The sequence below is a fragment of the Arachis ipaensis genome, chromosome B1 (assembly GCF_059453495.1).
Source record: "Arachis ipaensis isolate K30076 ecotype BB chromosome B1, ASM5945349v1, whole genome shotgun sequence".
NCBI classification, from domain to species: domain Eukaryota; kingdom Viridiplantae; phylum Streptophyta; class Magnoliopsida; order Fabales; family Fabaceae; genus Arachis; species Arachis ipaensis.
The window spans coordinates 27,575,720-27,647,808 of record NC_142436.1 but is presented as its reverse complement, the minus strand read 5'-3'; the positions used below and the strand labels follow the sequence as shown (position 1 = coordinate 27,647,808).

Sequence of the window (72,089 nt, the reverse complement as noted above, 5' to 3'; positions counted from 1 at the left end):
ATGGTTTCGGTTTCCCGTATCTAATATGTAATGTGGTAGGAAATACTTAGGCTAGAGGCCCTAAGATAGGCATTGAATTGTTGATATTGTTGAATGGTTGAGATATATGATGTGATTATATATGTGATTATGAATATTGATGCCGTGATTGTGTGATATATGAGAAATGCATGTTGTGATATATGCTTGATGGATGATTGAGGTTGAATTGATGGGTGATACCATGTTGATGGTGAGTATGATGTTGATTATGTATAATGATGGTTGATTGAAAATGGTATTATTGGAAATTGGGGGTGAGGGAGGATGTATGACATGATATTGTGTTTGTCCTTTAGCTATTTGATTGAGAAGTGTTAAAAGGGTTGGAGGGTGATTTTGGAAAATTTGGTAAAATATCAATGTGTGAGTTGAGGATGGCTTGACGTTGATTTTGGTACATTTTGATTGATTTCAAAGAAAAGGGATGAAATTGGCATGTTTTGATTGATTTTGAAAAGAGTGGAAAATGGCTTGTTTTGAAAATGGCACTTTATGGTTTTGTATGAAAATACGGTTTTTGGGCATACTTTGACGGGACATAACTTGGACTACGGATCTCTGATTTGTGCCAAATCTATTTAGAAATGAAATTGGATCTGGGATGTCCATGCCATTCGAAGAACGGGTGAAAAACGATTTAAAATGAGAAAGTTATGTCCGTCGGAAGATTGGGGGTTGAATCTGTGAATTCTGCAGCTTTTAACTTAGAAAATTTTTAGCAGAATGACCCCCCGCGCGTAGGCGCACTTGGCGCGTACGCGCCGTTCTTCGAGAAAGCACCATCCACGCGTGCGCGTGGTGTGCACGAGCGCGTCGATGCGCTGCACCATATGCCCAGCCTTTTTCCAGAGAGTTGTGTCAGAGTTGTGCCAGTTTTGTGCCTGGGGCGCAAGAGCACCCACGCGTATGCGTGGCTGACGCTTGCGCGTTATTTGGCTAATTTTCAATCCGCGCATTTGCGCGTCGATGAGTTTTGTGGCCATCCACGCGTGCGCGCGTAGTGCGCGTACGCGTGGCACTGTTTTCATCCCAAAGTTGATTTTTGAGTTTTATAAGCCAAATTTCATACTTCTAAGCCTCCGATCTCACCACTTATGTCTTGAATCATTATGATATGCCTAGCATGAGAAAAAGGGCTAGGAAATGTGGTAACTTGCGAGTAAAGTAAGGGGAAAAATGAATGATCATTGAGGATCAAAGATGATTATGTGAGATGCGGAGGATGGCGGTGGAAGTGCTTGTTGTGCCATGGGCCGAAGGGCCGTAATTGTTAATGAATTGGCTGGTTATTTATTTAACCGTGAGCCGGATGGCTAGATTATTGCTGTGTTACGGCGGAGCCATGATTATGGCTAAGTATAAATGCATATATGCTGTTGAATGAATTGTGAATGTTTGCACTTCCACCATCGGAGATGAGGGTTTCCCTGGAAGGAAGCAGTGGCTAGCCACCACGTGCTCTAGGTTGAGACTCGAAGCTCTTTTGACCCTATGTCGTAAGTGTGGCCGGGCACTGTGAAAGGCCCGGATGAGCTCGCCCCCGTAAATATTCCCCAGTGAGGGTGATGGATATGGATCATGATTATGATCAAGTTTATGATGAGTATAACTCGAGTTGGGGATGCGCGACAGAGGGACAGTCCAATGGTTAGCTACCAGGACTTGTCGGGTTGGCTCTATAACCGACAGATGATATCGTCAGCCACTAGGGACAGGCATGCATCATAAGCATACTACATGAATTGTTTGAGATTGCCTATTTGACTGCATATTACTTGCTAATTGTCTAAATGCCTTATTCGTTCCTATTTGTAAATCTCTTGTCTGATATAACTGTGTTTGCTATATTATACTCCTGCTGGTGGTTGGGAGGTTTGAAGGAATTGGAAAGGGAAGTATTAGTTAGACTGAAGGATCTTTAGTCAGTTGCCACTTACGGTTTAGTTTGTTTATAAGCTTTGATATTATCTGGAGGAAGTTCTAGGATTGCCTTCGACTTTCCTCTATTATTATGTATTATATATGTGGAAGCTGTTACCGTGCTGGGGACCTCTGGTTCTCACTCATGCGGATTTTGTAGTTTTCAGATGCAGGACACGAGACTTCTCGTTAAGGCATGCTGGAGACTTCCGGATTAGCGAAGATATTTGTTCTCGGGGATCCGTTTTGGTTTATATGTTTTGCATAGATACTTTTATCTCCATTAAATAATACAAACTATGATGACTCCTTCTAGATGAGATTTTTGGAGAATAGGGTTCTGTATTTGTGTCCCTTTGGGTTTCCTTTGGGGTTTCCATATTTTATCATATGTATATATTACTATGCTCGGACCAGTTATCTTCGCAACCGGACTTTGAGTCTTGATATTCCCGTTTTTGACACTCTTTGTATATATATGATCTCGCGTTAGCTTATCCCTGTTAGTTACGTTATCGATCGGAGTGTTGCGCGTTCGAGTTACGGTTTTTATTTACCCCTCTTTCTACAAAGGCTCCTAGTTATAATCAATTATTCATACTACTATACGTTCTAAATTTTTGTTTTAGAGGTCGTAATATCTTGCCATCTCTGAATTATGACTTAAGCATAAGACTCTGTATGGTAGGGTGTTACATTATGGTATCAGAGCAGTTCATTCCTGTACAGCCTGAGGGACGGACTGACTATGCTTCTGTGCATTCTCTGTATGTGTGTTATGTGCTGTTAGTATATCTACTTGATATAATTGGCATAAACGTTCATGAGCATATATTTGGGACTTTGAAGCACTAGACTTCCGATATTGAGACTGATCAACTTAATATCAATTGTTTGGTGTGTATAGGAACCAGATGGTGCCTCGTGGATGCGGTAGAGGTTGTGGAAGGAGTCGTAATAATACTCGTGCACCGGAGAATAACCCTAATGACCCGGTGAACTTTATGACTGCGTTGGAGAACATGGCTGCTGCTATGCAAGCCACTGCTGAGGCTCTTGGTCAACAGATGAACAACCATGGTAATGACGGAGGTGGAGTTCAGGGCCCGATGACACTGGCGAACTTTTTGAAGGTTAATCCCCCGAAGTTCAAGGGAACTACTAGCCCGACTGAAGCCGATACATGGTTTCAGGTTATGGAACGAGCACTACAAGCGCAGGTGGTACCTGAAGGGCAGCGTGTGGAGTTCGCTACCTATTTGCTCACTGGTGAAGCGTCGTATTGGTGGCAAGGAATCCGACGCCTCCTGCATCAGGGTGATGATTATATCACCTGGGATGTCTTCCAAGAGGAGTTCTATAAGAAGTACTTTCCGACTTCTGCTAGAACGGCCAAAGAGCTTGAATTGTTGCAGCTGAAGCAGGGTACTATGTCTGTATCTGAGTATACTGACAAGTTTGAGGAGCTGTTCAGATTCTCTCGTATGTGTTAAGGGACTCCGATGGAATATGAGGAATGGAAGTGTGTTAAGTACGAAGGAGGACTCCAGAGCGATATTTTTAGTTCGGTGGGGCCAATGGAGATTAGGACTTTCTCTGAGTTGGTGAACAAGTGTAGGGTTACTGAAGAGTGTGTGAAGAGGGCAGCCACTGAGAAAGGAAGTCACAAAGGATCATTTCCACAGAACTGAGGGAAGAGTTTTGCACCTAGAGGTCCATCTTTCAAGAGGGGAGGTTCCTTTAGGAGGCCCAATAACAACTACTCCCAAGGGAAAAGGTTTGGGAAGCAGCCTCAGAATGATCAAGCTTGTACTAGGTGTGGGGGTCACCATCTGGGAGTACCATGCAAGGCCGGATGGGGTTTGTGCTACAATTGTGGAAAGGCGGGGCATAGAGCCGCAAGTTGTCCGGAGCAGCGAAGCAAGGTGATGGGAAAGCACAACAGACCGGTCGGGTGTTCACCACCTCAGCTAGGGGTGCAGAGGGATCCGAGACACTCATTCGAGGTAACTGTGAAATGGCTGGTCAAACTTTAAATGCTTTATTTGATTCGGGAGCATCGCATTCATTCATTGCATTTGAGAAAGCCCATGAGTTAGGGTTGAAGATCGTAACCTTAGGTTATGACCTAAAAGTATATAATGCTACCCATGAAGCCATGGTAACTAGGTTAGGATGCCCGAAAGTTTCGTTTAGGTTCAAGCAGCGTGATTTTGTCCATAGTTTAATCTGCTTACCGATGATCGGTCTTGATCTTATCTTGTGATTGGACTGGTTATCTGAGAACCATGTCCTGTTTGATTGTTCTACAAAGTCGGTGTACTTTATGCCGGAGGATACGGAAGGGCCGATCGTGGTGAATAATTATTACTTGAATTCGATGATGGTTAACTGTTCTGGAATCAAATGTCAGAGTATCCTGTTGTTAACCGCGGGTGTTTCGGGTGATGACCAAAGGTTGGATCAGATTCCGGTAGTGTGTGAGTTTCCGGAAGTGTTTCCCGATGATATTGAGAAATTTTCACCTAACCGAGAGGTCGAGTTTGCTATTGAATTGGTGCCTGCGGCAGGACCAATCTCAAGTGCTCCTTATAGAATGTCACCGTTAGAGATGGCTGAGCTAAAGTCTCGGTTAGAGGAATTGTTGGGTAAAAACTTTATCCGAACAAGTGTTTTCCCGTGGGGTGCTCCAGTGTTACTGGTAAAGAAGAAAGATGGAAGTATGCGACTCTGTGTGGATTACAGGCAGCTGAACAAGGTCACCATAAAGAATAAGTACCCATTGCCGAGAATTGATGACCTCATGGATCAGTTACAAGGAGTTGGGGTTTTTTCCAAGATCGATTTGCGATCCAGTTATCACCAGATAAGGGTGAGGGGTGAGGATATCCCTAAGACCGCTTTCAGGACTCGTTATGGTCCTTACGAGTATACTGTAATGTCTTTTGGGTTGACGAACGCTCCTGCAGTGTTTATGGATTACATGAATAGAGTGTTCCGTCCGTTTCTGGATAAATTCGTTGTTGTCTTCATTGACGAATATACTAATTTACTCCAAGACTGAAGAGGAGCATGCGGAACACTTGCGGACCGTGTTGCAGATTTTGAAGGAGAAGAAACTCTATGCGAAACTGTCTAAGCGTGAGTTCTGGAAGAGTGAGGTGAAGTTTTTGGGTCACGTGGTGAGTAAGAAGGAAATAGCCATAGATCTAACTAAGGTGGAGGCTGTGATGGATTGGAAGCAACCAACCACAGTAACTGAGATAAGGAGTTTTCTGGGTTTAGCTAGCTATTACCGAAGGTTCATCAAAGGCTTTTCGCAATTAGCCTTGTCGTTGACAAAGTTAACCCGCAAAGACACTCCGTTTGTTTGGACTCCTGAGTGTGAGGAGAGCTTTCAGACATTGAAGAAAAAATTGACCACTGCACCTGTGTTAGTGTTACCTGAGCCGAACGAGCCTTTTGAGGTGTACTGTGATGCCTCACTAAAGGGTTTAGGATGCGTGCTGATGCAGCATCGTAGTGTGGTGGCGTATGCCTCACGACAGTTGAGACCTCATGAAGTTAGTTACCCTACGCACGATTTGGAACTCGCTGCGGTCGTGTTTGCCTTGAAGGTGTGGAGGCATTATCTCTATGGGGTTAAGTTCCAAGTCTTCTCCGATCACAAGAGCTTGAAATATCTCTTTGATCAGAAAGAGCTTAATATGAGGCAAAGGAGGTGGATGGAATTATTGAAGGACTACGACTTTGAGTTGAATTACCATCCGGGAAAGGCAAATGTAGTGGCAGATGCGTTAAGTCAGAAGTCGTTATATGCGGCTTGGATGATGCTTCAAAAAGAGAAGTTGCTCAAGGGATTCGAGAGTCTAAAAATTGGTGTTCGAGAAGTATTTGGAACCTTGTGTTTGAGCCGATTAGAAATCTTGAGTGACTTTAAGTCCGAACTCCTAAAGGCTCATGAAAATGATGAAGCGTTATGGAAGGTGTTACCGGCTATTGAGCAAGGAAAACAGTGGAGAGTGTCAGAAGAAAAAGATGGGTTATGGAAATTCAAGGGTAGGATCATTGTGCCGGATGTTGGCACTTTGAGGCAAGATATCTTAAAGGAGGCACACAAAAGCGGATTCTCCATTCACCCGGGAAGCACTAAGATGTACCATGATTTAAAGGCGATGTTTTGGTGGCCGAGTATGAAGAATGATGTGGCGGAATATGTTTCAAAGTGCTTAACTTGCCAAAAGGTAAAGATTGAACATCAAAGACCTTCTGGGATGTTGCAACCTTTAGAGGTTCCACAATGGAAATGGGAAAGTATTGCAATGGACTTTGTGTCAGGATTGCCAAGGACTAGGACTGGTTTTGATGCTATCTGGGTGATAGCTGAGACCACTGAATAAGTTAAGAAAATCCGAGATAGGATGCTTACGGCACAGAGTCGCCAAAAGAGTTACGCCGATCAGAGGCGGAAGCCCTTGGAATTTGAAGAATGAGATCATGTTTTCCTGAAGGTTACTCCAACCACAGGAGTAGGTAGGGCGATTAAAGTAAAGAAGTTGAATCCTCGATACATTGGTCCATTTCAGATCCTGGAGAGGATTGGACCGGTGGCATATCGAATGGCTCTACCACCTTATCTTTCGAACCTGCACGACGTATTTCACGTGTCGCAGCTTCGGAAGTACACTCCTGATGCTAGCCATCTATTAGAACCTGAATCGGTTCAGTTAAGAGAAGATTTGACGCTTCCAGTGGCTCCAGTCAGAATCGAAGATACTAGTATCAAACGGTTGCGTGGAAAAGAGGTTTCATTGGTCAAAGTGGCTTGGAGTCGAGGCGGTGTTGAGGATCACACTTGGAAACTTGAGTCGGAGATGCGAACGGATTATCCGCACTTATTCTCAGGTAATTGAATTCGAATTTTGTGGGCAAAATTTCCAATTAGGTGGGTAGGATGTAAGACCTGGTTAATTAATGGCTAATTAACCCATAAACAAGAATTTATTCTAGAAAGCCAAAAATGTTATTTTTATGGCTTAATATGATAGAGGAGATTGGGACGAGAATTTCGGTACCAATTTTATAGAAAACGGACCAAGATTGGACCGAACGGGCCAAACCGGTCCAACCGGACCCAAAGTAGGCCCTTGGTCCAACTAAACTAAACCAAAACCCTAGTTTTCAGCACTCTCTCTCCTCATTTGTTACACACACACGCTGAAATGGAGGCCATGGAAGGAAGAACACTCTCTCAAGTTCTCTCCCTTGGTTGATCTTCAAACCACCATAACTTTTGATCTAGAGCTCCGATTGCCGCACCGGTTGTGGCCACGCGTTCATCGCAAAGAGCTCTACAAAACCCATACAATCAATCTTGAGATAAGCCACGTTTTGCTCTTCGAAATTCCAGCCCTTGTTTTCGAGTTTCATGGGTAAAATGTTGAGATTTTGGGTTCTTTGATGTTATAGGACTCAACTCTCTTGAAGGAGAAGGTTAATCTTGTCTCCCTGGACCTTGGGTGTGGTAAGATTCTCAACCCTAGTGTAATTTGTTATTCTATGATGTTTGGGTATTGAGATGTTGTGTATGGGTATGATGATTGTGGCTTAGGTTGTGTATATGTGAATATTGGAGCTTGATTGGTGATTTTGGAAAGCTTGGAAAAGGGTTTTGTGTGATAAAATCTGTTCTTGGAGGTGTTGATACCTTGAGAGCTTGTGGACAAGTGGTTTGGAAGTGCTCCGGTTGAGCGTGGGAAATCGGCTAAGGTATGGTTTCGGTTTCCCGTATCTAATATGTAATGTGGTAGGAAATACTTAGGCTAGAGGCCCTAAGATAGGCATTGAATTGTTGATATTGTTGAATGGTTGAGATATATGATGTGATCATATATGTGATTATGAATATTGATGTCTTGATTGTGTGATATATGAGAAATGCATGTTGTGATGTATGCTTGATGGATGATTGAGGTTGAATTGATGGGTGATACCATGTTGATGGTGAGTATGATGTTGATTATGTATAATGATGGTTGATTGGAAATGGTATTATTGGAAATTGGGGTGAGGGAGGATGTATGACATGATATTGTGTTTGTCCTTTAGCCATTTGATTGAGAAGTGTTAAAAGGGTTGGATGGTGATTTTGGAAAATTTGGTAAAATGTCAATGTGTGAGTTGAGGATGGCTTGATGTTGGTTTTGGTACATTTTGATTGATTTCAAAGAAAAGGGATGAAATTGGCATGTTTTGATTGATTTTGAAAAGAGTGGAAAGTGGCTTGTTTTGAAAATGGCACTTTATGGTTTTGTATGAAAACACAGTTTTTGGGCATACTTTGACGGGACATAACTTGGACTACAGATCTCTGATTTGTGCCAAATCTATTTAGAAATGAAATTGGATCTGGGATGTCCATGCCGTTCGAAGAACGGGTGAAAAACGATTTAAAATGAAAAAGTTATGTCCGTCGGAAGATTGGGGGTTGAATCTGTGAATTCTGCAGCTTTTAACTTAGAAAATTTTTAGCAGAATGACCCCCCGCGCGTAGGCGCACTTGGCGCGTACGCGCCGTTCTTTGAGAAAGCACCATCCACACGTGCGCATGGTGTGCGCGAGCGTGTCGATGCGCTGCACCAGATGCCCAGCCTTTTTCCAGAGAGTTGTGCCAGAGTTGTGCCAGTTTTGTGCCTGGGGCGCAAGAGCACCCACGCGTACGCGTGGCTGACGCTTGCGCGTCGTTTGGCTAATTTTCAATCCGCGTGTTCGCGCGTATGACGCTTGCGCGTCGATGAGTTTTGTGGCCATCCACGCGTGCGCGTGGAGTGCGCGTACGCGTGGCCCTGTTTTCATCCCAAAGTTGATTTTTGAGTTTTAAAAGCCAAATTTCATACTTCTAAGCCTCCAATCTCACCACTTATGTCTTGAATCATTATGATATGCCTAGCATGAGAAAAAGGGCTAGGGAATGTGGTAACTTGCGAGTGAAGCAAGGGGAAAAATGAATGTTCATTGAGGATCAAAGATGATTATGTGAGATGCGGAGGATGGCGGTGGAAGTGCTTGTTGTGCCATGGGCCGAAGGGCCGTAATTGTTAATGAATTGGCTGGTTATGGATTTAACCGTGAGCCGGATGGCTAGATTATTGCCGTGTTACCGCGGAGCCATGATTATGGCTAAGTATAAATGCATATATGCTGTTGAATGAATTGTGAATGTTTGCACTTCCACCATCGGAAATGAGGGTTTCCCTGGGAGGAAGCAGTGGCTAGCCACCACGTGCTCCAGGTTGAGACTCGAAGCTCTTTTGACCCTATGTCGTAAGTGTGGCCGGGCACTGTGAAAGGCCCGGATGAGCTCGCCCCCGTAAATATTCACCAGTGAGGGTGATGGATATGGATCATGATTATGATCAAGTTTATGATGAGTATAACTCGAGTTGGGGATGTGCGACAGAGGGACAGTCCAATGGTTAGCTACCAAGACTTGTCGGGTTGGCTCTATAACCGACAGATGATATCATCAGCCACTAGGGACAGGCATGCATCATAAGCATACTACATGAATTGTTTGAGATTGCCTATTTGACTGCATATTACTTGCTAATTGTCTAAATGCCTTATTCGTTCCTATTTGTAAATCTCTTGTCTGATATAACTGTGTTTGCTATATTATACTCCTGCTGGTGGTTGGGAGGTCTGAAGGAGAAAGGGAAGTATTAGTTAGACTGAAGGATCTTTAGTCAGTTGCCACTTACGGTTTAGTTTGTTTATAAGCTTTGATATTATCTGGAGGAAGTTCTAGGATTGCCTTCGGCTTTCCTCTATTATTATGTATTATATATGTGGAAGCTGTTACCGTGCTGGGGACCTCTGGTTCTCACCCATGCGAATTTTGTGGTTTTCAGATGCAGGACGCGAGGCTTCTTGTTAAGGCATGCTGGAGACTTCCGGATTAGCGAAGATATTTGTTCTCGGGGATCCGTTTTGGTTTATATGTTTTGCATAGATACTTTTATCTCCATTAAATAATACAAACTGTGATGACTCCTTCTAGAGGAGATTTTTGGAGAATAGGGTTCTGTATTTGTGTCCCTTTGGGTTTCCTTTGGGGTTTCCATATTTTATCATATGTATATATTACTATGCTCGGACCGGTTATCTTCGCAACCGGACTTTGAGTCTTGATATTCCCGTTTTTGACACTCTTTGTATATATATGATCTCGCGTTAGCTTATCCCTGTTCGTTACGTTATCGATCGGAGTGTTGCGCGTTCGAGTTACAGTTTTTGTTTACCCCTCTTTCTACAAAGGCTCCTAGTTATAATCAATTATTCATACTACTATACGTTCTAAATTTTTGTTTTAGAGGTCGTAATACCTTGCCATCTCTGAATTATGACTTAAGCATAAGACTCTGTATGGTAGGGTGTTACAACTGTTACAAACTGGGACACGCTCAGGAGAGAATTCTTGAAAAAATACTTTCCGGCTAAAGTTACTGACAGACTAAGGAAGGAGATTTCCTACATCATCTAAGGTGAATCAGAAACCCTTTATGAGTACTGGGAGTGCTTCAAGAATCTTCTGGATGCATGCTCCCACCACATGATTGATAAGATGAATGGACATCGCTTAAAGCTGTATCATGGTGAGAAGATGAAAAATACCAAGGAGCTCGAGATCTTTCTCTTGGAAGATCCACCCACAGCAGAAGAATGAGCTAATGGACCGTCCAACTTAAGGACGTTAAAGAAAAGTGCTAGGTGGGAGACAACCCACCATGGTACAATCTTCCAGTTTCCTTCTTAACTTTATTTTATTTTATTTTGTTTTGTTTTTCTCAGTATCCAATTCTCATCTCTGCATGAATTAGCTGCATACTGCATCATGCATAAAAAAAACGCACACGACGCAAGAGCGTCACTAACGCGTACGCGTCATATGTGTGTGCGTGCAACATATGGATTGAACAGTGAGTTGCGTGGGAGTGGCGCAGGAAGGGTGCATTGTGCACAAACTGAGTCACGCGTATGCGTCCCTGACGTGGGCGCATCGATTGACATTTTGGCACACCACGCGTATGCGTCAAGCACGCGCACGCGTGGATGTTGAAATCAGCGTAAATGAGGTTATTGGCAAAGAGTTGTGATGATGTGGGGTTGGAACTATACTAGGCGCACAAATCCTGTCACGCGTACGCGTCCCTGATGCGTACGCGTCGTTTTGCCATCCAGCCCATCCACGCGTGCGCGTCCCTAACGTGCACGCGTCACCTCAAATTATGGCAATGGTGCGTATTTTGACAGAGAGTTGTGCATGCGCGAGGCTGCCTCCGCGCCAATTGCGCAACTCAAGTCACGCGTACGCGTCCTTAACGCGTAGGCGTCGATTGAAAATAGCGCGACCCACGCGTACGCGTGAAGCACGCACACACGTCACATGCGACGCACACCTTAAACACCTCAGCGCCTAATTTCACATCTTCCACCCCTCCAATCCTAATTCTTCTCAATCTTAATTATCTTTTCTTTCTTCTTTCTTTCTTCTTTCCTATTCTTTCTTACTTTCTTCCTCCCTTCTTCTTCTTCTTCTTTTTCAAGGTTCTTCTCTCCTTCCCCTTTTACTTTTCTTTCATTATTATCTTACTTAATGTTTCCTTCTTCTTTTTCTTTTACATTCATGATTCCTTTTACTTTCTTCTTCCATGCATTTTTCATGTTGGTGTTGGAATTTTATTTGGGTCTTACCTTACTTTAATGAAGCTTGTGAATATTATGAGGAGTGATTTGACAATTGATATCTTATTTTGGGCTCTCTTATATATTTGGATTACATTATTTTCATTCTTATTATCCATTGCACACCACGTGTTTGTGATAAAGCTTTTATGGCACTTGAATTCCTATTTTCTTTTACTCTTTTACTTATATGCCTCTTTTTCACAACACGTGGATTCCACATGTATTTAAGATCATTTTTTCATAATTGTCATCATTACACATGCTCTTTTATTTGGCGCACTTATCACTTGATGCTTGATTCATGTTTCTCATGCCTACTACTTGCATGCCTTTACCATCTTGCATCTAAATTTATGAATTGCCTTTTTGGTCTTTATTGTTGTCTTACATACATGTTATAGCTACCATGTTGTTGGGCTAACATCTTTCCTTTGGCATTCATAATTACTTGGAATTTTCTCCATTTCGGTCTTAGTATCTGTATTTAATATTCTTTCTTTTCTTTCTTCTTTAGACATGGGTACCAAGAAAGGAAAGGAGAAGGTCACTGACAAGACCCCAGCAAGGAGAGGAACCAAGAGAACACTGGCGAAAGCATTTCCATCCACCAGTGTAAACCACCAACAAAGCGGGTAAAGAGAATCGTTAAGGTTGATGAATCAGAGAAAGCCTTTCCCACCCGAGACTCCACACGGTTTACTAACCGTTATTGCGAACAGATGTTCCCCATCCTAGCTGAAAGGAACTACAACAATGAGCGTCTGCTCATTGTCCCAACACACATTGTTGATTTTATTGAGCCCCGCATAGAAAGGAGACAGTGGAAGTTTTAAAAAGACAGCCGCGAGAGGCCAACTTATCATGGGTCGTTGAGTTCTACTCAAACTTCCACTCGCCCACTCTGCAAACTGTCTATGTTCATTGGTGTACGGAAATCGTGACAGTTCATTCCTTGGTAACGGCGCTGAAAACTTAATACGCACGTTCATAATCTTAGTTCTTTGTCACAACTTCGCACAACGAACCAGCAAGTGCACTGGGTCGTCCAAGTAATAAACCTTACGTGAGTAAGGGTCGATCCCACGGAGATTGTCGGCTTGAAGCAAGCTATGGTCACCTTGTAAATCTCAGTCAGGCGGATTTAATTGATTATGGTGCATTGATAATTAGAATATAAATAAAACGTAAAATAAAGATAGTGATACTTATGTAATTCATTGGTGAGAATTTCAGATAAGCGTATAGAGATACGTTCATTCCTCCTAAACCTCTGCTTTCCTATTGTCTGCATCCAATCATTCATACTCCTTTCTATGGCAAGCTGTATGTTAGGCATCACCATTGTCAATGGCTACATCTTGTCCCCTTAGTGAAAATGGTCCAATACGCTGTCACTGCATGGCTAATCATCTGTCGGTTCTCGATCATACTGGAATAGGATCCATTGATCCTTTTGCGTCTGTCACTACGCCCAGCACTCGCGAGTTTAAAGCTCGTCGCAGCCATCCCTTCCCAGATCCTACTCGGAATACCACAGACAAGGTTTAGACTTTCCGGATCTCAAGAATGGCCGTCCATGGATTCTAACTTATAACACGAAGACTCTGATTAAGGAATCCCAGAGATACTCATTCAATCTAAAGTAGAACAGAAGTGGTTGTCAGGCACGCGTTCATAGGTTGGAATGATGATGACTGTCACGATCATCACATTCATATTGAGGTGCAAATGAATATCTTAGAATCGGAATAAGCTTGAATTGAATAGAAAAATAATAGTACTTTGTATTAATTCATGAGGAACAGCAGAGCTCCACATCTTAATCTATGGTGTATAGAAACTCTACCGTTAAAAATACATAAGAACAAGGTCCAGGCATGGCCGGATGGCCAGCCTCCCAAGGAGGGTTCAATCATCAAAACATGATCAAAAGATGTAAATACAATAGTAAAAAGTCCTATTTATACTAAACTATTTACTAGGGTTTACAGAAATGAGTAAATGATGCAGAAATCCACTTTTGGGGCCCACTTGGTGTGTGCTTGGGCTGAGCATTGAGCTTTACACGTGTAGAGACTTCTCTTGGAGTTGAACGCCAGTTTGTAACCTATTTTTGGCGTTTAACTCCACTTTGCAATCTGTTTCTGGCGTTTAACTCCAGAATGCAGCATGGAACTGGCGTTGAATGCCAATTTTTGTCATCTAAACTCGGGCAAAGTATGGACTATTATATATTGCTGGAAAGCCCTGGATGTCTACTTTTCAACGCAATTGAGAGCGCGCCATTTGGAGTTCTGTAGCTCTAGAGAATTCACTTTGAGTGCAGGGAGGTCAAAATCCAACAGCATCTGCAGTCCTTCTTCAACCTCTGAATCCGATTTGTGCTCAAGTCCCTCAATTTTAGCCAGAAAATACCCGAAATCACAGAAAAACACAAAAAATCATAGTAAAGTCCAGAAATGTTATTTTTTATTAAAAACTAATAAAAATATACTAAAAACTAACCAAATCATACTAAAAACTATGTAAAAATAATGCCAAAAAGCGTATAAATTATCTGCTCATCACAACACCAAACTTAAATTGTTGCTTGTCCCCAAGCAACTGAAAATCAAATAGGATAAAAAGAAGAGAATATACTATAAATTTCAAAATATCAATGAAACTTAGCTCCAATCAGATGAGTGGGACTAATAGCTTTTTGCCTCTTGAATAGTTTTGGCATCTCACTTTATCCCTTGAAGTTCAGAATGATTGGCATCTATAGGAACTTAGAATTCAGATAGTGTTATTGATTCTCTTAGTTCAGTATGTTGATTCTTGAACACAGCTACTTTATGAGTCTTGGCCGTGGCCCTAAGCACTTTGTTTTCCAGTATTACCACCGGATACATAAATATCACAGACACATAATTGGGTGAACCTTTTCATATTGTGACTCAGCTTTGCTAAAGTCCCCAATTAGAGGTGTCCAAGATTCTTAAGCACACGCTTTTTTTTTTTTGCTTTGGACCTTGACTTTAACTGCTCAGTCTCAAGTTTTCACTTGACACCTTCACGCCACAATCACATGGTTAGGGACAGCTTGGTTTAGCCGCTTAGGCCAGGATTTTATTCCTTTAGGCCCTCCTATCCACTGATGCTCAAAGCCTTGGATCCTTTTTATTACCCTTGCCTTTTGGTTTTAAGGGCTATTGGCTTTTTGCTCTTGCCTTTTTGTTTAAAGAGCTTTTGGCTTTTTCTGCTTGCTTTTTTCTTTTTCTTTCTTTTTTTCGCTATTTTTTCTCTTTTTTTTCTGCAAGCTTTTGTATTCACTGCTTTTTCTTGCTTCAAGAATCATTTTTATGATTTTTCAGATTATCAAATAAAATTTTTCCTTTTCATCATTCTTTCAAGAGCCAACATATTTAACATTCATGAACAACAATATCAAAAGACATATGCACTGTTCAAGCATTCATTCAGAAAACAAAAAGTATTGTCACCACATCAAAATAATTAAACTAATTTCAAGGATGAATTCGAAATCATGTACTTCTTGTTCTTTTGTTTTTAGAACATTTTTCATTTAAGAAAGGTGATGGATTCATAGGACATTCATAACTTTAAGGCATAGACACTTAGACACTAGTAATCATATAGTAAAGACACAAACATAAATAAAACATAAAGCTCAAAAATCGAAAAACAGTAAAATAAATAGACAAGGAGATTAAGGAATGAGTCCACCTTAGTGAGGGTGGCGTCTTCCTCTTCTTGAAGAACCAATGGTGCTTTTGAGCTCCTCTATGTCTCTTCCTTGCCTTTGTTGCTCCTCCCTCATAGCTCTTTGATCTTCTCTAATCTCATGGAGAATGATGGAGTGCTCTTAGTGTTCCACCCTTAGTTGTCCCATGTTAGAACTTAATTCTCCTAGGGAGGTGTTGATTTGCTCCTAATAGTTTTGTGGAGAAAAGTGCATCCCTTGAGGCATCTCAGGGATTTCATGGTGGGGAATTTCCTCATGCTCTTGTTGAGGTCCATGATCTCTTATTTGTTCCATCCTTTTCTTAGTGATGAGCTTGTCCTCTTCAATGAGGATGTCTTCCTCTATGTCAATTCCAGCCGAATTACAGAGGTGGCAAATGAGGTAAGGAAAGGCTAACCTTGCCCAAGTGGAGGACTTGTCAGCCACCTTGTAACGCTCTTGAAGTATAATCTCATGAACTTCCACCTCCTCTCCAATCATGATACTATGGATTATGATGGCCCGGTCTATAGTAACTTCAGACCGGTTACTAATAGGAATGATTGAACGTTGAATGAACTCTAGCCATCCCCTAGCCACTGGTTTGAGGTCATGCCTTCTTAGTTGAACAGGCTTGCCTCTTGAGTCAATTTTCTATTGAGCTCCTTCCTCACATATGTCTATGAGGACTTGGTCCAACCTTTGATCAAAGTTGACCCTTCTTGTGTAGGGACGTGCGTTCTCTTCCATCATTGGCAAGTTGAATGTCAGCCTTACATTTTTCGGATTGAAATCTAAGTATTTCCCCCGAACCATGGTGAGCCAATGCTTTGGATTCAGGTTCACACTTTGATCATGGTTCCTAGTGATCCATGCGTTTGCATAGAACTCTTGGACCATTAAGATCCCGACTTGTTGAATGGGGTTGGTGAGAACTTCCCAACCTCTTCTTCGGATCTCATGTCGGATCTCCGGATACTCATTCTTTTTGAGCTTGAAAGGAACCTCAGGGATCAGTTTCTTCTTAGCCACAACTTCATAGAAGTGGTCTTGATGGACCTTTGAGATGAATCTCTCCATCTCCCATGACTCAGAGGTGGAAGCAATTGCCTTCCTTTTCCTCTTTCTAGAGGTTTCTCTGGCCTTAGGTGCCATATATGGTTATGGAAAAATAAAAAGCTATGCTTTTACCACACCAAACTTAAAATGTTTGCTTGTCCCCGAGCAAAAAAAGAAAGAAAATAGTAGAAGAAGAAGAAGAACGGAGGAGATGGAGAGGGGTGTGTATTCGGCCAAGGGAAGAAGAAAGGGTTGTGTTGTGTGAAAATGAAGAAGGAAAGAGGGGTTTATATAGGGGTGGGATGGGAGTTAGGGTTCGGCCATTAGGGTTGGGTTTGGGAGGGAAAATAGTTTGAATTTTGAAGGTAGGTGGGGTTTATGGGGAAGAGAGGATGGATGTGAGTGGTGAAGAGGTGATGGGAAAGAGTGATTGAGGTGATTGGTGAAGGGTACTTGGGGAAGAGAATTATGAAAAGGAGTGAAGAGGAGAGAAGAAGTGGTAGGGATCCTGTGGGGTCAATGACTTAACATCCCTGCTCCAATTAGGCGTGTAAAACGCCCTTGCTGTGCAATCCTGGCGTTTAACACCAGACTGTTGCTTGTTTCTGGCGTTAAACGCCCAAATATAGCCTGTTTCTGGTGTTTAACGCCAGGCAGATGCTTGTTTCTGGCGTTAAACGCCAGCTTGGTGCCTGTTTCTAGCGTTAAACGTTAGACAGATGCTTGTTTTTGGCATTTAAATGTCAGACTGCTCTCCTCCAGGGTGTGCTGTTTTCAATGCTATTTTTCATTCTGTTTTTTGATTTTTCAGTAGTTTTTGTGACTCCACATGATCATCAACCTAATAAAACACGAAATAACACAAGGAAAATAAAATAGATATAATTAAATAACATTGGGTTGCCTCCCAACAAGCGCTTCTTTAATGTCAATAGCTTGACAGTGAGCTCTCATGGAGCCTCACAGATGTTCAGAGCATTGTTGGGACCTCCCAACACCAAACTTAGAGTTTGAATGTGGGGGTTCAACACCAAACTTAGAGTTTGGTTGTGGCCTCCCAACACCAAACTTAGAGTTTAACTGTGGGGGCTTTGGTTGACTCTACAGTGAGAGAAGCTTTTCATGCTTCCTCTCCATGGTTACAGAAGGAGATCCTTGAGTTTTAAACACAAGGTTGTTCTCATTCAGTTGAAGGGCCAACTCTCCTCTGTCCACATCAATCACAGCTCTTGCTATGGCTAGGAAGGGTCTTCCAAGGATGATGGATTCATCCTCATCCTTCCCAGTGTCTAGGATTATGAAATCAGCAGGGATGTATAAGCCTCCAACCTTTACTAATACGTCCTCTACTTGTCCATAAGCCTGTTTTCTTGAGTTGTCTGCCATCTCTAATGAGATTCTAGCAGTTTGCACCTCAAAGATCCCAAGTTTCTCCATTACAGAGAGTGGCATTAAGTTTATTCCTGACCCCAGGTCACACAGAGCCTTCTCAAAGGTCATGGTGCCTATGGTACAGGGTATTAAGAATTTGCCAGGATCTTGTTTCTTTTGAGGTAATTTCTGCCTGTCTAATGCATTTAGTTCATTAGTGAGCAAGGGAGATTCATCTTCCCAAGTCTCATTACCAAATAATTTTGACATTCAGCTTCATGATTGCACCAAGGTACTTAGCAACGTGCTCTTCAGTAATTTCTTCATCCTCTTCAGAGGAAGAATACTCATCAGAGCTCATGAAGGGCAGAAGGAGGTTCAATGGAATCTCTATGGTCTCTAGATGACCCTCAGATTCCTTTGGTTCCTCAAAGGGGAACTCCTTATTGGTCACTGGACGTCCCAGGAGGTCTTCCTCACTAGGATTCACGTCCTCCTCTTCCCTTGTAGGTTCGGCCATGATGGTCAAATCAATGGCCTTGCACTCTCTCTTTGGATTCTCTTCTGTATTGCTTGGAAGAGTACTAGGAGGAGTTTCAGTGACTCTTTTACTCAGCTGGCCTACTTGTGCCTCCAAATTTCTAATGGAGGACCTTGTTTCATTCATGAAACTCACAGTGGCCTTAGATAGATCATAGACTATATTTGCTAAGCTAGATAGATTCTGCTCAGAATTCTCTATCTGTTGCTGAGTGGATGCTGGAAAAGGCTTGCTATTGCTAAACCTGTTTCTTCCACCATTATTAAAGCCTTGTTGAGGCTTTTGTTGATCTTTCCATGAGAAATTTGGATGATTTCTCCATGAGGGATTATAGGTGTTTCCATAGGGTTCACCAATGTAATTCACCTCTGCTATTGCAGGGTTTTCAGGATCATAAGCTTCTTCTTCAGAAGAGGCCTCTTTAGTACTGTTGGATGATTCCTTCAATCCATTCAGACTCTGAGAGATCATATTGACTTGCTAAGTCAATATTTTATTTTGAGCCAATATGGCATTCAGAGTATCAATTTCAAGAACTCCCTTCCTCTGAGGCGTCCCATTACTCACAGGATTCCTTTCAGAAGTGTACATGAACTGGTTATTTGCAACCATGTCAATGAGTTCTTGAGCTTCTGCAGGCGTTTTCTTTAGATGAATGGATCCACCTGTAGAATGGTCCAATGACATCTTTGATAATTCAGACAGACCATCATAGAATATATCCAGGATGGTCCATTCTGAAAGCATGTCAGAAGGACACTTTTTGGTCAGTTCCTTGTATCTCTCCCAAGCTTCATAGAGGGATTCACCTTCCTTCTATCTGAAAGGTTTGAACATCCACTCTAAGCTTGCTAAGCTTTTGAGGAGGAAAGAACTTGGCTAAGAAAACCGTGACCAGCTTATCCCAAGATTTCAGGCTGTCTTTAGGTTGAGAGTCCAACCATATTCTAGCTCTGTCTCTTACAGCAAATGGGAAAAGCATAAGCCTGTAGACCTCGGGGTCAACCCCATTGGTCTTAACAGTATCACAGATTTGCAAGAATTCAGTTAAGAACTGAAAGGGATCTTCGGATGGAAGTCCATAAAACTTGCAATTCTGTTGCATCAGAGAAACTAATTGAGGTTTCAGCTCAAAATTGTTTGCTCCAATGGCAGGGATTGAGATGCTTCTTCCATGTAAATTGGAATTAGGTGCAGTAAAGTCACCAAGCATCTTCCTTGCATTGTTATTATTTTCGGCCATGTCTCCTTCTTTTTCGAAAATTTCTGTCAGATTTTCTCCAGAGAGTTGTGCTTTAACTTCCCTTAGCTTCCTCTTCAGAGTTCTTTCAGGTTTAGGGTTAGCTTCAACAAGAATGTTCTTATCCTTATTCCTGCTCATATGAAAAAGAAGAAAACAGAAAAGAAGAGGAATCCTCTATGTCACAGTATAGAGATTCCTTATGTAAGTATAAGAAGAGAATAATGGAGGAAGGAAAAGATAAGAATCCAAACACAAGGGAGAGGAATGAGTTCGAATTCTTGGGTTAAAGAGGGGTGTTAGTAGATGAATAAAATAATTAGAAGGAGATGAGAGAAAAGAATTTTCGAAAATTAAACAAAATAAAATAAAAATATTTAAAAATTAAAGTTAAAATTCGAAAATTAAAATTGAAATTAAATTAAATTAAATTTTTAAAACAATTAGTTAATTAAAAAGGAATTTTGAAAAAGAGGGAAGGGATTTTCGAAAATTAGAGAGAGAGAGTTAGTTAGGTAGTTTTAAAAAAGATAAGAATCAAACAAAAAGTTAAGTGGTTAATTAAAAAAGATTTGAAAATCAAATTTTGTAGAGATAAGAAAATAGAAAAGATTTTGAATTTAAATTTTGAAAAAGATGTGATTGAAACTTAAATTGAAAAAAGATTTGAAAAAAAAATTTAAAAAAAGATTTGATTTTGAAATTAAAGTTGATTACTTGACTAACAAGAAACTAAAAAGATATGAGTCTAGAGTTTAAAGATTGAACCTTTCTTACTAGGCAAGTAACAAACTTAAAAATTTTGAATCAATCACATTAATTGTTAGCATTAATTTCGAAAATATGAAATAAAAATAAGAAAAAGATTTTGAAAATCAATTTGAAATTTTCGAAATTATGAAAAAAAAATGAAAAAGATTTGATTTTTGAAAAAGATTTGAAAAAGATAGAATTTTTAAATTGAAAATTCGATTTGATTCATAAGAAACAACTAAATTTTAAAAAGTTTTGAAAAAGTCAACTCAAATTTTTGAAAATTTATGAGTGAAAAAGGGAAAGATATTTTTTTATTTTTGAATTTTTAATGATGAGAGAGAAAAATACCAAAAAGACTCAATGCATGAAAATTTTGGATCAAAACAAATGATACATGCAAGAACACTATGAATGTCAAGATGAACACTATGAATGTCAAGATGAACACCAAGAATACTTTGAATGTCAAGATGAACACCAAGAACTTATTTTTGAAAATTTTTAAGAAAAGAAAAACATGCAAGACACCAAACTTAGAAATTTTCAATAATTAGACACTAACAAATTAAAATTGCATATGGAAAACAAGAAAAGATGCAAAACAAGAAAACATGAAGATCAAACAAGAGGATTCATCAAGAACAACTTGAAGATCATGAAGAATGCATGATGAATTTTCGAAAAATGCAAGAAAATTATAAAAATATGCAATTGACACCAAACTTAAAAATTGACACAAGACTCAAACAAGAAACACAAAATTATTTTTGGTTTTATAATTTTATTAAATAAATTTTTTTTTTGGAAATTTTTCGAAAATAAAAGAATAAAAAAAACTTAAAATTAAAATAAAATTACCTAATCTGAGCAACAAGATGAACCGTCAGTTGTCCAAACTCGAACAATCCCCGGCAACGGCGCCAAAAACTTGGTGCGCGGAAATCGTGACTGTTCATTCCTTGGTAACGGTGCTGAAAACTTAATACGCACGTTCATAATCTTAGTTCTTTGTCACAACTTCGCACAACTAACCAGCAAGTGCATTGGGTCGTCCAAGTAATAAACCTTACGTGAGTAAGGGTTGATCCCATGGAGATTGTCGGCTTGAAGCAAGCTATGGTCACCTTGTAAATCTCAGTCAGGCAGATTTAATTGATTATGGTGAATTGATAATTAGAATATAAATAAAACGTAAAATAAAGATAGTGATACTTATGTAATTCATTGGTGAGAATTTCAGATAAGCATATAGAGATGCGTTCAATCCTCCTGAACCTCTGCTTTTCTATTGTCTGCATCCAATCATTCATACTCCTTTCTATGGCAAGCTGTATGTTAGGCATCACCATTGTCAATGGATATATCCTGTCCCCTTAGTGAAAATGGTCCAATGCGCTGTCACTGCATGGCTAATCATCTGTCGGTTCTCGATCATACTGGAATAGGATCCATTGATCCTTTTGCGTCTGTCACTACGCCCAGCACTAGCGAGTTTGAAGCTCGTCGCAGCCATCCCTTCCCAGATCCTACTCGGAATACCACAGACAAGGTTTAGACTTTCCGGATCTCAAGAATGGCCGTCCATGGATTCTAACTTATACCATGAAGACTCTGATTAAGGAATCCCAAAGATACTCATTCAATCTAAGGTAGAACGGAAGTGGTTGTCAGACACGCGTTCATAGGTTGGAATTATGATGACTGTCATGATCATCACATTCATATTGAGGTACGAATGAATATCTTAGAATCGGAATAAGCTTGAATTGAATAGAAAAACAATAGTACTTTGTATTAATTCATGAGGAACAGCAGAGCTCCACACCTTAATCTATGGTGTGTAGAAACTCTACCGTTGAAAATACATAAGAACAAGGTCCAGGCATGGCCGGATGGCCAACCTCTCAAGGAGGGTTCAATCATCAAAACATGATCAAAAGATGTAAATATAATAGTAAAAAGTCCTATTTATACTAAACTAGTTACTAGGGTTTACAGAAATGAGTAAATGATGCAGAAATCCACTTCTGGGGCCCACTTGGTGTGTGCTTGGGCTGAGCATTGAGCTTTACACATTTAGAGGTTTCTCTTAGAGTTGAACGCCAGTTTGTAACCTGTTTCTGGCGTTTAACTCCACTTTGCAACCTGTTTCTGGCGTTTAACTCCAGAATGCAGCATGGAACTGGCATTGAATGCCAATTTGCGTCATCTAAACTCGGGCAAAGTATGGACTATTATATATTGCTGGAAAGTCCTAGATGTCGACTTTCCAACGCAATTAAGAGCGCGCCATTTGGACTTTTGTAGCTCCAGAAAATCTACTTTGGGTGCAGGGAGGTCAGAATCCAACAGCATCTGCAGTCCGTCTTCAACCTCTGAATTTGATTTTTGCTCAAGCCCCTTAATTTCAGCCAGAAAATACCTGAAATCACAGAAAAACACACAAACTCATAGTAAAGTCCAAAAATATGATTTTTTATTAAAAACTAATAAAAATATACTAGAAACTAACCAAATCATACTAAAAACTATGTAAAAATAATGCCAAAAAGCGTATAAATTATCCGCTCATCATTCGTCATTAGCAAGTCCCTGTCTCCGAGAGAGCCATACAAAGAGCATTGGACCTTCCACCTAGTCCAGAGGGATGGGTGATGTGCGGAAAACGATCCGACACAAAACTCACCGGCAAGTGTACCGGGTCGCATTAAGTAATAAAACTCACGGGAGTGAGGTCGATCCCACAAGGATTGAAGGATTGAGCAACTTTAGTTTAGTGGTTGAATTAGTCAAGCAAACAAGTGTTGATTGTGTGAAATTATGTTGACAAGAATCAAATTGCATAGAATGTAAAGGGGAGTGGGTGATTTGCAGGAAATTAAAGGGAACAAAAAGAAAAAGAGCTGAATCTTAAAGTGCAAGTAATGTAAATTGCAGAAACTTAAAGTGCAAGAAATATAAATGACTTGAAAAATGAAAGGGGAATGGGAATTGGATCTGCAGGAATTAAACAGGGAAAAGCAAAACTTAACAGAATGAAGAGTAGTTGATGTAATTAGTTGAACCGGATCTCAAAACTAAAAGGAAAATAAACTTGGTGTAGTAATTAAACAAGGAAATTAAAATGGAAACCAATAGATCTCAGGACCCAAGAGACTAGATAACTAAGTCTAGATCTCAATGCCTTCTTAGATCCAAATTTAGAGAGCAAATGCCAAATTAAAGAAGAGAGCAATGTAGAAATGTAAATCCAAGTTCAATTTTCCAGAAGCTGCAGTAAGAAAAACAGAGAGATCTCAAGGTGAGATTGAGACAGAATTTCCTCAATTCTTCCACACCCAAGACTCAAGACAAGTGTAGATGAAATTAAAAAGAAAAAAGAAAACTAAGAGGAAGAGAATTCAATTCTCCTTCCCCAAGACTCAGAATCTCCAAACAGCTCAAAACCCAAAAGCTCTCTACTGTGAATACTATGAAAATTCTTAAAGAAAACTCTAAAAAGAAAAACTCTCTTAAAACTTCAAATCCTAAGCTATTTATACACTTTCTTCAAATGATCATTAAGCCTTGAATTGGGCCTTTAGTCTTGATGGAATTGGGTTGATAATAGCCTCCGTTGATTGTTCTTGGTGTTGAGAAGAAATCCATTTGTGAACTGGGCCATGAACCATTCATGTTTGAGTCAACGTTTGAGGCAAACGTTGACTCAAACGTCCCTTGTGTGAGGCATTATGCAGATAGCCCATTTGTTGTTATCCACGTTTGAGCCAACGTTTGAGGTCAAACGTGAGCTCAAACGTGGGTCTTCCTAGGCTCCCTTTTTGGCCAACGTTTGGCCCAACGTTTGAGGCAAACGTTGGCGCAAACATAGCTCATCTAACCCATCAATCAAGGGTGCTCTTCCATGCTCTTTCTTGCCAAAATGTAGCCAACGTTTGACCTCACGTTTGAGGCAAACGTTGGCTCAAACGTTGCTGTGCCCATGAGTGCTATTTCTCTTCTTTTTGGCGCCAACGTTTGACATCACGTTTGAGGCAAACGTTGGCACAAACGTTGGCTCCTTCCCCTGTTTCTTCTTCAGCCAACGTTTGCCTCAACGTTTGAGGCAAACGTTGGCGCAAACGTTGGCGACATCCAGGGGTGTTCTTCAGCTGCTTCTCACGTTTGAGTTAACGTTTGAGGCAAACGTTAGCTCAAACGTTGATCCCTCTTTTCAAGCCCATTCTTGCAACCTTCTTCCAAGCTTTATTCCACCTATCATCAATCAACAATTGTATCAAAGCTATGCCATAATCATAAGAGTTGTTCTTCTTCTTGTCACATGAGCAATTATGGCACAAAAACTCATGAAAATGCATCGATTTATCCCTGGTTGATTGAATCAAAGGAAACATGAAATTCAACCCAATTGGCTTACTTATGGCTTAAGAAAGTGCATAAAACTAAATGAAAACAAAGGAAAAAGACTAGTGAAACTAGGCTAAGATGACTTGTCATCACAACACCAAACTTAAAACTTGCTTGTCCCCAAGCAAGAACAGAATTATTAAGAAGAAAGAATGAAAACAAAAGAGAATGCTCATGTTAGCAGAGTATTATTGGTAGCTCATGGGGTTTTATGCAGATATGTAACTACTCACTTCTTATTGACAAGTAGGCCTAGAAAGTTTCCTCTAAGCATCAAGCAACACACTGCTATGACCTCTCATTATTCCTTTGTCCTTGTTTACTGAATTTTTTTTCTTTATAAACTTTAGTTCAGTGTCATGTGTAACAAGCTCTTTTCTTTATTTATGCTTGACACATTATTCACTTTAGACACTTGGCTCACATGCCTTCTTAGAACATTGATGCCCAGCACCTCTTTGGGTTACTAAATGTCTTGTAGCCAGGTTGCTCTTGATAGTGGACTTTCAGTTGATAATCCCGGGTTAGTTAACCCAAGTTACCAAGTGTTGATGCACTCCACAGAACTTAATAATCCAAGCAGATCCTAGTACAAAGACACCACAGGCATATATTCTAAGGTTCAAGCTATTGGTGTCTAGCTTTGTTTCTTTTTTTTCTTCCTTTTGTTCTGTTGCCACTTTTGGCTTTTTCTTTTCTCTTTTTGTTTTTCTTTTCACCCAAGGACTTTTATTTTGTTGAGATTCATAGACAGTGAACTACTTTCTTCTTAAAAAGAGAACAGTCTATTCCTTTTATTCACTAATAGTGAGTTGCCACACAATTACACATACATGCCACCACTTACTATTATTTGACTTCCAGCTAGCAATGAACCATCTTACTTCATGTTTTAAACATTTCTTTTATTGAATTGAAAAGACTTAGGGAACAAAGCATGCATTAGTTAAGTGAAAGTAAACACACAAGTACACTTAGACTAGCATTCTTATTTCAAGAAAGATAAACATAATGCAAAGATTACTAATTAAAATAACCACTAAAGATGCAAAGACTTCTTAAACAGATAATGATGCATGCTTTTTTTTTTAGAGTGATGATCAAGGAGCAAATCCACCTTTCATTTATCATGCTTTTTCTTCCTTCTTTCATTTGCTTGAGCACTGGTGTTCCCTGTGTCCATGTCTGTTGTCTGTTGTCTGTTGACCCCGCCAGAACCCAGCTCTATTCATCGTCTCCTCTACTCTATCTTCAAGTCTCATAGCCTTGCTTACTTCTATCTCACTTTTCCCTTCGAAGAATTCATCGAAAGTTGGAAATGCTGGATCCATGTTGTGTAGATGCTCTCCAATATAGTTCAATTTGATTTGACTATTTATGTTGTAGTCAGCTTGGACTTCATATCTTGCATCTTGAAGGGTTGTGAATTCTTTGAGAGCCCTCATATTTTCAGCTTGCATTTGTGCCAACTTCCCAAATGATTCGTGAGATTGAAAAGCATGCTCCTCTTGCATCACGAAGAATTTTGACTCAAACTCTGTTGGTTTATCATTTTCAGCCGCCATTCCTCTTGCTCTTGTTAGTATTTCATGTATTATGAATGGTATTCCTCTTGCCTTTCTTGAATTCTCATGTACTGTTGTGATAATCTTCCAATTGCTTCCTGCATCTGAGTCATATCCAGAGTGTTATGTGGTGGAATGTGTTGCTGTTCCTCTTCCTCTTGTGGCTCTTCTTCCTCCATTGGTTCATTTCTTTGCTTTCTTCTTGGTGGTCTTCGGCTCTACTGTGCTTCAGTAACAATCATCATTCTTTCAATGGTTATAGGCATGCCCGGGTTCAACCATATTGGGTTTGCCTCCTCCATTGGCACTTTGGCTTTCATGCATAAACGCATAATGGTGCTTGGGTAGTGTAGCCACCCTTCGGCTGAATTCTTCTCTACTATCCTTTGAATGTCACTTGCAATGATCTCATGAACCTTCACTTCTCCTCCCATTATTATGCAATATAACATGATAGCTCTCTTCTTATTGACCTCCGAGTTGTTTACTGTGCCTAAGATTGGTCTCTTCAGTAGCTCATACCAACCTTTTGCTTCAGGGGTGAAATCTCCTCTTCTCAAGTACTTGTACTTGTTTTTAGTAGTTCCTACCCACTTTGTGTTGACCACACTAATTTCACTGGCAATCTCATCATAGTCTTGCTCTTCATTTAGCCTTTGATGGTATCCTGGCTTATCAAAATGGGCTGCCCTCAGCTTCAATACTTTCATGATAGTATTTGGGCTAAAATCCACTTCAGTCCCCCGCACATAACTCTTGTAAGTTGGAGCTTGATTCATCTCGATCCTTGGGGTATTAGCATAGAATTCCCATATGATGTTCGCATTGATCCTGGTGATTGGTGAAATGAGCTCTTCCCACCTCCTCTTCCTAATCTTGGCTTTCATTTCTTGGCACTCATCGTCCGGCAATAGAAGTGGAACTTCCGGGTATATTTTTTTTATCTCTCATCCATCCCCATTGTGTTTGATGATACCATGTTCTGAATTTCCACTGATCAAATTCAAGGGTGCTTTCTTCAACCATGGGCTCCTTTCCTCTCCTTCGTTTGGTTCTTGAGGAAGAGGCCATACTTGATCTTTTTGAGGTTAAGGTTGTGTGTGGAAGGTTCAGGGTTTTGGTATACTTTTGGAAGAAGAGATTTGTGAGTTTGAGATTATATGATGAGTAATGATGAAGGGAATGGAGTTTGAATGGTTGGAATGCAAGGAGTGTATGACTTCTTCGTTCATGTGCATGGTTTGAGGGTGGTGCTTTATAGTAACTTATTTGAACAATGGAGGATTGGGATGCAATTGGACATCTTACAAATCAACGGTGTGCATGCAAGTTGAATAAGGACAAAGCTTGCCTCCTTAACGGTTTTCAACGTTCTCTTTCCAAGAGTGTGCAGAATTACCCCTTGAAGCATGTGATGCATCTTTGTCTTCATTCTATGCCCCTCCTTGTCTTGTCCCTTTCATTGAATATTCCTTTGACCACCTAACCATCATCACAAGAAAACAAATATAACTATGTTTAAGTAATGGCAAGAGAGTTTCTAAAAATATATGTAAACTATCATTCCTTCTGCTTAATTAACCGTGACTTCTTTATACATGGCTACGGACGACACCAAACTTAATGTTTGGTCATATGGTCCAAAATATCACTTCCTCAAACCATTGTTCTTTGAAGTTCCTACTTTAATTAATTAATATATATATATATATATATATATATATATTTTAAGGAATGCTTTATCAAATTTCCTTCTAACAATTATAACCATTGTTAGACCTCCATGATATTCAAAACTTAAAAGACCATTGACTTTCATGACTTGTTCCCACAATTTGTTTAGTGTGCCCCGTGGGTACACCAAACTTAGAATTCGATTTTATGCTCTCCAATGTCATGAATAGTTGTCAATTTTGTCCACAAAGAGTTGAATTCATATTGGTGCAACAATTATTATTCATATTGAAATATTAAAGACAAGAAAATTAAATCATGGGTTGCCTCCCATGGAGCGCTCGTTTATTGTCACTAGCTTGACATTGATCCTCTTAGGGTGGTTGATGGTTAAAATGTCGCAGCTTATCCCCCTCACTGTGAGCCTTCTTTGTGTGCCTTGGTGCTCAATTTCAACGTGCTCAAGAGAGAGTACTTGGTTAACAGTGTAGTGATCTTTTGCTCCCAGCTGTTGATATACTAATTGCACCTTGTCACCTTCGGAGAATCCTTCAGTTGGGGTTCTTTTATTCCTCCACCCTTTGTTAGCCTTCTTCTTATTTTTCTTCCTTTTTCTTATTAACCTTTCTTCCTTGACAGTAGCTTTAGTTGTGGCACTTTTCTTCTTGTTTATCTTCCAAGTTTCTTTTTGAGTACCTTCTTTTCCTTGCATATGTTCATTCTTCTGCTTTATTGAATTGTTGATTGCTTGCCTTGGGAAATAGTCATTGATTACTTGGCTTCTTTCTTCAGACTTTTGTTGTTCTGGAAACACTTTCAGAGTAATGCTTTTCTCATGCATCCTGAGAGTTAGTTCTCCTTGCTCTACATCTATGATGGCTCTGGCGGTAGCTAAAAATGGCCTTCCCAAGATAATCGAATTGTTTCCTTCTTCTTCTGTTTCCAAGATTACAAAATCCGCAGGATAAATGAACTTGTCAACCTTAACTAAAAGGTTTTCGATCGCTCCTTTGGGATGTACTACTGACTGGTCCACCAGTTCCAATGACATCTGTATTGGTTTCACCTTCTCTATGCCAAGCTTTTTTACTAAAGAGGATGGAATCAGATTTATGCTTGCTCCTAAATCACACATCCCCTTGTTGATAAATAGACTTCCAATGGTGCAAGGTAGGAAGAAACTTCCTGGATCTTCCAACTTGGGAGGGAGTCCTTTTCTGATGAGTGCACTGCATTCTTCAGTGAGAAGTACAATCTCCTTCTCCAGCCAGCTTCTTTTCTTGTTAATGAGTTCCTTCAAGAACTTGGCATATAAGGGCATTTGTTCCAATGCCTCAGCCAGGGGAATGTTGATTTCCAGCTTCTTGAAAGTCTCCAGGAATTTGCGGAAGTGTTGATCTTTGGGTTCTTTGTTGAACCTCTGTGGATATGGCAGCGGAGGAATGAAGGCCTTCTCCTTTTTCTGTGCTTCTTCCTCTCTCTCATGTATTGATTGGCTGGTCTTCTTTTCTTTTGGGGTTCTCTGTGTTCTTGTTTGGCACCACATTTTGATCATTGGCTTCCTCCGTATCTGTTGGCTTTTTGCTGCTCTCCACTTGTTTCCTTGTAGTGTCATTGTTGCTCATCAATGTTCTCCCACTTCTTAACTGTATTGCCTTGCACTCTTCCTTAGGATTTGGAATTGTGTCACTTGGTAGTGAACTTGATGGTCTCTCTGTTGCAAAGTGTTTAGAGAGCTGGCCTATTTGTCTTTCCATGTTCTTGATAGAAGCTTCTTGATTCTTGGCCATCATTTCTTGGTGTTTCCACATTTTGTCTATCAAGGTTTCCAGGTTAATGATTCTTTGAGATTCTGGTGATGCTTGTGGTTGGTTGTGAGATGTGGGTGGTGGATGATAGGTGTTTTGGTTAATGGGTTGGTTATGGGTTGGATAATGGTTAGAGTTGGGGTAAGTGCTTTGCGGTTTTCTGAATGAATTTTGGTTGTTTTGCTGGTTGTTCCTTGGGTTATTTTGGGTTGTGTTTCTTTGCCATGGCTGTTGGTTATGGTTATGATTATCTCCCCATCTAAGGTTGGGGTGATTCTTCCAGAAAGGATTGTAGGTATCACCATAAACTTCATTCTGTCCAGAGTTTTGGTTATGCATGTACTGCACTTGCTCCTGTTGTTGCTCTTCTTGGCTTTCTTCATTCTGCACCCATACAGTTGATGGGTGGCTTGTGTTCACAGCTGCTACTTGAAGGCTGTCAATCCTTTTGGCCATTTGTTCAAACTGTTGTTGAATTTGTTGTTGCATCATCTTGTTTTGAGCCAAAATGGAGTCTACTCCTTCCAGTTCTAGTACCCCCTTTCTCTGTGATGGTTGGCGGGTTCTTTGATGAGCAAAGAAATATTGGTTGTTGGCCACCATGTCCATAAAATTCTGGGCTTCCTCAGCAGTTTTCATCAGTTGTAATGAACCTCCAGCAGAGTGATCTAATGCCTCTTGAGATTTTAATGTTAGGCCTTCATAGAAATTCTGCAGCACATCCCATTCATTGAACATCTCCGGAGGACACTTTCTGATTAAGGCTTTGTACCTCTCTCATGCTTTATACAAGGATTCGGCGTCTAATTGTGTGAAAGTCTGCACTTCAGTTTTCAGCCTGATGATCCTTTGGGGTGGGTAGAATTTGGCTAGAAATTTAGTCACCAAATCATCCCAACTAGTGATACTTCCTTAGGGAAAAGTTTCAAGCCATTGTGCAGCCTTGTCCCTTAATGAGAACGCGAACAACAGAAGCTTGTAAGTTTCAGGATTCACGCCATTGGATTTGACAGTGTCACAAATCCTTAAAAAGGTAGATAAATGCTGGTTGGGATCTTCCAATGGGCTGCCTCCATAGGAACAATTATTCTGGACAAGTGTAATAAGTTGTGGTTTTAGCTCAAAATTGTTTGCATTGACATTGGGAGTTAAGATGCTGCTTCCACAGTGCTGGGATTTGCAAAAGTGTAGGAGGCCAACACTCTCCTCTGTGGTGGATTGGGGTTAGATGGATCTCCTTCCATCTCGTGGTATTCTTCCTCAGATTCTTCCTCTCCAACAATACCTTTCCCTCTTTCAGCTCTTCTTAATCTCCTGAGAGTCCTCTGGTCAGCTTCGGATAAGATAGGAGTAGCTCTCCCTGTACCTGACATACAAACAAAACAAGAGAAACACACAACCAGTGATACTTCAATCTATTGCTAGAATGAAGTTTTAGTTAGCTTAAGCAAAAATTCAAACAGTTAGTAGGTTAGTCAAAATTAAAGAAAAAGTGCTTGATCTAAACTACCACCTCACTTAATCATTGTCAATCTATTCAATCCCCAGCAACGGCGCCAAAAACTTGATGTGCGGAAAACGATCCGACACAAAACTCGCCGGCAAGTGTACTGGGTCGCATCAAGTAATAAAACTCACGGGAGTGAGGTCGATCCCACAAGGATTGAAGGATTGAGCAACTTTATTTTAGTGGTTGAATTAGTCAAGCAAACAAGTGTTGATTGTGTGAAATTGTGTTGACAGGAATCAAATTGCATAGAATGTAAAGGGGAGTGGGTGATTTGCAGGAAATTAAAGGGAACAAAAAGAAAAAGAGCTGAATCTTAAAGTGCAAGTAATGTAAATTGCAGAAACTTAAAGTGCAAGAAATATAAATGACTTGAAAAATGAAAGGGGAATGGGAATTGGATCTGCAGGAATTAAACAGGGAAAAGCAAAACTTAACAGAATGAAGAGTAGTTGATGTAATTAGTTGAACCAGATCTCAAAACTAAAAGGAAAATAAACTTGGTGTAGTAATTAAACAACGAAATTAAAATGGAAACCAATAGATCTCAGGACCCAAGAGACTAGATAACTAAGTCTAGATCTCAATGCCTTCTTAGATCCAAATTTAGAGAGCAAATGCCAAATTAAAGAAGAGAGCAATGTAGAAATGTAAATCCAAGTTCAATTTTCCAGAAGCTGCAGTAAGAAAAACAGAAAGATCTCAAGGTGAGATTGAGACAGAATTTCCTCATTTCTTCCACACTCAAGACTCAAGACAAGTGTAGATGAAATTAAAAAAAAGAAAACTAAGAGGAAGAGAATTCAATTCTCCTTCCCCAAGACTCAGAATTTCCAAACAGCTCAAAACCCAAAAGCTCTCTACTGTGAATACTATGAAAATTCTTAAAGAAAACTCTAAAAAGAAAAACTCTCTTAAAACTTCAAATCCTAAGCTATTTATACACTTTCTTCAAATGATCATTAAGCCTTGAATTGGGCCTTTAGTCTTGATGGAATTGGGTTGATAATAGCCTCCGTTGATTGTTCTTGGTGTTGAGAAGAAATCCATTTGTGAACTGGGCCATGAACCATTCACGTTTGAGTCAACGTTTGAGGCAAACGTTGACTCAAACGTCCCTTGTGTGAGGCATTATGCAGATAGCCCATTTGCTGTTATCCACGTTTGAGCCAACGTTTGAGGTCAAACGTGAGCTCAAACGTGGGTCTTCCCAGGCTCCCTTTTTGGCCAACGTTTGGCCCAACGTTTGAGGCAAACGTTGGCGCAAACGTAGCTCATCTAACCCATCAATCAAGGGTGCTCTTCCATGCTCTTTCTTGCCAAAATGTAGCCAACGTTTGACCTCACGTTTGAGGCAAACGTTGGCTCAAACGTTGCTGTGCCCAGGAGTGCTATTTCTCTTCTTTTTGGCGCCAACGTTTGACCTCACGTTTGAGGCAAACGTTGGCTCCTTCCCCTGTTTCTTCTTCAGCCAACGTTGGCGACATTCATGGGTGTTCTTCAGCTGCTTCTCACGTTTGAGTTAACGTTTGAGACAAACGTTAGCTCAAACGTTGATCCCTCTTTTCAAGCCCATTCTTGCAACCTTCTTCCAAGCTTTATTCCACCTATCATCAATCAACAATTGTATCAAAACTATGCCATAATCATGAGAGTTGTTCTTCTTCTTGTCACATGAGCAATTATGGCACAAAAACTCATGAAAATGCATCGATTTATCCCTGGTTGATTGAATCAAAGGAAACATGAAATTCAACCCAATTGGCTTACTTATGGCTTAAGAAAGTGCATAAAACTAAATGAAAACAAAAGAAAAAGACTAGTGAAACTAGGCTAAGATGACTTTTCATCAATGGGACACCTATCAAGAGGCCTCTCTCGAGCGCCAGACATACCAGTTCGACTGGAATAGCGTCCTTGGTGTCATAGCGCAACCTGGCAGCAAGTGGATTTACGGACAGCATAAGACTCGCCCTAAGAGTATCTCAGCCCAGTCACTCATCCTGGAGGCTCGCGTGTGAGCCCAAATCATGTCCCACTATATCTTTCCGAGCACTCACGAGTCGACCTTCACAGCAGACATGGCTGTCCTTATCTGGTGCATCCTGACAGAGCAACCCCTCAACCTGCCCCGACACATCCGGAATGCCATGGGACACGTACAGATAGCGGGTAACCTGCCCTTCCCCGCTTTGGTTTCAGATTTAGTCTCTACAGCAGGTGTGTCCTCTCGGTCGGGTGACACGAAGGTCATGATCCCCATAGCCGATCAGTATGTCCCAAACGGGAAGTACATCAGGCCGCCAGTTCCCTCTGCAAACCGACCTGATGATCCATCTTTGGATCCTCCTCCCTCCTCTACTCTACCATCTTCTACACCACAAGCACCATCTACCCATCAGATGTTCCTTTAGATTCTTGAGAGGTTCGACCGGCAAGACCGGCGAATGGAGCAAATGGAGCGCCACAACAAGCGCCGATACGACTACCTGAAAAAACTCATACTTGGTACACACCCACCTCCAGGACCAGAAGACACCCCAGACTCACCTTCATCCAGTAGTACAGGCAGCCAAGGCGAACCAGACACTGGAGGTGACGCTTCCAACCCTCCCTTGCTCCTTACTGATGGCACAGAGGACCGTGCGAAGCTTTCAGTATGGGGAGGTCGGTCAGTACCTGACTTCCGGAGGTATTTTCTCTTTCTTAACACCAATAGGTTATTTTTCTTTTGTTAGGATAGGATAAATTGCATAGTAATAAGCGTTTGCATGCATGTTCTATTTGGTTGAAAAAACAATAAGTTTCTTTTTAAGACCCTATTTTTGAAATTTCACTAATCTAAATTAAAAAAATTTTGTGTTAAAACTTGTTTGAAGATTGTAAATTGGAACATGGTTTTTCAGCTAAGAACACACAACCTGTGAGATTTGAGCTTAATTACATGGTTACATTACTTAACTATAATATTTTATTCTTATGTGTTTTCTTCTCTATGATTGTAATCTACATTTTGTTCCATCCTATATGTCCAATGTTTAATGTGTTTATATGCATGCATATGATTGAGGCCGTTACTTGTTTTTGCTCACTTATCCCAAATAGCCTACCCCTTTAAAATCACCTTTGTTAGCCACTTTGAGCCTTTTAATCCCATTTTGTTCTATATTTTACCACATCACTAGCCTTAAGTAGAAAAATAATTAAACACCCCAATTGAATCTTTGGTTAGCTTAAGATGGAGATTGTATATCAACTAAGTGTGGAAAAAACTGTGGGAACATGAGTTAATAGGGAATGTGTTATGATAAAATATTGGGAATTTGGGTACCTACTCATGTAAGATCAGAAAAATTAAAAATCCATGTGCATTGATAAGTTATGTTTACTTTTAAAAAAATATTCAATAAATAAATAAATGAATAAGGGGACAAAATTACCCCAAATGCTAAGTTTAATAAAAGATCAATGCATATGTGATAAAATTAAAAGAAAAGTTGATGCATGAGTATGTAATGCAAAAGTGGGAATTTTGGGTAGCTAGGCAAGAATTTAAAAGTATATAGAGTGTGTATAGGTGAGAGCTTAGGTTAGTCAAGGATTCAATTTATAGCTCACTTAGCCATATATATACCCTCACCTTTACCTTAGCCCCATTACAACCTTGAAAAGACCTCATGATATTTGCATTGGTACATTAAATATTTGTTGATTGGTTAGGTGAAGAACAAAGTTTAGAAAGCATGACTAGAGAAGACTGGAGTGATTACCCCATACATTTGAGTGATTAGAGTGCACATATACTATCAGTGAGGGTTCAATGCTTGATTCTATGTTCCCTGTTTTCATGAGCTGTCTTCTTACAAGTTTACTGGTCTTTACTGTATGATTTGAATTAGTGGAATTTGATTTATGTTTGTCTTGGAGAACTTGTTTACTTTTAACCAAGTAGACAGAATCATTTTAGCATATAGTTGCACTCATATGTAGGTTGCATTTCATGAGTCTTACTTTCCCTTATTCATCCTCTTTGTCTCCTTGAGCTTAGCATGAGGACATGCTAATGTTTAAGTGTGGGGAGTTTGATAAACCACTATTTTGTGGTTTATCTTGTGCTAATTTGAGTGGTTTTTATCAACTCTTTACTCACTTATTCATACTATTTGCAGGATTTTACAATTCCTTCCTAATTATGCTCTATGATTGAAAACCTGCTTCCTAAGCCTTTAAATTGTGTACTTTTAATGTCCGCTCGTACCATTCGATGTCGTGATCCGTGTGTTCAGTGATTTCAGGCTTTACAGGGCAGGAATGGCTTAGAAGATGGAAAGGAAGCTTGCAAAAATGGAAGGAGCACAAGAAATAAAGGAGATAACTAGCGAGAAGCGACGCGCACGCATGGCTAACGCGTGCACGCGAATTGGAGAAATTCACAGCGACGCGTGCGTGTACCTGACGCGTACGCGTGGACTGGAGTTCACGCAACGACGCGAGTGCGTGCCTGACGCGCACGCGTGGCAAGGAAAATTGTCAAGCGACGCGTACGCGTGACTGACGCGTATGTGTGACATGCGCGATCTGCAGAAATTACAGAAAATGCTGGGGGCAATTTCGGGCCGAGTTTTAACCCAGTTTTTGGCCCAAAAACACAGACTAGAGCCAGGGAACAGCAGAGACTCAACACACATTCTCATTACGCATAGTTTTAGTTTAGTTTTGGAATCTTGGAGAGAATTCTACTCCTTCCTCTAGGGTTCTTCACATTCATAGTTTGAGAGTTTCATGTTTTTGCTTTTGGATACTGAGAAGGATCATTACCTCCGTGGAAGTTTCATTATTCTAGTTTGTTTTCTTATTCCCTTACTTTTTATTGCCAATTAACCCTGTTTGGATAAGTATGTTGCATTTTGGGATTTATTAATGCAAGGAACTATTTTTACTTTTAATTGAATTTTAATTATTGTTTATCATGTCTTCCTTTTATTCCCTTTTTAATTCTGATAATGTGGTAGTTTCCTAACTTGATTGGGAGTTGATTAAAAGGAGAACCTTGAGTTGGAATACTCAAGTGTTAATCCTAATGGGTAGTTGATGACTAACAACTCTAGTCTCTTACTCTAATCCTTCCTTAGGAAAGGATTAGAACCTGTGACATAGTTGGTTAGTTAGTTACTTGACTTTTCCTTATTAATTAAGGGATGACCAAGTAGAGCAACAACCTTTTATTATTACACTTGGGAAATTCCAACAAGGATAGAAATTCCAATTAACCTTTTCCCGGTCAAGGCTTTTAATTGAATTATATAAATTTTCTCGTTAATTTCCGTTTAGGATTTTAATTGAATTATTACAATTATTTATTTTTCTGTTTCTCAAACTCAAAATTTCTGGGAAAACCTCTAACCAATAAGCTGCACTCTTTTGTCAACTCGTTGGGAGACGACCTGGGATTTCTACTCCGAGTATTTTTGGTGGTTAAGAACTGTACTTGCAACGTATTTCTATTATTAATTTCTTAATCGGCCAATTTTCGCCAACATCAGCCATCCTCCTTCCGCTATGGCCAGCCTTCCTTCTTTCCTTCCCTGTCTCGTCCTCGCTGACCAGAGGACCTTCGCACCAGCCCCTGTTTTGCCACCGCCAGCAACCCCAGAGCCACAGTGCCCCGCCTCTCCTCTCTTCATTGTTGACTACCTTCACTTACCGTGGCTACCTTCTCCTTATCACCGAACCAGTGCCACCGATGAGCCACCGCGCTAGCCTCCACCACTGCGGTCCCCTTTGCGAACCAAATCCGTGGCGAGCTCTCTCTCTCTCTCTCTCTCTCTCTCTCTCTCTCTCTCTCTCTTTCTAACTCTTTAGCCATCTATTTTAAACCACCGAATCCTAATTCACTTCTCTTTCTCTTCTTCTTCCCCTTCTTCTTTCCTCTTCAAGAACCAGGGACCTTCGAACCACCATCACAGCCCTGCCATCATTGCCGTCCGCACTTTCAGCCACCAGAACTGCCGCGAACCACCGTCATTTCTACCATCTGCGACAAACCCAAGCCACCCTCACCATCCTAGTCGTTCTTTCTCTCGGTCCAGACCACCACCAGGGAGCTACCACCAGTCTTGCACCTCCTTCACCGAACCCTAACTCAGCTCCTGTTCTCACTCTCTCTTCTACTCTAACGAGCTGTCAGCGATGTCACCATTATCATCAGCTTCTCTGACGCCGGAGCAAGTAGAGTTAGTAAGTTAATTATATTAGTTAATTGTAATAAGGGAATACAAGTCCCATATTATTTAAAATTGTGAACTTTGTGTTATGTATTAGTCCCACATCGTCTAAGTTATAAAGGCTTTTTCTTCTCCCACTAGTATAAATAATTCATATACCTTTTATTTATGAAATAGAGTTGAAGTTTATTTGAATATGAAATAAGTTGTGTGCTTATTTTCTCTATACTCTTTGAGAGTAGGAGGTGTATCCTTGGCTTAGCCAACTAAGGTGGGTTTATGGCTATTTTCACCATAATGGGATTTGTAAGAACCGCGACTAGTTAACTGCTTAATTAATTAAATTAATTGCCCAAAATAAAATCTAAAAATTTAGAATGTTAATTAAAAAAATTTAAATATGATTTTTGGACTCAATTGATTTTTCTGAGTTGGAAAATATAATTTTTCTGCGAAAAACTACGTAAAAATGCGTACCGGTAAATTAACCAGAAATACCGACTTAAATCTGTTTGATACTGTGTGAGAGTAGTAGAAAAAGAAGAAAAACTTAGAAAATTAATTAAAGTTAAAAACCGGACATTAATTTTAAAGGTTTGGCCCAAAGTTGGGCCAAACGGGCCAAGATTGCTAACGGATTGGACCGGCCTTAAGTTGGGCCCAAGTCCAACATATAAATACACTCAAATGAACCCTAACACATCCCATAACATCATAAAATACAGCCATAGCAGCTGCATTAAGAGGAGAAGGAGAAGAGAGAAAAAACTATTCACATATAACTTTCGGTAGTCATAACTCGAGCTACAGTACTCCGATTCGCTTGTCGTCAGTGGCTACGCGAAGCTCTCGCCGAGTACGTTAGTTCTATCTAACTTGTGTAGGTAAGAATTCGAAATTTTCTCTCCTTTCCTCTGCCCTATGAAATTCAAAAATGTGGGTGTTGGTTTTGAGTAAATTTTTGTGTTTTGATTGATTAGGTAGTATTTAAGGTTGGGCTATTAGTGGTTTGTGCCCCAAACACCATCAGAGAAGGTAAGAAAACTCTTTACCTTGTAAATTTATGAATTTGATGAACCCTAGGTATTGAATTGTAGTGCATTAATGTGTATAGCTTGGAATATTAATTGTTGATGCTTGTTGGAGTTGATTGGTGACTTGATTGAGTTTAGAGAACTTGTGGAAGCTTGGATTGGGGTCAACTTGGTATTTTGCACATATTGAGAATTGGCCAAGGTATGGTTTTAGTTTTCTCTATATAATATGTAATATTTCTGGACACTTAGGCTAGTGGACCATTGGATAGGATTGAAATTGATTGTTTATAACTATGATGTATGATGAATTTGATGATTATGGTGAATGATAATGTTGATGTATGATGTGGGATTTGGATAATGATGATTTTGAGGATTGTTAATAAATGATGAGGTTTATTGATGTTGATAGGGGATGGTGGAATGATATTTTGTGATGTAAATTGTTGAGATTTGAGTTTACAAGTAGAATTTGGTGTATGGAATGGGTGATTTTATGCGTTGCTAAGTTATGGAATGAATAAATGGTGTATGAATATGATTTAGGTACATTAGGACAATTTTGAATGTGGAATAAGTGATTTTGGATTGAGAGTTCGGTAAAATTAAGGTTTAGAGATTTTCAGTAAAAATGGATTTTTGGTGAAATTTGATGGATCATATATTAAGCTATGATTTTTGAAATTGAATGATTTTTATATCAAATTAAAGATCATTCAAAGATCTTTAAAACGGCATATATTTCGTAGAAATCGGAATTTGTAGAAAAATATATGATCGTTGGAAGTTGGTGTCAGAAATCTAAATTCTGTGATGCTGCAAAATTTGTAATTTCTGGTTTGTTTGCGCAAGCACACTGTTGTGCGCGTGTTCTGAATAGTGGCTATATTTTGACTTATGCGTACGCACACACTGGTGCGCACGCATACACAGGGAGATGCCTACTGTTGGGAGCGCTAACACACTATGGTGCGCACACACAGCCTACGAAATTTGCAAGTTGTGTGTATGCACAACATCGTGCGCACGCACACACTGGGAAGTACCTTCTGTTGGGGGCATTCGCACATTTCTGTGTGTGCACTCAACAAGAAAAATTTTGCATTCTGTGCGTACACACACCTCTATGCGTACGCACACTTTGAGAAAACTCTTCTGGGAGTGTGTACGCACAATTCTATGCATACACATACTGCCCTATATTTTTAAGAAAACCTTGTTTTTAACTGTTTTACCTTTCCGGCAAGCTTGTGAACTTCCGTAAAGCTTATCTAGGGTGTCTTAACTTGTTTTTAGGCTTTGAAACATAAAGAATACCATAAGTAGCTTAACTAGAAAATTTTTGGTAAAAATTTTAGAAGATAGAGCCTTAGGATTCTGGAGTACTGATGGTGGATTAGCTGAGTGAAGTGGTAGAGTACTATAAAGATGATTAGTCTGATGAAATTGTGGAGTTGTGGACTTGATGATGCTTGAGATGAGCCTAGGACTCGGAGTGGACTGAATACTAAAAATGATTTCTGAAAACCACTGAATTACTGTTTTATATTGAGATTGATGAGACGCTATGCGCATGGCAAGGACAGTTGGTTAATGCTGATTGTTGAGGTTGCAGCGGCGGTATAAGGATGGTTGGTTTATCCCACTAACGTTGAGATGTGAGGTTTTGTGGTAGAGTATCCCGCTCGCATCCTTTCGGATCACAGGAGTGTACCCGACACAATAGCCGTGGGGGGTTCCCGTAACTATATACGTGATCGAAAGGCAACATCTCCATAGAGATGTGTCAGGTTGACAGTTGAACCGACAATGTGATATCACAGCCAAATAGGATAGGTGACGAACAGAATTCTGCTAGTAAAAAATTTTTACAAATAAATTCCCGTTGTAAGTATAGTTTCTAAACCAGCAAAGAATCCTTTCGTACAAAAGTTTGGTTGTCATAAGTAACAAACCCCTAATAAAATTGATAACCGAAGTATTTAAACCTCGGGTCGTCTCTCAAGGAATTGCAGAGGAGTATGATTTATTATTGGTTATGGAAAAAGGTATATTTTTGGGTTTTTGAAATAAGGAACAGAAAAATAAATTGATAAGAAAGTAAATTAATTATCATGAAAACCATTGCAAGGTATAAGAACTAGAAATCCCATCCTAGTTATCCTTATTAGGTGTGATGAGAATTGTTTATTGCTCCCACTTAGTTAATCCTTACTAAATAAAGGAAAGTCAAGTGGACTAATTAATTTGATTCCTCAAGTCCTAGTCAACTCCTATGGAAAGACTAGCTTTAGAGGGATCCAAATTAATCAGCAAATTCCAATTTTCAATCAACAGCTGAGTTTGATAACTCAAGTGTCACCAATTACTCAACCAAAGCAAAGGGGGAAAAATCTAAATTATTTATATCATAAATAGAAGAAAGCAATCATAAATCTAAAATACCTCAAATTGCATTTAAACATAAATTCAAATTTAACATGAAGAGTTCATAAGCCAATTTGGCAACATAAGTAATTAACAAGTGAAAGCACTAGAATAAATAAAAGTAGAAGAGAAACTAAATTAAAGGAACATTGAACCTGGAATTGAGAAAACGAAGAAATCCTAATCCTAAAACTAAGAGAAATCCTAAATCCTAAAACTTAAGAGAGAGGAGAGAGCCCCTCTCTCTAGAAAACTACATCTAAAACCTAAAATTGTGAATATGAATGTTGTATGAATGAATAGATCGATTCCCCCACTTTATAGCCTCTAATCTGTGTTTTCTGGGCCAAAAACTAGGTCAAAAACAGCCCAAAAATCGCCCCCAGCATTTTCTGTTAATTCTGCAGATCGCGCTTGTCACGCGTACACATCGGTCACGCGTGCGCGTCATTTGGCGAATTTCCTTGTCACGCGTACGCGTCGTCCACGCGTGCGCGTCTTTTGTGCAGACTCCAATCCACGCGTACACGTCAGGCACGCGCACGCGTCGCTGTAAATTTCTCCATTCCGCGCGCTCGCGTGAGCCATGCGTACACGTCGGTACTCGCTGGTCATCTCCTTAGTTTCTTGTGTTCCTTCCATTTTTGTAAGCTTCCTCTCCAATTTCTAAGCCATTCCGGCCCTATAAAGCCTGAAACACTTAACACACGGATCACGGCATCGAATGGTATAAAGGAGAATGAAAATATACAAATTAAAGATCTCTAGGAAGCAAGTTTTCAACCATAGAATAAAACTAGGAAGGGATTGTAAAATCATGCAATTAATATGAATAAGTGGGTGAAGACTTGATAAAAAAACCACTCAATTAAACACAAGATAAACCATAAAATAGTGGTTTATCAACCTCCCCACACTTAAACATTAGCATGTCCTCATGCTAAGCTCAAGAGAAGCTATAAAGGAGTGAAAAGGAATGGTAGAACGTATGAAATGCAACCTATCTATATGAATGCAACTACATGCAAAATATTTTTACCTACTTGGTGAAAAGTAAATAAATCTTTCAAGAACAAATATGAACTGGATTTCACTAATTCAAATCATAAAATAAAGTACAAGTAAACTTGCAGAAAAATAGCTCATGAAAGCCGGGAACAAAGAATCGAGCATTGAACCCTCACCGGAAGTGTATACACTCTAATCACTCAAGTGTTTAAGGTTTGACTATCTCAATTCTCTACTAACCTTGCTTTCTAAGGCTTGCTTTTCTTCTACCAATCAACACTAATTTGATGCACAAATACACATATCAAGAGGTCTTTTAAGGGTTGTAATGGGGTTAGGGTCAAGGTAGGATTGTATTTGGCCAAGTGGACAAAAATCTGAATCCTTAATTAACTTAAACCTTCCACCTAACTTAGACAATCCATGTAATCATAATACAACATCTAACTATCCATTAACCATATTTTCCACATATTCATGCATTCTAATTTCAAGTACAGTACATATACATTGCTTTCACCACTTACTTTGGAGCATTTTGTCCCCTTTTTATTTATTTGCTCTTTTTCTTTTCTTTTTCTCCTTTATTTTTCTTTTTTTTTATTTTTTTATTTTATATATATATATTTTTTTTTTCTTTTGTTTTTCTTAATGCATATGATTAAATTATTGAATGCATGAACATGTCCTAAACATTTCTTTCACATTTTCAGAAAATTCTAACATACTCAATTCTCAAACCAACTGTTTCCAAACCCAATTTTTCCACACTTAAATCATAAGCACTCTCACTAGTCTAAGCTAACCAAGGATTCAAATTAAGGACATTATTGTTTTTTTTTCTTAGAGTTAGTGATGAGCTAAAGTAAAGAACAAAGGGGTATAATAGGCTCAACATTGGTTTGCAAAGGATAATGAAAGGGTAAGGCCATATGGGTATGTAAGCTCAGTAAAACAAAGGCCTCAATCATATAAGTGCATGCATACATCAAACCATTGAGATATAGAATTAAGCAAGACAAAGATCACAATTTTAGAGAGAAAAACACACACCAAAAATAAAATATTGGTTGATAAAATGCAACCAATCAAGTAGGCTCAAAAATCTCACAGGTTTTGTGTGTTCGAGTTCTAAACCATGTTCTAGTATAATATTCCTTCAAACAAGTTTATAAAAATTTTAATCAAATTAGTGAAATATTATAAAAAGTTTATTGAAAAAGAAAATATTACTTTAACCAAGTGGTGGTAAAATATGCATAAAATCAAACAAATATGTAATCAAACATGCAAATACAACAATGAACAAACAAAGAAAATAAAACATTGGTGTTTGAGAAGGAAATAACTAACCCACGAAAGTCGGTATCGACCTCCCCACTCTTAAAGATTGCACCGTCCTCGGTGCATGCTGAGATGCGCAAGTGGGCGGGTTGCTCCAACTGATGCTCTTTCTTTAGTGGATTATGCAGATGGACTTGTTGTTCGCCCCATTTAGAAACTTCTCCTTTCCCTTCTCGGTGGCCACTCTGAAAGAAGAGGAACATGAGGAAAAGTAACCCAGGAGCAAAGATAGAAAACAAATAAAATATGGGTGGGTTTATGCCAAATAATGAGAGTCTCAATTACATGGTAGCTACAACATGCAAGTGAGAAAACAATAGAAGCAAATGGCATATCAATAGTGCAAAAAGTGCAATAATGGGGGAGAGAGTGTGGGTAATGTAAGAAAATATAAATTTATGTCCATGCAAAAGGGATACAGGTAACATAAAAGATTGGCAGTGACAGATAAATAATATCATCCAACAGTGTAAAATAAGTCACTAAGCACCAAAATAATACCAGAAAAGATACAACAGTTGAAAAAGAAAATTTAACACCAATAAAAAAATAATAAATTTAGAAAAAAATAAAAATATGCACAAAATTAAAATGCAATGAATGAAAGTATGCAGATAAATTAAGTAAAATAGAATAAAAGAAAAGAAGGATGAGAAGTTAAAGAGATGAAGAAGAAGGATGTAAGAAAGGAAGAAGAAAGAATAAGAAAGTAAGAAAGAATTAAGAAGAAAGAAGGAAGAATGATAATAGAAAGATAATTAGGATTGGTGAAGAAAAGATAAGAATTCTGGCACAAATCTAGTTAAACTGTGCGTCGCATGCGACGCGGACGCGTGGAGCACGCGTTCACGTGGTTGACGCTATTTTCAGGTGACGCGTACGCGTGGGTGAAGCACACGCGTGACCTGATTTGTGCTATTGGCGCAAGTGCAGCCTCGCGCACGCACAACTCTCAGTTTCATACGAACATTGCCAAAATTTAGGGTGACGCGTGCGCGTGGGTGACGCGCACACGTGAATGGCCTAATTTTGAAAAAAGATGCGTATGCGTAGGTGACGCGTACGCGTGATGGAGTTTGTGCTTTCAGCACCATTCCATCCCCACTCCATCATAACTCTCTGCTATACACCTCTTTACGTCGATTTTGTAGGGTCACGCATGCGCATGAGTGACACGCACGCATGGGAGGCTGATTTTTCAAATGACGCGGACGCGTCAAGGATGCGTTCGCGTGGGCTTGTTTGTGCCTAAGGCATGCCTCTATCCACGCTCCCGCGTGACTCTCTGCTTCTTTTCTTCCTTGTTTCGAATGCACATATGACGCAGACGTGTCAGTGACGCTTGTGCGTCGCGTGCATTTTTTTTTCAGTATGCAAAAAAATGCAGATGCTGATGCAGGCATTATGAATGAACACTAAGAAAAATAGAATAAAATAAAACTAAGAATAAAACAAAACAAAATAAAACTAAAACTGAAAAAGAATGATCATACAATGGTGGATTGTCTCCCACCTAGCACTTTTAGTTAAAGTCCTTAAGTTGGACATTCGGGGAGCTCCTTGTCATGGCGGCTTGTGCTTGAACTCATCTTCAAACTGCCACCAATGCTTGGACTTCCAATAAGCTCTGTCTATTCCATGTAAATTTCCCAAGCCTTGATGGAGTTCTTCACAAGCTTTGAGCTCCCAAAGTTGATATTCTTGTATGCCAGGATCCCAAATCTTGATTCTACACCCGTCTTCAAGTTGATCATCATGGTTCCATCTGGGTGGCAAGCACTCTGAATTCTCTACGGAGTACCAAACTCTTCTTTTAGATCTAACTAATTTATCACCAGTTGAGCCCTTACATCTATCTCTTGAAGTATCAACCTTGATGAGCCTTGATTTGCAATTCCAACCACTGAACATCCTTCTCTTACGCTTAATGCCACAAAGTCTCCTAAGTTGGCCATCCGTTTCAAGAATACCATATTCAGGTGGAATGGTAAGGCGAATAGAGACAAGCCTTATCCACTCAAATGAAGGAGTAGATGGCAACCTAGGTGGAGAAGTCTCCAACGTTCTTGACAAAGCGTACTCAACTCTCGTCCGCCCTTTTATAAGAATTTCCGCTTCCACATCATTCTCAAACTCGACCAGAGAAGAGTCTTCATATTCAAGGAGTTCATTTGTGGATGTAGATTTATCACTAGGAGGACTTGATGCATGATCCTCATCACCAAGGGAACTTACTTCTTGATCTATCCCATCCAAGTCTTCATAAGGAATATGCCATGGAGGTTGTGCACTGGCCTTCTTGACATCAATTTCAATCTTATTGGAGGATTACTCTACAATTCTAGATTCCCATGGAGGTTCAGCATCTCCTAAATCTTCAATCACTTCTTCCTCTGCAACTATTATGGCTTCCTCCACTTGTTCCAATACAAAGCCATGTTCTTCATTGTCCACCAGAGTTTCTAGTGTCTCCTTCATGCTACGCTCTTCTTTTGATTCTCCACATGTAGCCATGGGAGTACCTTGAGTGCTCAGATGTTGGGAAGCTAATTGATTTACTACCTCGGTTAAGGCAGTCGCGAATTCTAGTACTCCCCGTTTCATCTCTCTTTGCCCTTGAAGAAGAACACCAAGAGTGTCATGCATTGAAGGTTGAGGTGGATATGAGGGCTCATTACTTGGGAGGAAAGGTTCATGATAAGAGGGTGGTTCATCATAATAAGAATGTGGTGGTTCATCACTCTCCATCTTTTCCACTTGTTGCATAGCACACTTCAATTCCTTGTTCTCAAGTTGAGATTATTTAGCCATGAAAGCTTCGGCTGCTATTCGGTTTACCACCCGGTCCAATTGACACAGGGTTGCTTGAAATTGATCCACTGTTTCCTTGAGACAATCTCTTGACTCTTGTTCTGCTTGGATATCATAAGTAGGACCATAAGGCTCTTGGATTGATGGATATGGATGTGGTGTATATGGAGGTGGTGGTTCTTGGGAGTAATTGGGTTGGAATTGGGGTGGATCTATGTATGGCTCATATGGCTCATAGGGTGGTTGATACGGTGGATAAGGGTTAGGATCATGTGATGGTGTTTGGTATTAGGGGGCTTATGAGTATGGTGGTTCAAAGCTATGTTGAGGAGGTGGTTCATAGGCATATGGTGGGGCTTGTTGGTAACTACAAGGAGGTCCACCATATTCATCATCTTGGTACGCTCCCTGGAATGGCTCTTGACCATAGTAATTTGGTGGATGTGGTTTGTCACGAAAGGGTCCACCATAACTATTTTCTTGGTATGCATCACAGAATGGTTGTTGGTGATAGCGCATTGGAGGGGGTTGTTTCCAAGAGGGTTGATCAAATCCTTGTGGCTCCTCCCATATTTGATTCTTCCAACCTTGATGCCTATTTTCATTATAGTTTCCATTCCTTACAACAACATTAGAACCAAACTTGAAACCAGAGGGGTGAGAATTCATAGTAGCTAATAAAAATTAAAAACAAAAAAAAAAACAAATAAACAAGCAAAAACAAATATTTACAATAATCAATAATAAGGCACACGTTTGCAATTCCCCGGCAACGGTGCCATTTTTTGACGAACGGATTTCTGCTAGTAAAGAATTTTCACAAATAAATTTCCGTTGTAAGTATAGTTTCTAAACCAGCAAAGAATCCTTTCGTACAAAAGTTTGGTTGTCACAAGTAACAAACCCCTAATAAAATTGATAACTGAAGTATTTAAACCTCGGGTCGTCTCTCAAGGAATGCAGAGGAGTATGATTTATTATTGGTTATGAAAAAAGGTATATTTTTGGGTTTTTGAAATAAGGATCAGGAAAATAAATTGACAAGAAAGTAAATTAATTATCATGAAAACCATTGCAAGGTATAAGAACTGAAAATCCGATCCTAGTTATCCTTATCAGGTGTGGTGAGAATTGTTTATTGCTCCCACTTAGTTAACCCTTACTAAATAAAAGAAAGTCAAGTGGACTAATTAATTTGATTCCTCAAGTCCTAGTCAACTCCTATGGAAAGACTAGCTTTAGAGGGATCCAAATCAATCAGCGAATTCCAATTTTCAATCAACAGCTGAGTTTGATAACTCAAGTGTCACCAATTACTCAACCAAAGCAAAGGGGGGAAAATCTAAATTATTTATATCATAAATAGAAGAAAGCAATCATAAATCTGAAATACTTCAAATTGCATTTAAACATAAATTCAAATTTAACATGAAGAGTTCATAAGCCAATTTGGCAACATAAGTAATTAACAAGTGAAAGAACTAGAATAAATAAAAGTAGAAGAGAAACTAAATTAAAGGAACATTGAACCTGGAATTGAGAAAACGAAGAAATCCTAATCCCAAAACTAAGAGAAATCCTAAATCCTAAAACCTAAGAGAGAGGAGAGAGCCCCTCTCTCTAGAAAACTACATCTAAAACCTAAAATTGTGAATATGAATGTTGTATGAATGAATGGATCGATTCCCCCACTTTATAGCCTCTAATCTATGTTTTTTGGGCCAAAAACTAGGTCAAAAATAGCCCAAAAATTGCCCCCAGCGTTTTCTGTTAATTCTGCAGATCGTGCTTGTCACGTGTACGCGTCGGTCACGCGTGCGCGTCATTTGGCGAATTTCCTTGTCATGCGTATGCATCGTCCATGCGTGCGCGTCTTTTGTGTAGACTCCAATCCACGCATACGCGTCAGGCACGCGCACTGATGAGCGGATAATTTATACGCTTTTTGGCATTGTTTTTAGTATGTTTTTAGTAGAATCTAGTTACTTTTAGGGATGTTTTCATTAGTTTTTATGTTAAATTCACATTTCTGGACTTTACTATGAGTTTGTGTGTTTTTCTGTTATTTCAGGTATTTTCTGGCTGAAATTGAGGGACTTGAGCAAAAATCAGATTCAGAGGTTGAAGAAGGACTGCTGATGCTGTTGGATTCTGACCTCCCTGCACTCAAAGTGGATTTTCTGGAGCTACAGAACTCAAAATGGCATGCTTCTAATTGCGTTGGAAAGTAGACATCCAGGTCTTTCCAGCAATATATAATAGTCCATACTTTGAACGAGTTTAGATGATGTAAAAGGGCATTGAACGCCAGTTCTACGCTGCTGTCTGGAGTTAAACGCCAAAAACAAGTCACAAGCCAGAGTTGAACGCCAGAAATACGTTACAAACTGGCGTTCAACTCCAAGATTGACCTGTACACGTGTAACACTCAAGCTCAGCCCAAGCACACACCAAGTGGGCCCCGGAAGTGGATTTATGCATCAATTACTTACTTCTGTAAACCCTAGTAACTAGTTTAGTATAAATAGGACTTTTTACTATTGTATTTGACATCCTGGATTGTATTTTTGATCCTGTGATCTCATTTTGGGGGCTGGCCATTCGGCCATGCCTGGACCTTTCACTTATGTATTTTCATACGGTAGAGTTTCTACACTCCATAAATTAAGGTGTGGAGCTCTGCTGTTCCTCAAGGATTAATGCAAAGTACTATTGTTTTTCTATTCAATTCAACTTATTCCGCTTCTAAGATATTCATTCGTACTTCAACCTGAATGTGATGAACGTGACAATCATCATCATTCCCTATGAACGCGTGCCTGACAACCACTTCCGTTCTACCTTAGATTGAATGAGTATTTCTTGGATCTCTTAATCAGAATCTTCGTGGTATAAGCTAGATTGATGGCGGCATTCATGAGAGTCCGAAAAGTCTAAACCTTGTCTGTGGTATTCCGAGTAGGACTCTGGGATTGAATGACTGTGACGAACTTCAAACTCGCGAGTGCTGGGCGTAGTGACAGACGCAAAAGGAGGGTGAATCCTATTCCAGTATGATCGAGAACCTCAGATGATTAGCCGTGCTGTGACAGAGCATTTGGACCATTTTCACAAGAGGATGGGATGTAGCCATTGACAACGGTGATGCCCTTACATAAAGCCAGCCATGGAAAGGAGTAGGATTGATTGGATGAAGACAGCAGGAAGCAGAGGTTCAGAGGAACGAAAGCATCTCTATGCGCTTATCTGAAATTCTCACCAATGATTTACATAAGTATTTCTATCCTTATCTTATGTTTACTTATTATTTAATTTCGAAAACTCCATAACCCTTTTGATATCCGCCTGACTGAAATTTACAAGATGACCATAGCTTGCTTCATACCAACAATCTCCGTGGGATCGACCCTTACTCGCGTAAGGTTTATTACTTGGACAACCCAGTGCACTTGCTGGTTAGTTGTGCGAAGTTGTGATAAAAAGTTGAGATTACAATTGAGCGTACCATGTTGATGGCGCCATTGATGATCTCAATTTCGTGCACCACGCACGCGTCGCTGTAAATTTCTTCATTCCGCGCGATCGCGTGAGCCATGCGTGCGCGTCGGTACTCGCTGGTCATCTCCTTAGTTTCTTGTGTTCCTTCCATTTTTGCAAGCTTTCTCTCCAATTTCTAAGTCATTCCTGCCCTATAAAGCCTGAAACACTTAACACACAGATCATGGGATTGAATGGTATAAAGGAGAATTAAAATATACAAATTAAAGATCTCTAGGAAGCAAGTTTTCAACCATAGAATAAAACTAGGAAGGGATTGTAAAATCATGCAATTAGTATGAATAAGTGGGTGAAGACTTAATAAAAAACCACTCAATTAAATACAAGATAAACCATAAAATAGTGGTTTATCAACAGGCATTCATCATGTGCATCTTCTATCTGTTTGCCTGCTTTGCTGACTTGAATTGCTTGCCTAATTGTATAACATGATTATTTGCTTCTTGAATTTCTTGATATATATGTTATACATACTTGTGTTTTACTTGCATTGCTATTACTTGTGTTTTCTACTGCAATTGAGGAGGTTCGGAAGGTAGTGGCAATGGGATCGCATGGCGATTAGGCTGGCGAAGGTTGTGGGATAGCGGTGTATCTGTTAGTTTAGAAATCCCCTTAAGATAGAATACCCCGTTTCATTATGGTTATAAGTAATTGTCATAAATTTACTTATGTTTTAAGCTTGAATCTCATGATGGATATGAAGTTCTAGGATTGCCTCTGACGTCCCAGAGTCTTATATCTTACATTACTGGGCACTATTACCATACTGATAACCTCCGGTTCTCATTCTATACTTTGTTATTATTTTTCAGATACAGGCCGTAACCCGCCTTGGTGAGCTATGTGATGGTGACAGAGCGGAGGATCTTGATTATCCTTTGGAAACTTTTGATTTCTTTTGCTTAGATTCTCTCACTTTTGTATTTATATTTGCCTTAGAGGCTTACTTTGAGAGAAATATTGTATATGCTGTTTTAACTTTCAAAACTCAGTATGTTTGTATTTAACTAGTCGGCCTAAACTCCGCGGACTGAGGCTAGTTCCTTATGACTATTATACTCTCTTATATACTTATATCTTATTATCTTGTATCTTTATCTTGTGCCTTAAGTTTGTAGCTTCGTACAAACATTTTACGCTTTTATAACTCTGTTTTTGAGCTTGTTTCTTCATCGGGCTTCTAGAATTGTTAATTTCATCTATATATATTTATGTATAAGCCTTAGAATTGTCGTAATCTTTGATTAACCTTTGCTTTACGGCATGAGGTAAGACTTAGGGTAATTAGGGTGTTACAGGTTTGCTAACCTCGCCAAGATTGGTGAATCTAAACTATGTCACCATAGTAGGATTGTTAACCTCGCCAAGTTTGGTGATCCAAGCGACGTCCCAGCATCAGTTTGGTATCAGAGCAAGGTCAGTCCTCGCGACCTTTGATAAACCCCGATTTCGTGGTTTATCTTGTGCTCATTTTAGGGATTTTTATCACCTTTTTTCACATTTATTCAATGAAATAGCATGATTTTGTAATTCTCCCTTGATTTGTGCTTAAGTGTAAAAACATGCTTTTGAGGCCCTTAAATTGGTGAATTCACTTTAATTCCATTCGATGCCTTGATGTGTTTGTTGAGTGATTTCAGGTTCATAATGCAAGTATTGGATGGAAGAAATGAGGAGAAAAGCATACAAAGTGGAGAATGCATGAGGAAACAAGAATTGGGAATACATCGATGGGCGCGCACGCGTACAATGCGTGCACGCGCAGAAGTGACTTCGCATAGAGATGCGCACGTGTACATGCTGCATACGCGCGGATAAAGAAACAGCCAATCGACGTGCACGCGCACATAGCGCGTACGCGCCGATACTCTCACGTGACCCACTTAAAGGCAAAACGCTAGGGTGATTTCTGAGCTGCCCAGGCCCAAATCCAACTTGTTTCTGAGTGTATTTCATGCAGTATTGAAGCCCAAGCAAAGGGGAAGCAATTAGTTAGTCAACATGAGCCTTTAGTTAGTTTTCTAGAGAGAGAAGCTCCCTCTTCTCTCTAAAATTAGGTTAGGATTAGGTTAAATTGTCTTGGATCTTGAATTAATTACTTGATTTCATCTTGTTTCTTTTACAATTTCTTATTTCTACATCTTGATTGTCTTAGTTGTAATGTTAATTTTCTATTTTGCTCTCTTTTATGTTGATGAACAATGTTAGATCTACTTTCCTTTTAATGCAAATTCATGTTTCTATGTTTCTTTTATGTTGATCTTGCTTGCTATTATTGATTTCTCGCTTATGATAGTTATGGGTTTCCTTTAATTCTTGCATTTTATGATGTTTGTTTTTCTTGCACACTAGGTGTTTGATAAAATTCTTCCTATAATTTTTGAGTAGTTTCCTTTACTCTTGGCCTAGGCTAAGGGAATTGAGTGATCTGGAGTCCCTGGGCTCTATTGAATTGGTAATTCTAGAACCCTTGGGGATCAATTTGATAACCATTGACTCTACCCTACTACTAAGTTGATTAGTAGCTAGGTTGGGACTTATGGATTGATGTTGATCAAGCCATTTGACGTACTCCAAGCCTAGGAGTAGATATTACGTACTTAAGGCTCTAGTGAGTAGACCTAATGTGCTCGGTTCCTCCTAATTACCAATATTTGAATTGTTGATAAGGATAGTGATCTCAGTTACCTAAGTCTAGCCAAGAGTTCCACTTTCTTTTATATTGTTCTTTTACTTTGCCTGCCATTTACTTCTTTTCCAAAATATAAAACCAAATCCCTCCTTGCATTTTCATAGCCAATAATTGAGCACCTCATTGCAATTCCTTGTGAGACGATCCGGAGTTTAAATACTTCGGTTAATTTTCATTGGGATTTGTACTTGTGACAACCAAAATTTTTGATGTGAGAATTGTTTGTTGGTTTGGAGCTATGCTTGCAACGAAGTAATTCTTTTCTATAAGAAGAAAATCTAGGCCATCGAGCAAAAATCGTTCATCAACCTTCACCTTGCTTTAGTAGAATTTTATTTAATTTGTGGTGCAGGTTTTTGGCATGGAGTCGCTAATGGAATCTTTTGGTATGGATTCCTCAATGAGATCGTTTGCTGCCACGTATCTTGTAAAATTTTATTTGATTCGTGAGTGCGGGTCTTTGGTGTAGAGTCACCAATAAGATCTTTTGGTGTGGATTCATCAATGAGATCATCGACTGTCACAAATCTTTTCATGCAAGAGTTCTTTTCAACTCAGAGAGAATGACGCGGGAGTAAGTAGAGTTATATATATATATATTCTCTACCATATACATATATATAAAAAAAAGAAAAAAGAAAAAAATAAGAAAAAGAGAAAGAGAAAAAGAAAGCAATAAAAATGGGACAAAATGCTCCAAGGTAAATAGTGATAGCAATGTATATGAATTATGTTTAAAATTGGGATGCATGAATATGTAGAAAAGATAGTTAGTGGGTAGTTAGGCTCTGCGTTTTGATTACATTGATTGTTTTAGGTTAGGTGGGAAGTTTAGGTTAATCAAGGATCCAAATTTTAGTCTACTTGACCAAATACAATCCTACCTGGACCCTAACCCCATTACAACCCTTGAAAAGACCTCTTGATATATCTATCCATGCATTGAATATATGTTGATTGGTAGAAGAAGAGCAAGCCTTAGAAAGAAACATTAGTAGAGAATTGAGAGAATCGACCCTTAAACACTAGAGAGATTAGAGTGTAAACACTTCCGATGAGGGTTCGATGCTCAATCCCTTGTTCCTTGCTTTCACGATTCTTCTTGCAAGTTTATTTATACTTCATGTTGATATTTGAATTGGTGGAATTCCTGAATTATCATACTATCTTAGCCCTACATGTTCATATATGTTCTTGGAGATTGATTCATTTTTAACCAAGTAGGTAGAAGCATTTTGCACATAGTTGAATTCATGTAGATAGGTTGCATTTCATAAGTCCTACCATTCCCCTTCACCCCTTTGTGGTTGTCTTGAGCTTAGCACGAGGACATGCTAATGTGTAAGTGTGGGGAGGTTGATAAACCACAATTTTATGGTTTATTTTGGATTGAATTGAGTGGATTTTGTCAATTCTAGTCACACTTATTCATATAAAGTGCATGTTTTTAAGATTTCTTCCTAATTGTGTGTTATGGTTCAAAACATGCTTCTTAAGCCTAAAAAATGCTAATTTTTAATCTTCTCTTATTATCATTCGATGCCATGATGCCTTTGTTAAGTGATTTTAGGGTTTATAGGGCAGGAATGACTTAGAGGATGGAAAGGAAGTATTCAAAAGTGGAAGGAACACAAGAAATAGAAGAATTGAGAAGTTGGTATCGACACGTACGCATGATCAAGTGCAATAGTCGGCTGACGCGTACACGTGGTTGACGCGTAGGCGTGACAAGCGGCATGTGCCTCAATAAAGGGAATACGTTGGGGCGATTTCAAAGCTCCTTCTGGTCCAGTTTCAAGCCCAGTCTGAAGATTAGAGGCTGGGGAGTGAAGGAGGATGGGACATACATGCGATTAGTTTAGTTTTTACATAGTTTTGAATTTTAGAGAGAGAAATTCTCACTTCTCTCTAGGTTTTAGTGTTCTTTGTTTATTTTCACTTGAATTCTTGGATTAGATCCTTTTCAATTTCAGTTCTTGTTGCTTTAATTGTAGTTTCTACTCTTTAATTCTACTTAGCACTCTTGTAACTTTAGTCATTTTGAGTTTTGAATTTGGATCTTGTTGGAATTAATTTCTATTAATGCATTGAGATCTTTTCATGTTCATTGGTGTTATTTGGTTTGTTATTATCAATTGTTGTTAGTGGGTAGCCTTGATTTGGATTTATTTCTCAATTTTATAATGTCTTCTTTTAGTGCACACAAGATGTTTGTGAAAATGCATCTTATGATTATGGAGTAGATTTCTACTCTTGGCCTCAGGGTTGAGTATTGAAAACTCTTGAATTGTCAAGTCCTACTGTGGATTGGTAGTTGAAGCTTGCTAGTTAGCTTGAACTTCACTAAAGCTAGTCTCTCATTAGGAGTTGACTAGGACTTGTGGACTCAAGTTAATTGTATTCACTTGACTTTCCTTCATTTGTTAGAGGATAACTAAGTGAAAACAATAGAAAATTTTCATCATAATTGAAGATGACAATGAGGATAGGGATTCCAATTCTCTCCCCTAGCCAATACCTTTATATTGATTGATTGTCATTCACTCTTACTAGTTTTGATTCCCTAGTTCTCTTATTCTAATTTCATATCTTTTATTCATATATGCTTTTAATTGTAGTTATCTTGATGCATGCTTGTTAGTTAGACAAAGCTTGATTGATATTTCTAGTTATCTCAATTTAATTGTTAGTTGTTTGTTGCTTTTATATACTTGTCATTTTACTTCTTCCGCAAGCAGTCCAAAACCCCAAAATTCCTAATCAATGATGTGCATCTTAGTGCAAGTCCTAGGGAAAACGACCTGGAATTCTACTCCCGGTTATTGATTTGATTGTTGTGACATTCTTTTAAACTTTGATTGAGGATAATTTGTCAGTTGGGACTATACTTTGCGACATTGAATTGGAAAATTAATGAGTGGATATTTTATACTCTTTTTGGTACTATTTTCTTAGTATTTTTAGGTATATTTTGTTAAGTTTTATTATGTTTTAGTAGGTTTTAGTGAAAAAGTCATATTTTGGATGCTATTTTTGAGTTTTTGTAATTTCCTTATGATTTTAGGTGATTTTTGGGTGAATTTGGCAAGTTTTAGCAAAGTCTGATTCAGAAGCAAAGAAAGGATAGCAGATGCTGTCAAATCCTGACCTCTATGCATTCAAATGAGCATTTTTGGAGCTACAGAGATCCAATTGATGCACTCTCAATGGTGTTGGAAAGCTAACTTCTAGGGCTTTCTAGAAATATAAAATGGTTTATACTTTTCTTTGGAATGGACTGCCCAAAATGTACGTTGAACGCCCAACTTACCCCCATTCTGGCATTCACTGCTCAAGAAGGAGCAAGGCCAGTGTTGAACGCCCAAAACTGGCGTTCAACACCACCAAGTGAGCACAAGGCAGTACAAACACCCCTAGTGGGTGTTCAACACCCACTCATCCAAGTTGAACACCAAACTCAGCCCAAACACTCACCAAGTGGGCCCAGGAGTGGATTTTCGCACCTTTTGCTTAGTTTATCTCATTTTTTGTAATTTTTAATTATTAGATTAGTATATATAGGCGAAGATCACCCATCTTTAGGATTTTCAGCCTCTCAAAACTTATCACACTTTATTTTCTATAAAATATGAGCGGCTAAACCTCCTAGGTTAAGGATAGGAGCTCTGCTCATTCCTATGGATTAATATCATTACTTTTCTACTTTAATATATGTTTGATTCCATTCTATGATGTATTATCGTTCTTCATCTTTATGAATCTGGGGTGAAACGAGAGTATGACCCCTTATTCTACATGAGCTCTTGCAAAGCCTTAACCGGATAGTATTGAGCTACTGCTTGAGAATACATCACAGATTCCAACAAGTTATCTGGGCTAATTGAGATACTTGACATATAATCTCATTATTCATGGGTAATTGAGGTCTCTGTGGCGCTAAGGCTAGAATCATAAAGCTTCATTCTCCAATCCAGAAGATCCAACCTTGTCTGTGGCGTTTTGAGTAGGATCATCAGAAATTGAATTGCGTGAGCTTCACCCTCGTCCAGATTGACTGACTAGTTCTGGTGTTTGGTTTGGATCAGAGGAGATTAATGGCCACTACCCTTGGCTTAATCACTTATAGCCTTGTCATTGAATGAATCACTCATTATTAAAGTAGTCAGTCAGAAGTATTACTCCGGAAGAATAAGCATCTCCGAGGCCTGAACTGATTCCTTATTATTGTTTCTACGTTAATTCATTATTGCTTTCTTTATTATTCTATTTTATGCGCCTACAACAACCATTATCTTTTCTATTCGTCTGACTAAGATCTACAAGATAACCACAACTTGCTCAATCCAACAATCCTCGTGGGATCGACCCTCACTCACCTGAGGTATTACTTGGACGACTCGGTGCACTTGCCGGTTCAGTTGTGCGAGTTTCATTTTCGCGCACCAAAAATCCTTTGGTCAATTCTTAACCGACATTTATCTTCCGTCAATAAGCAAGCTCTTCGTCCAAATTATCATCTCGCATCACATTTTCAACCCGATCCGGTTCATCCTCACCTAAAATACCCGGAATCATACGGGGTGACCTAGCTATCCCAATTGCAACAGATAGAGTATCAGCCAACAGACAAACAGGTACAACGACAGGCATCGAGGTAGAACCACCCCCACTGTAGTTGACTGAGGATTCGGTGCTGATGTCCCAGAACAGTCGACGCCATCTTCCAACTTGACATATAGCTTGTGTATTCTCACTTTTGGAAAACTTTGCCGACAATGAAACAAAACCTGCATATCTTCGTCCGACCCTATCATCAAGGTTTCATACTTCACACCAGTTGACACAACTGCAATAAAAATCTTGTAGAACAACTTTTTCACCCACTTTGTCTCACACAATCCCACCTTTTGTAATATATTCGTTTTTGGATCTGACAACATATTTGTTGACCGGATAAAAATACTCACCAGTTCTCTATCAGTAAACTTAACGTTGTGCTTTTTGCTTTTTTGAATTTTTTCAAAGTAATGGATTAGAACTAAAAAACTCTCCTCACTATCCATTCGTGAATTTGTAAAAATGACAATCTTCTACTACACCATTGCCTCCTGCTTGGTATTTATAGGCATTTCTAACCAAACAGAAACCGCTATAGCCTCACACGGTTTCCTATGTGTTCGATTTTTGAAGAAACTGCTATAGGAGTGTCATGGTCTCTTCATTGTGGAGTTCGTTTAGAAACTACTACAGGGTAGTAGTTTTTTCTCATCACGCATCCCAACGTAAACCGCTACACCTTGTAGCAGTTTACGTGCAATTCAGAATCCATTATACCCCTCTCGCGGTTTTTATAGAAATATAAAAGTTGTATTTGAGTCTGCAATGTTCAAAAATTGTATTATGGTAATATTGGTTTTTGAACATTTTATTTAGGTAAATTGCCCAACTATATATGTATTTATGCACATAGTGATTTTTTTATGGACAATTTACCTAAATAAAATGGTTGGGAAAAATCTTTACTCAAATGCAACAATTGTAATTCCTTTACTTGCGTGTCCTGATTCATTGTTATGTAAACCGTGGTAAGTTACCACGTTTTACTTTTTACACATAAACCGTGGCAGGTAAGCACGGTTTACAAATGAGACAAAATGAGCATAAACCGCGGGAAGTAAGCACGGATTATGCATGAATAACGTGGGTGAAAATCGTGCTAGGTTCCCACGGTTTATGAGTAGTCTGTGTGATCATAAAATCCCCTAAGTTAGCACGGTTTATACGTGGAGTACTATAAATACAAAATTCACCTATTACATTGACTAAACTTATTTATTTACGTAAAATTTATTTATGGACTCAGCAAACTTATTTACATTTTAATACGATTTGAATTGTATTAGTATATTTTTATAAGTTTTAATCAATTTAATTTTATTTAAATAATTAGATTTTTAAATTATAAAATTTGTATTAATTTGTAATTTAAAATTTAAATAGATATAATTTAAATTAATGATTTATAAAATTGTATGTATTTGTATTATTGTACTCATATGATTAATTATATTTATTCGATTTTTAAAAAATAACCGTGGTTAATTTTTTTTATTTAAATACATTTATATTATTTTTAAATTAAAAGAATATACTTATTTAAAATAATATGAGTACGTTTATTTAAATTTAAAAAATTTTAAAATAATAAGAGTATGTTTATTTAAAATATTAAAATTTAAAATTTTAAATAAACTTACTTATATTAAGTTTAACTTTTATTTAAATATGTTTATTTAAATTAAAAAATTAAAATAATAAGAGTACATTTATTTAAAAATTTTAATTTAAAAATAATATAAGTGTATTTATTTGTTTGTTAAAAATTAACAACCGTTACTTTTTTTAAAATCGAATAAATATAATTAATCATATGAGTACAATAATACGAATACATAAAATTTTATAAATCATTAATTTAAATTATATCTATTTAAATTTTAAATTACAAACTAATACAAATTTTATAATTTAAAAATCTAATTATTTAAATAAAATTAAATTGATTAAAAATAAAAATATATTAATACAATTTAAATCGTATTAAAAAGTAAACAAGTTTGCTGAGTCCATAAACAAACTTTACGTCAATAAATAAGTTTAGTTAATGTGATAGGTGAATTTTGTGCAAACTTTATGAAAACACAATAAAAAAAATAAATCCTAAAAAATAACATGATTTTTTTTAGAATTAAATTTTTTTTATATTTATAATAGAAATAAAAAATCTGATTAACATTGAGCTGGTCTAATATTCTATATAATTTTGTTTTTTAGTGTAATTCGAATTGCATCCCTTATAATTCGAATGAGTATAATTCGAACTGGGTCAACCTGCATGCATAATTCGAATCAGGTAGGTTTGAATTATGTACGAATTTTGGCTGCATATTTTGGATTGATCAACTTTGAATTACTGTTGGTTTGTAATTCGAATTAGTTTGATCCATGTTACATTTTTTGCTTTGGTTGAATCATGTAATTTCTCATCCGTTCTGGTTTAATAGTGTGATTTGCCCTTATTATTTAGAAAACCCTCTTCCTCACTTGCCATTGTAAAATACTTCTCTTCAACAGCTTGAATCTCACTCATATATATAGAATTTTTCTCTTCATAAACCGTGGTAAGTAACAAAGATTTTTGCATTTACATATCCCTTATAAACTGTGGGAAGTAACAAGGTTCATAAACTGTGGGAAGTAACAAGGTTTTATTATCAAAGTTTTCTCTTCATAAACCGTGCTTAGTTATCACGGTTTATGCTCATCTTGGTTACTTCATAAACCGTGCTTACTTGCCACGGTTTACATAATAATAAATCAAGACATGCAGGTAAAGAAATTGTAATTGTTGCATTTGAGTAAAGATTTCTCCCAACCATTTTATTTAGGTCAATTGTCTTTTTTTATTGACTGATTTTAATATATAAATAATATTTTTGTAGTAAATATCATATTGATTTTTGAAATAGATAATAATTATTTTAAACTTTAATTCTTTCATAATGTGTGCATAAATATACGCATAGCAATTATGACTTATGACCATGAGAATTAGAAGTTGTTTTAGGTAGGAAGAACGCAATAAATATATTTCTCAAACAACAAATTAAAAAACTAGCAATTACCCAAAATCAGGATAAAATCAAACAATAGACAAATATAACTAAAGTAGTTGGGGAATCAGCAGCATTATTCTTCTACAACAGAGTCCAGAAATAATTGCTGATTTACGATTGAAATTTTAAAAGGAATAACAGTGTGTGTGTGTTGAATCCTTCAACCATCCACACAATCGATCTTACTAGCTAGCCCCAACAGAATCCTGCTGGATTCCAAGCTACTCAAGGTTCCTGGGCTAATAGGTGGGAAGTTACACCATAAATTACTATAATAAGATGGTGATCTTCCCATTACCCCATCATCTTGGAAATCCCGGTTGGAGTACCAGTTATCATCATTATTATTATTATTAGTGCACACTTCTGCTTCTGCAACAAAATTGGAATTGGAGTTATTAGTAAGAATAGTTTCAGTTTCAGCACGTGCCACGCTCTGAGGGGGTTTCATGAACTGCTCTGTGGCACGTGCACCGGTAAGCTGCTGAACGAGTTCTCTGAAGTTCACGGCGTCCACTTTGTAAACTTTGACGGGTCTCGGCGGCATCGGTGCCACGTGTAACTTATTCCTCCACGGCTTGCTTTGAGATTTCTTCACTGAACGAAGCATGGAATGCGGTTGAAAAGGGTATGCAGGTTTCACTACCCTCTTTGATTCCACCATGGACTTGGATGATGAAGAAGAAGAATCAGAGCTAGAATAATAATAAGCTTCCATAGTTATACAAATATTACAAATTCAGAACGACACAAAGCAAACCAGAGTATGTACAAAGCTGTATTTTTACGGTTTTTTTTTTTTTTAATTTTACGATAAAGTATGTAGTGTGTATATAATTGTGTTTTGTAGTGAATATGCTAGCTAAGAAGATGTATATATAGACATAGTTGTGAATTAACTTATGACAAGGTATGATACTTGTGACTTCTATTTATTTATAGGCGATTTTAGTCAAGGAATAAGTTGGAGAAAACAATACTCTCTATTTCGGTTTTGTTGGAAGGGAATAAAACTCAGCCAACAAACAAATTGACACATTTAAAAATCTAAAAATTATTATTACAAATTTTATTTTTTTTAAAAATATGATATATAAAGTGTTTATAATAATAAAATATCTATCATTTCTTTAATAAATTTTTGAATTAAATTAAATTTACTCAATTTTAAATTAATATCAACATCTGTACCTCTAACGACACCCAAAAAAAAAAAATCTGTACATCTAAAATTTATATTAACTTGTTGTTCATTATTTGTTTCATTTATTGTTTCTTCAAATTGATCCTATTGATTTATAGCACGTTGGGGTTGAATTTCAATAAAAGACAACGACCAAACTGTGCGGGCAGCCATGTTGTGATGAATCTCAGCAAGAAATTCAAGATGTTTTTTATTTTTTTTTTATTTTTCTTTTTGTCTTGACCGTCGGCGGCGAGGGTGGATAATGTATAGAGTGACATAAGAAAACCAATGAGTGGTCAAAGTAATGTAGTTGGATATGGCTCAGGTTCTTAATCACATTCTAGATTAAACAAACAATAAAGAAATTCTGTCTAATTTATTCATGCTACGAAGTCATGCTTATTCAACAGTGAGCAATTATCCTGTGTGGAGACTTAAGATCGGTCAGGCTTTAACAGAAAATGTTTAAATGAACTTTTGAGGGAAAAGAAATTTCGATATGGGTTAATTGGGAGCGAAAACCCTAAAATAAAAGAGTTATGGTACGTGTACATTAAAATTAGTCACCAAATTCAGTTATAAATATAAAATACATGCTAGAATATAAATATACATTAAAAATAAATTAAACTGCACATATATTTATACACAAATATATTTGTGACTGCGCCAATGAGTAATAGCTCAAATGGCATAGACTCCACATACTCAATTAAGAGGTTGTGGATTCGAGTCTTCTATCTTTCCAAATTTGCCAATGAGTAATAGCTCAAATGGCATAGTCTCCCCATACTCAATTAAGAGGTTGCGGGTTCGAGTCTCATATCTTTGGTAAAAATATATATATATATATATATATATATATATATATATATATATATATATATATTTGTGACTGCGTTTAGTAGGGATGGCAAAATTCTCCGAGACGCGGGGATCCCTGCGGGGACTGCCCCGAATGGGATCCGATTGTGGAGAATTTTTCCCGCGGGGCGCGGGATGGGGATGGGGGACAAAATTCTCCCGAAGCAGGTGCAGGGACCCGAGCGGGGATCCCCGCCCCGTCCCCGCTATTCTCCGAAATTTATGAATTCCTTGAATTATCCTTAATAGTTTATTTCTCATATATGTTTTTTAGACATTTCTCACACACACATATATATAGAAACCCAAAACTCCTAATCTTTATTTGCATAACCCTTCTTCAATTCAGAGATTCCTAAGGCAGTCCATACTTCATCCAACCTCTCTGCAGCCACCCCCTCGTCACCCTTCTCACCGCATCGTTACACCTCACCATGCCATCACCCTTACCGCGTCGTAATTTCTTTTTGCGGCGTTCCTTTTCGTAATCGTAACTCTGCCGTCGTGTCAATTCTCCTCTCTGTTGCCGCGTCTCCCACCTCGTCTACTACTTTGTCCTTTGGCTCGTCGTTGCGTCCCCATTGCGTTATTTCGAAAGAAGTCATCATCGTGTCATTTAGACCTTTTGTATAAAATCTTGCAGTTTTTGTATAAGATAGATACTTGCAACTCTATTCATATGGAAATTAATAATTAGTTAGAACTATTATGTACATGGGGAATGGGGTCCCCGCGGGGAATGGGGCCCGTGAGAAATGGGGATGGAGAGCAATATTCCCTACGGCGGGAAATGTGGCGGGATGGAGAGCAAATCTGAGGGCGGGGATGGGGAGCAGGGAAGCATCCCCCACCCCACCCTGCCTCATTGACATCCCTAGCGTTTAGTAGTTTATTTTAGTGTACAAATGGCATTTTTAAAAATAAAATTATATGTTTTAAAAAAAAAAACAAATCAACTTCGTTAAGTAACTAATAAGGGGCTGCAGCCAATTAGTTATTTTTTTTTTAATTTTTTTTAAGAAAAATATATTCAAATTATCATAAAAACATCAAAAACCTAATAAAAAAATCTAAAATCTAAAAAAATTATCTAAAACCAAATAATAACAAACATCCAAAATCATTGTAAAATCATTTTAAAAATTTCAAAATAATTTTAAAAATTCCTAACAAAAAAAACATGCGAAACGTAATAAAAAAAACATCTAAAATTTTTGGAGAGAAGTGAATTCAAATTATCACGAGAAATATCCAAACTAAATGAAAAAAATATCCAAAATCTAAAAAAATATATAAAACCAAATAATAACAAACATCCAAGATCATTGTAAAATTATGCGTTAAGTACGATTTTGGTCTCTTAGGTATATGTCAAAAAAATTTTTCTTTTCTAAACTTTTTTTGCATACAAAATCTTCCTTTTTACTTAAATATTAAAATTTTGAACCAAATTATCCATAACAAAAAAATTATAAAATAAAAAAATATGAAAAAGAGAGTGTTTCTACTCCTGCGAAGGGGAAAAGAAAGAAGAAGAAGTTGTCCACAATCCACCTTTGCCTCCGCTTCAACCACCCTTCCGTATGATTTTGGCCCCTAAGTAATGACGATTTTAAAACCAAGTTAAGCCTTAGGGATGATTTTGTATGCAAAAAAAGGTTGGGGACGAAAAAATTTTTTGGCCTATACTTTAAGGACTAAAATCGTATTTAACCCTAAAATTATTGTAAAGACTCATTTTAAAAATTCATTTTAAAACTTCTAAAAATTATTTTAAAAATATCAAAATTCATTTTAAAAATTATAAAATTATTCTAAAAATGCTTAATAAAAAGAAACATTCAAAACATAACAAAAAAAAACATCCAAAATCTAATAAACATAAGACATCGAGTAAAATATTGAAAAAAGAACATCCGAAGATTAAGAAAAGAAGCATTTAAAACTATTAACAAAATCATCCAAAAAAAAAAAAAAAGAAATATCCAAAACATTCAATGACCGCGATAGTCCTTGACCGGCAGCTCCTTCCTCGTCTTCTTCCTCTTCTCCCTTTCTTCTTCTCTCCGTGTGATGTTGACAATGTATGCTCATGATGCGATTGAACGAGTGAAGAATATGAAGCTTTTAAATTGACATTAGGCACTGAATGTGTTTTTAATCGCGGGTTAAGTGAGTTCTTTGGGATTTGGGTTGATTTGGTCTGATTCGATTTGGATAATGTGCAAAAAAAAAGTTTAGAGTTAAAATTAAAATTTTGAATAAGATTAAAATTAAAAAAAATATTTATTAATATTGACTGTTAGAGGTAAATTAAAATTTATTTGAAACGTTAAGGATAAAATTATTAAATTAAATTAAACGTTAAAAATAATTTTATAATATTTTAAAAATATTCTGAACAAAAAATATTTTTTATTTAAATATAAATAATTTAAAAAATTATATAAGTATAAACATAAAACTTAATTTATTTATCTTAAAAATCCCGTCGGAGAATAGCAGCCGCCTGTTAATTTATTTCCTCCTGCAGTTCTGTTACTGTCATATTTGAAGGGGATTGGCATGACGTAACATATATTCCAATTCATGCAACAATCTGATATTAATCATGACTTTGACAAAGCTCCGCCATTTCTTAATGATCTAACGTAACATTGCTGGAGACTAAGTAAACGGCGCGTGGCGTACGAGATCCTAGCTCCTAATTGATCTTGAAATTTTAAGTAAACATTGCCCGTGATAATCATTTCATCAATTGGTATAATGCGGCTTAAAATAGATATTTCATAGCACAGAAATCGCAACTAATAATAATAATAATAATAATAATAATAATAATAATAATATATAATTAACGCTGTTTAAGTCAAAGTTGCTCTACTAGGATTTCTTTGGTAGAGTTCCCTTGCCACTTACGTCAAGTGGTTCACACTAGGAATGTTCAAACCGATCTGGATTGAATAAAACTGATCAACCGAACCAAAAAAAATTAAGAACTGAAAAAATTGAAAACCGAAAAATCGAAAAATTCATGTTTTGTTGTTTTTTATGCGGTTCGATTCGGTTTTCGGTTCTGACACTAAAAACTCTAAACGAACCAAACCGAACCGATAATTAAAGAAACCCTAAAAAATCCTTCAGTTAACCCAACTTACTAGGCAGCCCATTACTCCACGGCCCACCTTCCCACCCCCATTAGAAAACTTAGCTTCCTCATTACCCTACCCCCACATCCCCACACAGCCAAAACTCTCAAAGAAATCCCATTACCCTAACCCTCCCAGCAGCACCTCCCAGCCCCGCCGAACAGTGTCTCCCAGCCCCTCCTAGCAGCCCCTCTCAGCCCCTAACTCTTCTTGCCCCTTTGCCTCCAATCCTCTCAACTCTCAGCGCCTTTTGCTCTCCCTCTTCCTTCCTCGTCCTCCCTCTGCTCCGCGCCTCCACCATTGCTGCCGACTGATGAGCGGATATTTTATACGCTTTTTGGAGTTAATTTCATATAGTTTTTAGTATGTTTTAGTTAGTTTTTAGTTTATTTTCATTAGTTTTTAGGAAAAATTCATATTTCTGGACTTTACTATGAGTTGTGTGTTTTTCTGTAATTTTAGGTATTTTTCTGGCTGAAATTGAAGGAGCTGAGCAAAAATCTGATTCAGGCTGAAAAAGGACTGCTGATGTTGTTGGATTTTGATCTCCTTGCACTCAAAGTGGATTTTCTGGAGCTACAGAACTCGAAATAGCGTGCTTCCAATTGCGTTGGAAATTAGACATCCAGGGCTTTCCAGCAATATATAATAGTCCATACTTTGCTCAAGGATAGATGATGTAAACTGGCGTTCAACGCCAGTTCTCTGCCCAATTCTGGCGTCCAGCGCCAGAAAAGGATTAAAAGTTGGAGTTCAACGCCAGAAATGGATCCAAACCTGGCGTTGAACGCCCAAAATGGCCTTATGCACGTGAATTACTTAAATCTCAGCCCCAGCACACACCAAGTGGGCCCCAGAAGTGGATTTCTATACCATCTGCTATAGTTTACTCATTTTCTGTAACCCTAGGCTACTAGTTTAGTATTTAAACAACTTTTAGAGACTTATTTTGTATCTCATGACATTTTAGATCTAAACTTTGTACTCTTTGATGGCATGAGTCTCTAAACTCCATTGTTGGGGGTGAGGAGCTCTGCTGTGTCTCGATGAATTAATGTAAGTATTTCTGTTTTCCATTCAAACACGCTTGTTCCTATCTAAGATGTTCATTCGCGCTTAACTGTGATGGAGGTGATGATCTGTGACACTCATCACCTTCCTCAAACCATGAACGTGTGCCTGACAACCACCTCCGTTCTATATACGATTGAATGAGTATCTCTTAGATTCCTTAATCAGAATCTCCATGGTATAAGCTAGAACTGATGGCAGCATTCATGAGAATCCGGAAATTCTAAACCTTGTCTGTGGTATTCCGAGTAGGATTCAATGATCGAATGACTGTGACGAGCTTCAAACTCGCAAGTGCTAGGCGTTAGTGACAGACGCAAAAGGACGAAGAATCCTATTCCAGTATGATCGAGAACCGACAGATGATTAGCCGTGCTGTGACAGAGCATGTGAGCATATTCTTCACTGAGAGGATGGGATGTAGCCATTGACGATGGTGAACCCCTACATACAGCTTGCCATAGGAGGACGTGCGTGCGTGAACAAGAAGACAGAGGAAAGCAGAGATTCAGAAGACAAAGCATCTCCAAAACTCCAACATATTCTCCATTACTGCATAACAAGTAACTTTTAATCCATGCTCTCTTGTTTATTCGCAATTCAACTGATAAACATAATTGACTTCCTGACTAAGATTTACAAGATAACCATAGATTGCTTCAAACCAACAATCTCCGTGGGATTCGACCCTTACTCACGTGAGGTATTACTTGGACGACCCAGTGCACTTGCTGGTCAGTGGTACGAATTGTGAAAAGTGTGATTCACAATTTGTGCTCCAAGTTTTTGGCGCCGTTTCCGGGGATTGTTCGTGTTTGGACAACTAACGGTTTATTTTGTTGCTTAGATTAAAAAAAAATTTCTCTTTTTGTTTAGAGTCTCGTATTATTGCCGTGTTAAAACTTTAGAATCCTTATTAAAATCTTTTTCAAAAAAATAATTTTTCTATTAAATCCTGTGCCAAACTTTAAGTTTGGTGTTTTCTTGTTGATTCCTCTGTGTTTTTCAAAAATTTTAGTTTGGTTTTCTAAAAATTTTAAGTTTGGTGTTCCTTGGTGTTTTCTTTCCAAAATTTTTGAAAACTAGGAGCATTAGATCTAAAAATTTTAAATCTTGTGCTATTTTATTGTTTTTCTCTTTCCTCACTAAAATTCAAAAATATCTTTTCTCTCTATTTCTAAAACAAATTTTCGAAATTTATTTCAAAAATTCAGATTTTTTTTTTAAAATCTTTTCCAAATAATACCTTTTTCAAAACTTCCTAATCACTTTCTCTCTCCTCATTTTTTCAAAAATCTTTCACTCATTTTTATTTATTTTATTTTGATTTATTTTGTTTTCGAAATAAATAAATAAATAAATAAATAAAAATAATTTTTCTATCTCACATCATCTCCCTTTCTCCATCATGGACCTAAGCGAAAATGATCAGTCCAGGAGGACTCTGGGGTCATATTCTAACCCTCTACTGCTTCATATGGGAATAGCATCTGCATACCCTCCATTGGAGTCAGTAGCTTTGAGTTGAATCCTCAGCTCATTATCATGGTGCAGCAAAGTTGCCAGTATTCCGGTCTTCCACAAGAAGAACCCATAGAGTTTCTGGCACATTTTCTACAGATTGCTGACACAGTACATGATAAAGAAATAGATCAGGATGTCTACAGATTATTACTGTTTCCATTTGCTGTAAAAGATCAAGCTAAGAGGTGGTTGAATAACCAACCTAAGGCCAGCATAAGGACATGGAAACAACTGACAGAAAAATTCCTGAATCAATACTTTCCCCCAAAACGGATGACACAGCTAAGGCTGGACATCCAAGGCTTCAAACAAGGAGATAATGAATCTCTTTATGATGCCTGGGAGAGATACAGAGAGATGCTACGAAAATGCCCCTCTGAAATGTTTTCAGAGTGGGTTCAGTTAGACATCTTCTATTATGGGATTGCAGAAGGGGCTCAGATGTCTTTGGATTACTCAGCTGGTGGATCTATCCACATGAGAAAGACAATTGAAGAAGCCCAAGAGCTCATTGATACAGTTTCCAGGAATCAGCATCTGTACCTAAGCAGTGACCCTTCCATGAAAGAAGAGGTCAAAACAGCAACTGTTGAACTCAGTCCTGTAAAACAAGCTGCTGAATTCAATCAGCAATTGGACTTTCTAACAAAGCAGTTAGCCGAATTCAAAGATAGACTACAAGAGACAAGGATGGCTAATATACATATGGACGAACAGTTTAAGCAAACAAAGCAGCAGCTGTCAAGGCAAATAGCAGAAGAATGCCAAGCAGTTCAACTAAGAAGTGGGAAAACATTAAATACCCCACCTGAAGGCAGCAAAAAGCTAAGAAATGAGCAAACCACCCAAAATTCACCTGAGGACAGTAAGCGCCCAGGGAAAAGTAATTCTGGAACTAAAACGCCAGAAAATTGGTGGAAGGCTGGCGCTGAACGCCCAGACCATGCTCAGGACTGGCGTTCAACGCCAGAAACAAGGCAGAACTGGCGTTCAACGCCAGAAATGGGCAAGGATCTGGCGTTGAACGCCCAAAATGGGCAAGATCTGGCGCTGAACGTCCAAAATGGGCACAATTCTGGCGTTCAAATGCCAGGAGCAGACAAGGAGCTGGCGTCCAGTTTCACTCCAGCTTCTAACTCTGGCACTCAATTGCCAGTGAGGGATCAGACACACACAAATGCTGATAACAACCCCTCTAAAAAGGCTTCTTCAACCACTTCTGTAGGCAATAAACCTACAGCAACTAAGGTTGAAGAATATAAAGCCAAGATACCTTATCCTCAAAAACTCCGGAAAGAGGAGCATGATAAGCAATTTGCTCGCTTCGCAGATTACCTCAGGACTCTTGAAATAAAGATTCCATTTGCAGAAGCACTTGAGCAAATACCTTCTTATGCCAAGTTCATGAAAGAGATATTGAGTCATAAAAAGGATTGGAGAGAAACAGAAAGAGTTCTCCTCACTGAAGAATGCAGTGCAGTCATTTTGAAAAGCTTTCCTGAGAAGCTCAAAGACCCTGGGAGTTTTCTGATACCATGCATATTAGAAAGTCAATGCACCAAGATAGCCTTATGCGATCTTGGGGCAAGCATCAACCTAATACCTGCATCCACTATCAGAAAGCTTGGCTTAACTGAAGAAGTTAAACCAACCAGGATATGTCTCCAACTTGCTGATGGCTCCACTAAATACCCATCAGGCGTGATTGAAGACATGATTGTCAGAGTTGGGCCATTCGCCTTTCCCACTGACTTTGTTGTGTTGGAAATGGAGGAGCACAAGAGTGCTACTCTCATTCTAGGAAGACCCTTCCTAGCAACTGGACGATCCCTCATTGACGTCCAACAGGGGGAAATAACCCTGAGAGTCAATGATGATGAGTTTAAGTTGAACGCTGTCAAAGCCATGCAGCATCCAGACACATCAAAAGACTGCATGAAAGTTGATCTTATTGACTCTTTGGTAGAAGAGATCAACATGGCTGAGAGTCTTGAATCAGAGTTGGAGAACATCTTTAAAGATGTTCAGCCTGATTTAGAGGATTCAGAGGACATGAAAGAGCCTCTGAAATTTCTTCTGAAAGAGGAAAAATCTCATAAACCCGAGCTCAAGCCATTACCACCATCCTTGAAATATGCGTTTCTGGGAGAAGGTGACACTTTTCCAGTGATCATAAGCTCTGCTTTAAATTCACAGGAAGAAGAGGCATTTATTCAAGTGCTAAGGACACACAAGACAGCTCTTGGGTGGTCCATAGGTGACCTTAAGGGCATAAGCCCAGCTAGATGCATGCACAAAATCTTATTGGAGGATAATGCCAAACCAGTGGTTCAACCACAGAGGCGGCTAAATCCAGCCATGAAAGAAGTGGTGCAGAAAGAGGTCACCAAACTACTAGAGGCTGGGATTATTTATCCTATTTCTGATAGCCCCTGGGTGAGCCCTGTCCAAGTCGTCCCAAAAAAGGGAGGCATGACAGTGATTCATAATGAAAAAAATGAACTGGTTCCTACAAGAACAGTTACAGGGTGGCGCATGTGTATTGACTACAGAAGGCTCAATACAGCCACCAGAAAGGATCATTTTCCTTTACCATTCATAGACCAGATGCTAGAAAGACTAGCAGGTCATGATTATTACTGCTTTTTGGACGGCTACTCAGGCTATAACCAGATTGCAGTAGATCCTCAGGATCAAGAGAAAACAGCATTCACATGTCCATCTGGAGTGTTTGCTTATAGAAGGATGCCATTTGGGCTATGTAATGCGCCTGCAACCTTCCAGAGATGCATGCTCTCTATTTTCTCTGATATGGTGGAAAAATTTCTGGAAGTCTTCATGGATGACTTCTCAGTATATGGAGACTCATTCAGCTCATGTCTTGATCACCTGAAACTTGTTCTGAAAAGATGCCAAGAAACTAACCTAGTTTTAAACTGGGAAAAATGTCACTTCATGGTGACTGAAGGGATTGTTCTTGGGCATAAAATTTCAAACAAGGGAATAGAGGTGGATCAAGCAAAAATAGTGGTAATTGAAAAATTACCACCACTTGCCAATGTTAAGGCAATCAGAAGCTTTCTGGGGCACACAGGATTCTATAGGAGGTTTATAAAGGATTTTTAAAAAATCGCAAAACCTCTAAGCAATCTGCTAGCTGCGGACACGCCATTTGTGTTTGACATAGAGTGCCTACAGGCGTTCAAAACGCTGAAAGCTAAGCTGGTCACAGCATCAGTCATTTCAGCACCAGACTGGACGTTACCATTTGAGCTAATGTGTGATGCCAGTGATCACGCCATTGGTGCAGTATTGGGACAGAGGCATGACAAGCTTCTGCATGTCATTTATTATGCTAGTCGCGTTTTAAATGATGCCTAGAAAAATTATACAACCACAGAAAAAGAATTACTTGCAGTGGTTTACGCCATTGACAAGTTCAGATCATACTTAGTAGGATCAAAAGTGATTGTGTATACTGATCATGCTGCTCTTAAATATCTACTCACAAAGCAGGATTCAAAACCCAGGCTCATCAGATGGGTGTTGCTTCTGCAAGAGTTTGATATAGAAATAAGAGACAGAAAAGGGACAGAGAACCAAGTAGCTGATCATCTGTCCCGGATAGAGCCAGTAGAAGGGACGCCCCTCCCCTCTCTTGAGATCTCTGAGACTTTTCCGGATGAGCATTTATTTGCCATTCAAGAAACACCATGGTTTGCCGATATTGCAAACTATAAAGCTGCAAGGTTCATACCCAAGGAGTACAACAAGATACAAAAGAAGAAATTAATTATTGATGCAAAGTACTACTTGTGGGATGAACCTTATATCTTTAAGAGATGTGCAGACGGAATAATCCGTAGGTGTGTGCCTAGAGAAGAAGCACAGAGGATCCTGTGGCATTGCCATGGATCTCAATATAGAGGCCATTTCGGAGGTGAGCGAACAGCCACCAAGGTCCTCCAATGTGGCTTCTATTGGCCCACACTCTATAAAGATTCCCGAGAGTTTGTACGTAACTGTGACAGTTGCCAAAGAGCTGGTAATCTGCCTCATGGTTACGCCATGCCTCAACAAGGAATCTTGGAAATTGAGTTGTTTGACGTATGGGGAATTGGCTTCATGGGACCTTTCTCACCATCATACTG

The 72,089-nt window shown here is 38.6% G+C and overlaps 1 protein-coding gene and 1 non-coding gene across 2 annotated transcripts; one reads left to right on the top strand and one right to left on the bottom strand.

Moving 5' to 3' along the window:
* Window positions 1-19,148: 19,148 nt before the first annotated feature.
* Window positions 19,149-19,257, top strand: LOC148576045 (small nucleolar RNA R71). Its single transcript, XR_015903425.1, has one exon. It is a non-coding gene; the product is annotated as a small nucleolar RNA R71 (small nucleolar RNA).
* Window positions 19,258-60,089: 40,832 nt separating this feature from the next.
* On the bottom strand, window positions 60,090-61,012 carry LOC107617434 (uncharacterized). The gene has a single exon (XM_016319190.3). The coding sequence runs from the start codon at window positions 60,860-60,862 to the stop codon at window positions 60,305-60,307; it is 558 nt and encodes a 185-aa protein (XP_016174676.2). The 5' UTR covers window positions 60,863-61,012; the 3' UTR covers window positions 60,090-60,304.
* Window positions 61,013-72,089: the final 11,077 nt, after the last annotated feature.

What these genes read in the sequence shown, in the direction of transcription:
- LOC107617434 (XM_016319190.3), bottom strand. Translation starts at nt 60,862, where the DNA reads ATGGAAGCTTATTATTATTCTAGCTCTGATTCTTCTTCTTCATCATCC.